This window comes from Bos taurus, chromosome 2 (genome assembly GCF_002263795.3).
Source record: "Bos taurus isolate L1 Dominette 01449 registration number 42190680 breed Hereford chromosome 2, ARS-UCD2.0, whole genome shotgun sequence".
Lineage (NCBI taxonomy): Eukaryota > Metazoa > Chordata > Mammalia > Artiodactyla > Bovidae > Bos > Bos taurus.
The window spans coordinates 79,046,603-79,118,691 of record NC_037329.1 but is presented as its reverse complement, the minus strand read 5'-3'; the positions used below and the strand labels follow the sequence as shown (position 1 = coordinate 79,118,691).

General features: G+C 42.1%; 1 long non-coding RNA gene across 1 annotated transcript; it reads left to right on the top strand.

Moving 5' to 3' along the window:
* Positions 1–29,557: 29,557 nt before the first annotated feature.
* On the top strand, positions 29,558–41,990 carry LOC132343146 (uncharacterized). Its single transcript, XR_009491861.1, has 3 exons — positions 29,558–29,798; positions 37,849–37,896; positions 39,193–41,990. It is a non-coding gene; the product is annotated as an uncharacterized lncRNA (long non-coding RNA).
* Positions 41,991–72,089: the final 30,099 nt, after the last annotated feature.

The following is a 72,089-nucleotide window of genomic DNA, read 5'->3' as shown; positions in this document are numbered from 1 at the left end:
GTGATCTCTAGGGTGTTGGGAATTCACGAGTTCTTGGAAAATACATACTTTCCTTAGCATGGGAGAACTTCTTCCTGCTGCAGTATTGGTTTCTGGTCCCAGCAGAGTTCCTGGCTGACAGCTTCTGTAAATGGAAGGAGGATGGGGCCCCTGTCAGGCTTAGTGTAAGCGAGTTGCAAGCATTTCAGGGTTGAGCAAAGAAAAAGATATGACCACAAGGTGGCAGTAAAACACACAAGTTTGATTTGGGAGACAGTTTGGCTTTTGTTTTTTTTTTTTCATACTGTTCATTGTGTTCTCACGGCAAAAATACTGAAGTGGTTTGCCATTCCCTTCTCCGGTGGACCACATTTTGTCAGAGAATTGATGCTTTTGAACTGTGGTGTTGGAGACGACTCTTGAGAGTCCCTTGGACTGCAAGGAGATCAAACCAGTCCATCCTAAAGGAAATCAGTCCTGAATGTTCATTGGAAGGACTGATGTTGAAGCTGAAACTCCAATACTTTGGCCAACTGATGCGAAGAGCTGACTCATTTGAAAAGACCCTGAGGCTGGGAAAGATTGAAGGCAGGAGGAGAAGGGGATGACAGAGGATGAGATGGTTGGATGGCATCACTGACTCAATGGACAGAAGTTTGAGTAAACTCCAGGAGTTGGTGATGGACAGGGAGGTCTGGCGTGCTGCAGTCCATGGGGTCGCAAAGAGTGAGACACGACTGAGCGACTGAACTGAACTGAACTTGACATGTTTGCCTGTGAGGATGTTTGACACGGGTTTGCCTCTGAAGATGTTTCTGGCACTAGGGGGACCCCCCTGCAAGCCTCCCCACTGCCTGCCACCCTGAAAAAAAAGGCAAGGAAATTCCTGAGAGGGAAAAAGGGAGGGAGTTTATGTTCTAGGTGATGTTGCTCAGCAATCTGGAAATCAGAGAGCTCCAAAGGGCAGTGGAGTCTTGGGGTGGTTATAACTTTGGGGTTTAACTTATTATGGCTAACAGATGGTAAGTGCAATTTTACCCAGTGAAGGAGTACAAAGGAGACAGGCACTAAATGGCTAAAAATTCTGCTCGCTTGGATGATGTTGGAAACAATTGGAGGTACAAAAATGTGAGTTAGACACAGGTGGGTTTTTGAGCTAATGGGTCACAGCATGCTGTGAAGAAGTAGATAATATAGGGGCCAAAATTCAGAAGCCATCTTTGGCTCATTTAGATAACACTTGGAGGGGAAGGGGAAGGGCTCAGTGAAGGTCTGCATTGTCTGTTCTTGTTCTTAATTATTCTGCAGACTACCCTGATGTGGTCCAGGTAATCCCTATGTTTATTTACCTTGTATTTCTCTTTTTACTGAAGTATAGTTGATTTACCACTTTATGTTAGTTTCAGGTGTACTCCGTAGTACATCAATATTTTTGTAGATTATACTCCATTTAAAGTTACTACAAAATACTTTTTGGATTTCAGGACATTTCAACACATATTTCCTGAGCTCCTACTGTGTGCCTGGCATGAAGAAATGCAACAATGAGTAAGATACAATGCAGTCTTTCAAAGAGCTCACAACTAGTGACAGTAACAGACCACAGGTAGCTAATTACAAGTCTTGGGCAGCAGGGGGATCCAAGATCGTTCAGGGCCTGGGCATTGCAGCATTTAGATGTAGAGCTGATGCTGTCTCAGTTCAGAGGGGGCCAGTTGACTCTGCTGGCTTTTAGTGCTGTAGTCTGTATCTTAGGCCCCCAACCCCCCCTGCCCCCCCCCCAACACATACATCTCATAATCCAGGGGGAGGGCCTGGAATGTGGAGCCTGTTGTTTCCTGTTAGTTGCATCACAGCTATGCATTCTTTTGCAAACCACTTTTCCTTAATGACTCTCAGGGTCCATTTCTGTAAACTTGGGATAAAAATCTGCTTTATCTGCATAACCTTTAAATGATGGCACACCCCAGGGCTGATGCTTGCCTTTATAGTCTCTCCCAAGGTGAAGTCTGGTCTCAAAGCTCTAAGTGTCATTTTTGTGCTGACAGTCTTCAAATTTGTATCTTCAGCCCTGAGTCCCCGGCCTTACCCTTGAGTTCTAGACTTATATTTCCAACTATGTTCAGGTTCATAATTCCTTATCCTGCACTTGGTACCGGGTGTGTTTTGGAATCTAGAGCCTTTAAATTGTAGAGAGGAGAAGAAAATGGCAACCCACTCCAGTACTCTTGCCTGGAAAATTCCATGGATGGAGGAGCCTGGTGGGCTACAGTCTATGGGGTCGCAAAGAGTTGGACATGACTGAGCGACTTCACTAATGCCCCCCACAAGATGGGTTATAGCATCCTGTAACCAAACATGTTGATATTTCTGCAGCGAAATATGAATATTCACCCTAAGTGGCATAAAAAAAATCTGTAAATAACCTCATTTCACATCATGTCAGAATTTGCTAGTAAATGAAATTAAAGCACCTTTTGTATTTCAGAGGTTTTTGGAATTTGGAATTGCAGATAAGGCTGTGTGGACCTGTACTTTCTCTCCATTTATTGTTTCATAGGAAATCCAAACTTAACACACTCAAATGTGACTTTTGATTTTACCCACCCTCCTCCACTCTGGGAAGCAGGTGTGGGTGGGGGGGTGGCGAAAAAACCAGGCTGGGGTGGGGGTGGTGCTGTGTGAGTGAGGGAGGGAATCAGGAGGACAAAGACAACTGCAAACAAAGACACTGTGTCTGGGAGTGATGTGTTGCATGAGCATGGCTGGACTGGGCATCTGGGTCTGGGGTGTTTCCTGGGGTGGCCACAAACAGATGCGACCAGAGGGATAAAGGCTGACAAGGAGCTGGATGTCCCTGGGGCAGGGCCAGGTGGTGAACCAAGTACCAGGCTGTGGCCTGGAGTTTAATCCTGGATTTAGAGTGGAGAATAAGACCCTTTGGAAAAAATAAAAGCAAATATGGATGATGTGAACAGGCCCAGGGCATGTCAGGATTGGGGCAGGATGGAGGTAGGCAGAGGGCTTGACTTCCTGGGTGCATGGGGGCTCAGCAAGACTGGATGTGCTGTTGGGGTTAAAGCCCAGGGGAAGCTGGGTTGAGCAGATCAGGGTGAATGGGGAAGTGGATCTCTGGAGGATGTGAGAGGGTCCTACAGTAGAACCATGAGCTGCTAGCTGGAGGGATCCTTTCTCAGAGGGTGGACATGGTAGCCAGGAGGGGCCCAAGAGCCAGTTGGGGAACTGTGGGGGAAAAGACCCCCATAAAAAAATCAAGACTCATGCTATTATGAGAACTGCACTGCAAGAAAGAGAAGAAGATGCCCACCACCCAGCCCCAAAGGCTACCACAGCCCCCATCCTAAACACAGAAAAATTACTGGCTCAGGATTAGCAAACTTCAGGGAAGGAATTAGAAAGAGGTACCATGGCATACTTTGAAATGAGTCCTAGTACTTCTTTAGCAAGACATTGACGACCTATAAACAGGGATAGTGGGGTTTGTGCCTGGAGCAGAGGGCTGAGGTTGCAGTTTGGAGCATGTGTTTGGAGCCCTGTCTCAGAGAGAGGGTGGTGGTCTCATAAGGGTCCATGACAAATGCAGGAGAGCATACGCTTCCTTACAGGTCCGCAGCGGGAGGAACTCTCTCTGAAGGATACAGATGCCCAAGCCCAAGGCTCACTCTAAATAACTCCACCCACTCTCTCCTGTCCATTGAGAAAATGAGAAGACCTAGCACATGGGTCACAGTGGCCCGTGCTCTGGCCTGAGGCTGCCTCTGCCCCCTCTGCACTCAGGGAGACCCCAGCAACCACTGCCAGAGAGTCAGCCGTGATCTCTGCTGCCTCAGCAAAGCGCCAGTCACCACAGAGAACACAGCTCTTCCCTGGAGGCTGCATGTCACTGCTGTATAAACAGGCTGTCATGCTCCATCAGTCCTGGGTACAGCTCTGTGTTGTGTTTATCACCCCCTTCTGGAATTCTCTCTCTCTCTGCAACGCCATCCGTCCTGCCTTCCAAGGCTACTCCAGGTCTGGAGCCCTTAAAATCAAGCTGCACAACCACAACTCCGTTGGTGCTAGGGCAAAATTGATTGCCTCACCCATGTTCTCTGGCTTATAGCTCTTTCCTGCCTGTCAGGGACAATTTAGAATCTGGTCTTTGGCCTACACTTGCTCAGTCCTTCCCTCCCCTGTGCTGAGGGGAGGGCTTTCCCTTCCCCAGATAGATAACTCTGCTCCAGAAGAGCAAAGTCAGGCAAGCTAGGAGAAGATAAGCAAACTGTGGATTCAACCTGGGTGGATTTAATTCATGGCAAATCATGCCTAAGGAGCGGGGGAGGAGGTGGGGAGCAGGGAGGAGAAGAGGGAGGTTTGCTCTGGGGGATGGAGAAGAGGTGGTATGAGTAATAGGGTGACTCGTGTTGAATTTGGAGTCTGATATTCCACAAGGCAAGAAATTAAAACAACTTCCCACTTCACTTAGTTCTGGTTTCTGAGCTCTGGTTCTTGGATGAGGCCATTTGGGCCTCTGAGTTCCTTAGAGTTGCCATCACGTCTGATTCTCTTAGTGCTGGGCTAGCTGGACTTGTCCTTCTAACCAGATGGTGGGTTACTCTGAGGGTAGGAATCATGCCTCACCTTGTCTACCTCAGGGAGAGACCAAGACTTCTGAGAGTCTTGCAAAGACCAGTGATGTCTAGAACAGACTCTGTGACCCTTCTGTTCCCGAGTTGGGCTCAGCATCCCCCAACTGATCCAGGGCACCAGCATTCAGTGGCATAGATCCTTTGAGCTGGAAATCCTCTTTTTGTTTGGCAATTCCTGACAGCTGTAAGTGATTCCATAAATCATGCTCACTTGCTTTGAGAACAGTCTGTCGGAGATGGTGTTATGTACCTAATGTGTGTGTCCTCCCCAAATTCCTATGTAGAAGACCTAACCCTCAGCAGGATGGTTATTAGGAGGAGGGGACTTTGGGAGGTAATCAGGTATAGATGAGGCCATGAGGGTGGGACCCCCACAAGGGGCTTAGTGTCCTTTTAAGAAGAAAAAAAGCCTAGAGCCACATATGGCTCTTCCCACCATGTCAGGACATAGTCAAAAGCCACATATCTATAAACTGTTAAGAAGATCCTCACCAGGCACTGAATCTGCTGGTGCCTTAATTTTGAACTTCCCAGCCTCCAGAACTGTGAGAAATCAATGTTTGTGTAATCAACTTGATTCCTGGTATTTTTATTGTAGTCACCCAGTTTACCAAGACAGATGGCATGAGGCCAAGAATTGGGAAGATGGTTCCATCCTCTTCTGGTCACTGAGAGATTACCACTGCTCTTGCTACTCCTCCTCTGTCTCTCCTCTACCTTGAGACAGACACTTGGGATGGGTTCAGGGGACCCAGAGTTGGATCAATCTCAGGTCTGTCCTTTAGGCTCATTAGGCAAAGATGGGAATCAGCTAGACCTGCCTGGGGGCTCCAGTGGGGGCCCAGGGCTTGAAAACATTTCCCACCACCCTCCTGCCAGAACATGGGCATATCATCTCCTTTATGAGCATTAGCTTCAAGGGACCAGCTGGAGAATGGTAGAGTCTACAGTGTGGGACTGTCTGAGCCTGATATACCTACCTTGGGGCTGCTGCCTCACTTTGCCTCTGTTACTTGAAGTCTGTTTATGCTGATGGGTTTTCTCACTTTGGGAGGATCTTTAAAAGCCTGGAGTACAACAGAGAAATGGTTCCTGATTCCTTATTACCACTAACTCAACCTACCTTAGGAAGGCTGTGGGATAGAGCTGTGACTCTGGAATCTGTGAAGGGCCAGTCTTTGATCCTGCATCCCTGGAACTTCCTTTGCTAAGGTGTTTCTCTGCTTTGCTACATCTTGCCCTGGTAATAAAAACCAAGCACCGCCAAAGGAAATCAGGAAGCAGCAGTCATAAAGTCTATGTGTGAGATTTATGAAGAAGACAGTTGCAGTCTTCTAGGGGCTTCCCTGATGGCTCAGACATTACACCTATAGCTAATTCATGTTGCCATACATACTGATGTATGGCAGAAATGAAACTAATATTTTACAGCAATTATCCTTCAATTTGTTGTTGTTTTTCACTCTCTCAGTTTTGTCTGACACTTTGTGACTCTATGAATGGCAGCATGCCAGGCTTCCCTGTCCTTCATTGTCTCCCAGAGTTTGCTCAACTCTTGTCCTTTGAGTAAGTGATGCCATCAAACCATCTCATCCTCTGTAGTCCCCTTCTCCTCCTGCCTTCAATCTTTTCCAGCATCAGGGTCTTTTCCAATGAGTCAGCTCTTTGCATCAGGTGGCCAAAGTATTGGAGCTTCAGCATCAGTTCTTCCAATGAGTATTCATGTTTGATTTCCTTTAGGATTTATTGGTTTGACTCCTTGCACTCCAAGGGGCTCTCAAGAATTGTCTCCAATACCACATTTTGAAAGCATCAATTCTTCAGCACCCAGCCTTCTTTATGGTCCTAATCTCACATCCATACATGACTACTGGAAAAACCATAGTTTTGACTATATGGACCTTTGTCAGCAAAGTAAAGTCTTGGCTTTTTAATACACTGTCTAGGTTTGTCATAGCATTTCTTCCAAAAAGCAAGCATCTTTTAATTTCATGACTGCAGTCATCATCCACAGTGATTTTGGAGCCCAAGAAAATAAAATCTGTCACTGTTTCCATTATTTCCCCATATATTTGCCATGAAGTGATGGGACTGGATGCCATGATCTTGGCTTTCTGAATGTTGAGTTTTAAGCCAGCTTTTTCACTCTGTTCTTTCACTGTCATCAAGAGGCTCTTTAGTTCCTCTTTGCTTTCTGCTATTAGGGTGGTATCATCTGCGTATCTGAGGTTATTGATATTCCTCTCGGCAATCTTAATTCCAGCTTGTGCTTCATCCAGACCAGCATTTCACGTGATGTGCTCTGAATGTAAGTTAAATAAGCAGGGAGACAATATACAGCCTTTCTGTACTCCTTTCCCAATTTTGAACCTGTCCATGTTCCATGTTCTTCAATTAAAAATAAATTAAAAAGAAAAGAATCTGCCTGCAATGCAGGAGACTAGGTTCGATCACTGATTAGGGGTAATCCCCTGGAGAAGAGAATGGCTACCCATTCTAGTTTTCTTGCCTGGAAAATCCCACAGAGAGAGGAGCCTGGTGGGTTACATTTCATGGGGTCGCAAAGAGTCGAAGATGACTAAGTGACTAACAGGTTCTTTCACTTTAATTTAGCTGCAATCTACATTACATGGAAGTTGTGACCTTTTACATTCTGTCATTCCTCCAGCCCAGGTTCCTTTTATGAGCTTCTGTCTCTTTCTTTTGTCTTTTGTTTTCCCCAGATCCCTGCATGATGGACTGTTTGACTTCTATCTCTCCAGCAGGGTCCAGCCCCACTCACCCTCCAGGAATCAGTCCCTTATGAATGCCTGGAGCACATCCTCCAAGTCTGCCCTGCCACCATTGGGCTCTCACCACATTAGAATGCATCTTGAGCTTGGGTACTCAGGCTTCAGAATCATCTTTGGTTGAACAGAAGAGTCTCTGTCAGCTCTGGAAACCATGGTAGCATCTCCTTCTGTGGGGATCACCTGAGTGCCCAGAGAGTGCTGGAGAGAGGAGATAGGGTGGGAAGACTCTCAGGGAACTCCCACAAAGCCCCAGGGGATTTTCAATCCTATTTCATTTTAATTTGATGATAACACTGTCCATGTTTTAGAGATGAATTGGGATATGGAGAAACTCTAAGAACATTTTGGGCTCCAGAGCTGGACAGGTCTGATGAAACCACAATCTTGTCATTTCCTAGCTAGGAAGCAAGAAATTGATCTTTCCAAGCCTCAGTTTTCCTACCTGTTAGATGGGACCATAGTACAGAGCTCACAGAATATTGAAGGATGCAATAGGGGATTCCTGCTCTGATGGTACCAGGGCATAAAATCTGTGGCATGGGCACATAATTGTTTATTGTCAGTCTTCCTCATGTATTCCCTTAAATGTCAGTCTTCAAGAATCCATTGAGAAAGCAGTAGAAAGGACACCCAAGCCTGAAGACTACCCCTGTGTGGTGCCTTTGTCTTGTCAGATTTTTTCATAAAAGCTTCAAATGTAGCCACTTTACAGATGAGGAAATTGAATTCTAGTTTTGACAGTGAATTAATAGCAGACTTGGGCCTCAGAAAAATGCTCTAGCTCTGATCCCTCTGCCTTCACAAAATTTGTGTTTAACAGGTGCGTAATAGATACTAGCTAAATGACTGTGGCAATTCTGAACAGTGATTCTTAACGTGTTGTCACTGGGCCAACAACATTGGCATCCCCCAGGAATCAGGTTAAAACGCAGGCTCTTGGGTCCCATCCCAAACCTAGTTGATCAGAAACTCTAGGGGTTGGGCCCAGGCATAAGTGTTCTTAAAAGTCATTAACAGAGGAATAATAAAGAAGATGTGGTACATATATACAATGGAATATTTCTCAGCCATAAAATGAATGAAACAAATAGGGCCTAATTAAACTTAAAAGTTTTTACACAACAAAGAAAACCATGAACAAGATGAAAAGGACAACCCCCAAAAGGGAAGAAACATTTGCAAACAAAGCAGCTGACAAAAGATTGATCTCCAAAATATATAAGCAGCGCATGCAGCTCAATATAAAAAAAAAAATCAAAAAATAAGCAGAAGACCTAAACAGATATTTCTTTAAAGAAGATATACAGATGGGCAACAAACACATGGAAAAATGCTCATATTTCTCATTATGAGAGGAATGCAAATCAAAACTAAAATGAAGTGTCAACTCATACCAGTCAGAATGGCCATCACCAAAAAATCTACAAACAAATTCTGGAGAGGATGTGGAGAGAAGAGAACCTTCTTGCACTGTTGGTGGGACTATAAATTGATACAATTGATACAAAGAACAGTATGGAGGTTTCTTGAAAAGCTAAAAATAAAACTACCATGATTTTTCCAGTGGTCATGTATAGATGTGAAAGTTGGACTGTGAAGAAAGCTGAGCACCAAAGAATTGATGCTTTTGAACTGTGGTGTTGGTGAAAACTCTTGAGAGTCCCTTGGACTGCAAGGAGATCCAACCAGTCCATTCTAAAGGAGATCAGTCCTGGGTGTTCTTTGGAAGGACTGATACTAAAGCTGAAGCTCAAATACTTTGGCCACCTCATGCAAAGAGTTGACTCATTGGAAAAGACTCTGATGCTGGGAGGGATTGGAGGCAGGAGGAGAAGGGGACGACAGAGAATGAGATGGCTGGATGGCATCGCCAACTTTATGGACATGCGTTTGAGTGAACTCTGGGAGTTGGTGATGGACAGGGAGGCCTGGCGTGCTGCAATTCATAGGGTCACAAAGAGTCAGACATGACTGAGTGATTGAACTGAACTGATGACCCAGAAATCCCACTACTGGGTATATGCCCTGAGAAAACCATAATTCAAAAGGACACATGTACTCCAATGTTCACTGAAGCACTATTTACAGTAGTCTGGACATGGAAGCAACCTAGATGTCCATCAACAGATGAAGGGATACAGAAGATGTGGTACATGTATAAAATGGAATATTACTCAGCCATATAAAGGAATGAAATTGGGTCATTTGTAGTGATGTGTATGAACCTAGAGTCTGTCATACAAAGTGAAGCAAGTCAGAAAGAGAAAAACAAATACTGCATATTAACGAATATATATGGAATCTAGAAAAATGGTACTGATGAACCTATTTGTAGGGCAAGAATAGAGATGTAGATGTAGAGAACCAACTTGTGGATGTGGGGGGTGGAGGAAGAAGGAGATGGTGGGATGAATTGAAAGAGTGTCATTGACATATATACACTACCTTGTGTACAACAGATAGCAAGTGGAAATCTGCTGTATACACAGGCAGCTCACTGCAGTGCTCTGTGGTGACCTAAGGAAGGGGGATGGGGGAGTGGGAGGGAAGCTCTAGAGGAAGGGAATATATGTATAGATATATACATATACATAAACTGAGTTAGAAACTGGAATCAAGATTGCTGGGAGAAATATCAACGACCTCAGATATGCAGATGACTCCATTCTAATGGCAGAAAGCAAAGAGGAACTAAAGAGCCTCTGATGATGATGAAAGAGGAGAGTGAAAAAGCTGGCTTAAAAATCAACATTCAAAAACTAAGATCATGGCATCCAGTCCCATCACTTCATGGCAAATAGAAGGAGAAAAAGTGGAATTGGTGACAGATTTTCTATTTTGGGGCTCCAAAATCACTGCAGATGGTGACTGCAGCTATGAAATTAGAGACTCTTGCTTCTTGGAAGGTAGGCCACAACAAAAACCTAGATAGCATATTAAAAAACAGAGACATCACTTTGCTGACAAAGTCCATATAGTCAAAGCTATGGTTTTTCCAGTAGTTATGTATGGATGTAAGAGTTGGACCATAAAAGAAGGCTGAGTGCTGAAGAATTGATGCTTTCAGATTGTGATGCTGGAGAAGACTCTTGAGAGTCCCTTGGACAGCAAGGAGATCAAACCAGTTAGTCCTAAGGGAGATCAACCCTGAAAACTCATTGGAAGGACTGATGCTGAAACTGAAGCTCCAATACTTTGGCCATCTGATGTGAAGACTTCATTGAACTCTTTGGAAAAGATCCTGATGTTGGGAAAGATTGAAGGTAGAAAGAGAAGACAGCAGAGGATGAGATGGTTGGACAGCATCACCAGTTCAATGGACATGAACTTGGGTGAAATCCAGGAGATAGTGAGGGACAGAGAGGCCTGGCGTGCTTCAATCCATGGGGTCACAAAGAGTCAGACATGACTTAGTGCCTGAACAACAACATAACTGATTCACGACGTAGTACAGCAGAAACCAATACAACATTGTAAAGATATTATACTCCAACTAAAAAAAAGGATATCACAATTAGGGGTGAGGGTTAGACAAAAATAGTCAAAAAGTACAAACTTCCAGTTATAAAATAAAAGTGTACCACGATGTGATATGCAATATGATAAGTATAATTAATATTGCTATATATTATATATTAAGGGCATTAAAAGAGTAAATTCCGAGAGTTCTCTCAAGGAAAAAAATTCCTATTTCTTCAATTTGGTATTTATACAAGTGATGGTGTTCAATAACCGTGTGGCAATCATTTCATGCTATATGCAAGTCCAATCATTATGCTATACAATTCAAACTAATACAGTTCTATCTGGCAATTATATCTCAATAAAATCAAAAGAAATAAATGAATGAATTTGGGTCATTTGTAGAGATATGGCTGGACCTAAAGTCTGTCACACACAGTGACGTAAGTCAGAAAGAGAAAAACAAATATTGTTTATTAATGCATATATATGGAATCTAGAAAAATGGTATGAAAGTGAAAGTCCCTCAGTCATGTCCGACTCTTTGTGATCCCATGGACTATATAGCCCATGGAATTCTCCAGGCCATAATACTGGAATGAGTAGCCATTCCCTTCTCCAGGGGATCTTCCCAACCCAGGGATCGAACCCAGGTCTCCTGCACTGCAGCCGGATTCTTTATCAGTTGAGCCACAAGGGAAGCCCAAGAATACTGGAGTGGGCAGCCTATCCTTTCTCCACTGGATCTTCCCAACCCAGGAATTGAACTGGGGTCTTCTGCATTGCAGGCAGATTCTTTACCAACTGAGCAGAAAATTGGTATAGATGTTTTTATTTGCAAAGCAGAAATAGATTCACAAACAGAGATCACAAATAGAGTTACAAACAGAAATAGAGATCAAACATTTGGATACCAAGGTGGAAAAGGAGGGGTGGGATGGATTAGGAGATTAGGATTGACATATAAACACTACTATGTATAAAATAGATAACTAATGAGAACCTACTGTGCAGCACAAGGAACTCTACTAAATGCTCTGTGGTGACCTAAATGGGAAGGAAATTTAAAAAGTGGGGATATATGTGTATCTATAGCTGATTCATTTTGCTATTCAGTAGAAACAGATACAAATTTGCTAAGTATATTCTAATAAAAATTAATTAGAAAAATAAAAGCCCTTCAAGTGACTCTGATGCAGACCCAGAGCCTTTTCAAGCTGTCACCCTGCCACACATCCTCACCTGTAGCCGTTTCCTCATTAAGCATAACCAGCCCACAGTCCAGCTGCAGTCCCCAATGCTTCTATAGGGACTAGCCAAAACAAAGATGATTTCTTCCCTGTCCTGTCTCTCCCCTCACTTCCCAACCCCAGTGGGGAGCAAGACCCCCCAAACTGTCTCCTCCTTTCTCCTTTCCTTAGCAATAGTAATGCTATCTGATCAAAGCTCCCCCTAGTTGCTCAAGCTCATTTATTTGCATTTTTCTGCTGGGTCTTCCTTCTGTCCTTTGGGAGCTTGTCTTTTTATTCCCTCTTCTGTGAAGATGCACAGACATGGAAAGATCACCCAGATGTACCACTGCAGAAGACAACAGAGCCAGCATATAGAGAACATCTAATCCTTCATTTTGTATTTGGTAAGACTGAGGCCCAGAGAGGGCAAGGGCATTGCTATTAGTTGCAGAGTGAGAGCTAGCCAAGGGGCGCAAGGTCTCAGGACTTCTGGCTTCCTTCCCAGAGCTGTTTCTATGACTGAAGAATTTAACTCAGATGCCATAGAAAGTGTACTAACAACATAATCAAGGTATGCTTTGCCAAGACCAGGTGCATATAGTTCTGGAATATTCTCTGTACTTAAAACTTATTATTATTTTTCACATTTTTTTACATTATGGTTTATTACTGGATATTGAGTATTGTTCCAATAGAACCTAGTTTATCCATTCTGTGTCTAGTAGTTTTCATTTGCTAATCCCAAACTCCCAATCCATTCCTCTCCACCACCACTCCCCCTTGGGAGCCACGAGTCTTGTCTATGTCTGTGAATCTAATTCTGTTTCATAGATATGTTCATTTGTGTCATATTTTAGATTCCACATATAAATGATTTCATGTGATATTTGTCTTTCTCTTTCTGACTTACTTCACTTAGTATAATAATCTCTAGATGCATCCGTGTTGCAGCAAATGGCATTATTTCATTTTTTGACCAAGCAGTACTCCACTGTATATATGTACCATATCTTCTTTATTCATTCATCTGTCAATGAACGTTTAGATTGTTTACATGTCTTGGTTATTGTGAACAGTGCTGCTATGAACATAGGGATGGCGTTCATGTATTTTTCTCTGGATATTTTTCTCTGGATATATGCTCAGGAGTGAGATTGCTAGATCATATGGAAGCTGCATTTTTGATTTTTTAAGGAACCTCCATACTGTTTTCCATAGTGGCTGTACCAATTTACATTCCCACCAACAGTGTAGGAGGGTTCCTTTTCTCTACATCCTCTTCAGCATTTGTTATTTATTTACTTAAAACTTATTGTAATAAATGATTTATCCAGGAATCTGTGCTTAATCACAGGGCATCAGTGCCCATGGCTCTGCTATAAAATCTCTGTGTAAGCTCTGCTGGTGACGGTGAGGGACAGGCCGGACACACCGAGTGGTGCCTGCCTCTTGCTGGGGAGAGAATAGCCTGAGCTGGGGGTGACACACATGTGACATTCCTGGACATTCTTGGTCCAGGAGGGGACACTGAGCATAGCAGGACAGCCCCAGCAAGACCTCCTACCCTTGGCCCAGGAATGGGTACCTTGGTTGGCCAGTTGGCTGCCTCACCTTGTTCTGTGGAAACTCTTCCTTGTCTGTTTCTGCAGACACCTAAGGCTGCTCTAGTACTTTTGCCTGGAAAATTCCATGGATGGAGGAACCTGGTAGGCTGCAGTCCATGGGGTCAAGAAGAGTTGGTCACGGCTGAGCGACTTCACTTTCACTTTTCACTTTTCATGCATTGGAGAAGGAAATGGCAACCCACTACGGTGTTCTTGCCTGGAGAATCCCAGGGATGGGGGAGCCTGGTGGGCTGCTGTCACACAGAGTCGGACACGACTGAAGTGAGTTAGCAGCAGCAGCAGCAGGGCTGCTGCAACAAAGTTACCATGAAATGGGAGGCTTAAAAGGACAAGAATCTAGTCTTTCACAGTATGGAAGCCCTGAAGTCCAAACTCAAGGTGTGGGAGGGCCTCACTCCCTCTGGAGGTGCCGGAGCAGAAGGCTTCCCTGCCTCCTCTAGCTCCTGGTGCTGTCAATATTTCTCAGCTTCCTTGGCTGGTGGCTGCATCACTCCAGTCTCTGCCTCACTCTTCCTGTTGCTTTCTCCTCTGTGTCTGTCTCCTCTTCTCTCTCTCTCATGTGTCTCATTAGGATGCTTGTCACTGGATTTAGGGTCTTCCAAAATAATCTAGGATCTCAAGATCCTTACCTCAACTTCATGTGCAAAGGCCTTTTCTCCAAATAAGGTAACTCTCGAAGGAAATGGCAACCCACTCCAGTACTCTTGCCTGGAAAATCCCATGGATGGAGGAGCCTGGTAGGCTACAGTCCATGGGGTCACAAAGAGTTGGACACAACTGAACGACTTTTCTTCTGGAACTAGACCGTGGACATATCTTTTGGGGGGCCATCACTTCATGGGAAATAGATGGGGAAACAGTGGAAACAGTGTCAGATTTTATTTGTTGGGGCTCCAAAATCATAGTAGATGGTGATTGCAGCCATAAAATTAAAAGATGCTTACTCCTTGGAAGGAAAGTTATGACCAACCTAGATAGCATATTCAAAAGCAGAGACATTACTTTGCCAACAAAGGTTCGTCTAGTCAAGGCTATGTTTTTCCAGTAGTCATGTATGGATGTGAGAGTTGGACTGTGAAGAAAGCTGAGCACCGAAGAATTGACGCTTTTGAACTGTGGTGTTGGAGAAGACTCTTGAGAGTCCCTTGGACTGCAAGGAGATCCAACCAGTCCATTCTGAAGGAGATCAGCCCTGGGATTTCTTTGGAAGGAATGGTGCTAAAGCTGAAACCCCAGTACTTTGGCCATCTCATGCGAAGAGTTGACTCATTGGAAAAGACTCTGATGCTGGGAGGGATTGGGGGCAGGAGGAGAAGGGGACGACAGAGGATGAGATGGCTGGATGGCATCACTGACTCAATGGATGTGAGTTTGAGTGAACTCTGGGAGTTGGTGATGGACAGGGAGGCCTGGCGTGCTGCTATTCATGGGGTTGCAAAGAGTCGGACACGACTATCGACTGAACCTACCTATTCAGCCCATTGGTGGGGGACTAGGGGAGGACTTCCCTGTTGAGTGCTGCATTGTCCTAGGCCCCTGATTCTGACTGGTGTGTGTTACATATCCTCCAGTTTGCTCTAAGGCTTGAGCAATCAGAGCCTACTATTTGCAAGAACTGGAGTCTCCTTGGCAACATGATTCCCTTATATGACTTTGATTGAAGGCAAATCTATTACAATTATTAAGCACACTGGCCTGGTAATCAACACAGAGAAACTTGTTGCCATGGTCCTTTAACCTGGATTTAGCCTTACTACTTTTATCTTGGTCCCCGAATTATGGCTTCTATCTTGACAGTGCTGTGCTTGATAGACCCACTTCTGGATCCTCTGGCTGGTTCTCTACAAAGGGTTCAATAAAAATGGTTAGTATAGTCTGCTACTGCTAAGTCACTTCAGTCATGTCCGACTCTGTGCAACCCCATAGACGGCAGCCCACCAGGCTCCCCTGTACCTGGGATTCTCCAGGCAAGAACACTGGAGTGGGTTGTCATTTCCTCCTCCAATGCATGAAAGTGAAAAGTGAAAGTGAAGTCGCTCAGTCATGTCCGACTCTTCTCGACCCCATGGACTGCAGCCTACCAGGCTCCCGTCCATGGGATTTCCAGACAAGAGTACTGGAGTGGGGTGCCATTGAGGAATGTTTAAAAAAGATGTGGTACATATATACAGTGGAATGTAACTCAGCTATAAAAGAACAAGATAAAGCCATTTGAAGCAATATAGATGGATCTAGAGATTGTCATCAGAGAAGCCAATGGCACCCCACTCCAGTACTCTTGCCTGGAAAATCCCATGGACAGAGGAGCCTGGTGGGCTGCAGTCCATGGGGTCGATAAGAGTCTGACACGACTGAGCGACTTCACTTTCACTTTTCACTTTCATGAATTGGAGGAGGAAATGGCAACCCACTCCAGTGTTCTTGCCTGGAGAATCCCAGGGACAGCAAAGCCTGGTGGGCTGCCGTCTATGGGGTCGCATAGAGTCAGACACGACTGAAGTGGTTTAGCAGCAGCAGCAGAAATTGTCATACTGAGTGAAGTAAGTCAGACACAGAAAGACAAGTATCATGATATCACTTATATGTAGAATCTAAAAAAATGGTACAAATGAACTTATTTACAAAACAGGAGTAGTCATGGGTGTGGAAAACAAGCATGATTACCAGGTGATAAAAGGGGGATATATTGAGAGACTGGGATTTATGTATACACACTACACTATTATATATAAAATAGGTAACTTATAAGCACTTACTGTATAGCACAAGGAACTCTCTCAATACTCTATAATGGGTTATATTGGAAAAGAATCTTTAAAAAAAAAAGCGAATGTATATATATGCATAACTGATTCACTTTGCTGTAGACCTGAAACTAACACAAAATTTTAAATCAATTATACTCCAATAAAATCTTGTTTTAAATAGTAGGATGGGAGGTGGGAAGAGACTCAAGTGAGTGTGAGAGTCCCAGAAGTCAGCCTTATCCTAGTCCTCTGGCTTCTCCCGGGTCTCAACCAGACTTGTCACTAAATCTTTTCTATCTTCTGTCTTTGGTGTTTCTAACATTAATTTAGAGGTGGGGAATCTGGCTTTTGTAAACTTGCCAGCAACATGATTACCTGATTCTCAGCCATCTGGGATTGTTGGCTGTGAGCACAAAGGACTTCTCACTAAGCTGTCTGATGTTTTCTTTCTGCTTTTGAATGGGCCAGCTGGACCAAAGCTTGTGTGTGAAGGGTTGGGGAGGAGAGGGAATGTAGCACTGAAAGCAGTGAACAATATACCAACATTCTGGTATTTTGGAATCAGGTGCCCTCAAGTTCCATTCCTGGTAGACTAGTGATCTAAGTCCTAAGATACATTCAGCAACATTTTAATCATTTGCTTTGCAACAACATAAGGAAAACCCCCAACTTCCTATGTGACAAGAAAGAATCCTCACTGTCGCTCACCTCATTTAGACTTGTCTCATCCCACATTTTTAGGGTTTGTCTCTTGTAGCACCTCACTTTCAGAAACCCATTTCTATGCTAGAAACCTTGATTGTAGGGACAGAACTTTAATACTAAGTAACTTAAGAAGGCAGTTTATTGGTGATGTCTAGAGGCAGTCCATGGGGTCACTAGGAGTTGGATACGACTGAGCAACTTCACTTTCATTTTTCACTTTCATGCATTGGAGAAGGAAATGGCAACCCACTCCAGTGTTCTTGCCTGGAGAATCCCAGGGACGGGGGAGCCTGGTGGGCTGCCGTCTCTGGGGTCACACAGAGTCGGACACGACTGAAGCGACTTAGCAGCAGCAGCAGCAGAGGCAGTATTAATTTCAGGCATGGTTGGATCCAGGGACTCTTATATTCTAGTCTTAAATATTATGCTCCAGATAAAATGACTGCTTGTTGAGCATAAATATGATAAAGTCCCATTGTACTTTTTAAATTGAGATAAAATTTATATCCTGAAAACTACACAAGTCATAATTGTGTAATCCACTGTGTTGTGACTAATGCCTCTACTTTCATCATTCCAGAAAGTTCCCTCATGTCCCTTTCTAATCAATCTTTACCTGCCGTAGGCAATCCTTCTTCCAACTTCTACTACCATAGATTAGCTTTGCTTTTTCTTGGACTTCATGTAAATGGAAGCTTACAGTATGTATTCTCTTGTGCTTAGCTTCTTTCATTAAATAAAGTGTTTCTGAGATTCTTCCTCACTGTTTCATATATGAATATACCACACTTTAAAAAAATTTTCCCATTGATTGGCAAATCTGAATTGTTTCAAGTTTTTATATATTTTGATGAAAATTTCAAGAAAGATATTTTATAAAACTTTTGGTGAATACTTAGGAGGAGAATTATAGTATCATACAAATGCAGGTGTAGAAAAAAATTCCAGAGTAATCTACAAAGTGGTTTTTACTACTGTGTAGTCCCACCTACAACATGTGAAAATTTCAGTTGTCCACATGCTCACCAACCTATGGTGTTGTCAGTCGTTCAATTTTAGCCATTGTAATGGATATAGAGTAGTGTCTCATGATTTTAATTTCCATTCCCTTGAATAAATGATCTTTAATATTTTTATGTGTTTATTTACATCTGAATATCTTCTTCTGTGAACTATCTGGTCAAGTCTTTTAGCTATTTTTTAGTTATCATTTTTATTATTGATTTGTAGAGCTCTAAAAATGCATTCTGGATACAAATCCTTTCTTATATATCTGTCTTGTGAGTATTTTCCCCAGTCTATGGCTTGCTTTTTCATTTTCTGAATAGGTTCTTTGGATTAACAAATATTTAAAAATTTTAATGAAGTCTCAATTCATTTTTTTCTTTTTGTTTAATAAATTTTGCATCTTTTCTAAGAAATGTTTGTATATCCCAAAGCTGAGAACATATTTTCTTAAAAATGTTAAATTTAAACTGTTTTTTAAGTTTGTAATCCATCTCAAATTAATGTGTATGTATGTGTACATGTTGTGTGAAGTAGAGATTGAGATTATTTTTTTTTCCATATATTGATCCAGTTCCAGCACTAATTTTTGAAGAGAATTTCCATTAAGCTCATCTGGCATCTTTGTCAAAAATCAACTGACTATGATTGTGTGATTCTATACTGTCTATTCTGTTCCATTGAGCTATCTTTGCATAAACATATGCTCTACTGTCTTAATTACTGTGTGTGCATGCATGCTAAGTCTCTTCGGTCATATCCAACTCTGTATGTACTGTTGCCAGTGCCAGGCTCCTTTGTCCATGGGATTCTCCAGGAAAGATACTGGGGTGGGTTGCCATTCCTTCTTCCAGCTTAATTACTGTAGCTTTATAATAAATCTTGAAACCAGATGATGTGAGTCACCCAATCTTTGTCACTTGTTTCAAGTTTTTGGTTACTCCAGGTTCTTTTCATTTCCAAATAAATTTTTTTGAAAAGATGCCAATTTCTACCAAAAATGTTTAAATTTTTATTTAAATTGCATTGAATCTATTGATTGATTTAGTGAATTGACATTTTAACAACACAGACTCTTCCAAATCATGACATAGTATATTTTTGCTGTTTACTTAGTCTTTAGTTTTTCCCAGCTATGTTTTATAGTTTTATTGTAGAGGTATTGGGCATTCATTGTTATATTTATGTTTGTTTTAACTTTTTTGATTTTTTTTTTGTAAATGGCATGTTTCTCAAACTAAATTTTCAATTTTCTTCTGCCAATATATAGAAATGCAACTGATTTTGACTTTATACCTTGTGGTTGATAAGTTTAGGTATTCAAATATTTTGTAGGTTGCTTAGGATTTCCTTCTAATAATCACAAAACTCTGAAAATACAGTTTTGCTTCTTGTTTCCAATTTTTATGGTATTTCTTTTTCTTGTGTAATTATTGCATTAGAAAAATCATCATAAAATTATATGGATTTAGAATTATCTTTTGGGGGTGTTTTTTGATTATGTTAAATTTCTTTAATAAATATAGGTGTGGTTACCAGCAGGAGAAGGAAATGGCAACCCACTCCAGTATTCTTGCCTGGAGAATCCTGTGGGCAGAGGAACCTGGTGGGCTGCTGTCCGTGGGGTTGCACAGAGTTGGTCACAACTGAAAGTGACTTAGCATGCATGCATGCATTGGAGAAGGAAGTGGCAACCCACTCCAGTATTCTTGCCTGGAGAATCCCAGGGACAGAGGAGCTTGGTGGACTTCCGTCCATGGGGTCGCACAGAGTTGGACACGACTGAAGCAGCAGCAGCGGTTATCAGACTCCAAGATGGCCATCAGTGATCTTCACCTCCTGGTGTTCAGTTATGTTTACTCCCCTCCAGTATTTTACTATGGTGGGTCTGTGTGACTAATTGCATATGGCAGATTTAATGATATGTCCACTTAGGAAGAGATGATAAAGCACAATAGTTTCTATCTATTATTTGCCCTGGGGAAAGCCAGGAGCGATGTTGTAAGGACACTCAAGCAGTTGTAGAGATGCCCATGTGACAAAGAATAGAGACTTCCTACCAACAGCCAGTGAGAAGCTGAGGCCAGTCAACAACCATTTGAATAGTCAAGTCTTGAAATGACTGCTACCTTGACTGACAACTTGACTGAAACCTTGTGAGAGCTCCTGAATGAGAACCACCTGGACCTGAGTGAGGCTACACCTGAGTTCTTTAAGCTCAGAAATTTCTGAGATACATTCTTTTTTTTTTGTTTTTTTTTTGCCTTAATCTTCTAACTTTTGGGATAACTTTTATTATGCAGAAATAAATAACAAAATAGAGCTATTCAGATTTTCATTTTTTTCTTGTGTCAGTTTTGATTTTTTTTCAAGGAATTTGCTTATCTCATCAAAGCTGTCAAATTTGGCAAAAAATTGTTCATAGTATTTTGTTGGTTTCTTTTAATGTCTGTAGCATCTGTACTGGTATTCCTTCTTTCATTTTTGACATTTAAAAAGTTACATTTTCTTTTTTTCTAATAGAGTTATAGACTTTTAATCTTTTTAAAGACTGTCTATTGGTTTCATTATAATTTTTCTGTTTTGTCTATTTTCAATTTTATTGATTTCTGTTTATAATCTCCTTTTCCTATTCACTCTTTTTTACTTTGCTTCTCTTTTTTTGAGTTTAAGGTGGAAACTTAGAACACTGAAATAATACTTTTCTTCTTTTCTAATATAAGCAATTACAACTATAAATTTCTCTCTAAGCATCACTTTAGCTATCTCTGTTCCACAAATGTTATTTGATATGCTGCGTTTTTATGATTATTTAATTAAATTTCACTCATGGTTTTTTTTTTTACACATGGACTACTTAGTAATGTATTGTTCATTTTCCAAATCTTTGGAATTTGTAGATTTTTTTTGCTATTAATTTCTGAATTAATCATGTTATGGATACAAGACACATTCTGTAAGATTTTAATAATTTGACATTTATCAAGATATGTATACATTTTTACTCTCTGAGATGTGGTCCATTTTGAAAAACATTCCTTGTGTCCCGAAAAGTAATGTGGATTCTTTAGTCTTCAAATGTCAGTTAGGTCAAGTTGGTTGACAGTGTTGTTTAAAATTTTTGTATCCTTATTATTTTATTTTATTTTTAAGTCAATTGTGCTGTGCTTGGTTGTTCAGTTGTGTCTGACTCTTTGTGACCCCATAGACTGTAGCCCATCAGGCTCCTCTGTCCATGGGGATTCTCCAGGCAAGAATACTGGAGTGGGTTGCCATGCCCTCATCCAGGAGATCTTCCCAAGCCAAGGATGGAACCCAGGTCTCCAAGCCCTAAAGTCAATTACTGAAAAGCGATATTACAACCTCAACTATGATTGTAAATTTATTTATTTCTATACTAATTCTGTCAGATTTTAGCTTATACATATTGAAGCTCCATTATTAGGAAATTATAACATTAACAATTTTCTTGTCTCCCTAATGAACTGCCTAATTAACTTCTTAATGAACTCACGAAAAGTCACTATTTATCTTTGGCAATGATTCTTGTCTTGAGGTCTATTTTGTATGATGTTAATATAGCCTTACCAGTTTTCTTACACTTATTGTTTGCACAGTCTATTTTTCCATCATATTACTTTAACTTGCTTCCTTGTGGTATGCTAGAGTGCTTGTGTTTCAGTCTTTTCTTTTTCTATTTGCTTTTCGTTTCTTTCTTCCTTACCTATTATTCCCCTTTTAACTTTTTGAAGATTAATTGTATGTAACATGGATTTTATTTTCCCTGGTAGCTTTTTAAGATTCTCTCCTAGCTCTTAATTTTTATTGGTTTGCCTCTCATGTATCTAGGTAAAATTTCCTTTGTCTTCATCCTTCTCAGGATTCACTAAACTTCTTGGACATCCAGATTGATGTTCAAATTCTTCTTTCCTGTCCCATCTCTCTCTCTCCTTTTGAGACCAATTATATATATGTTAAATTGCTTGCTATTTTCCCATAGGTCATCAAAGATGTGTTTGTTACTACTTTTCAATGTTTTTCTCCATTATTAAAGTTGGACTTTTATTGATCTGTTTTCAAGTTCACTTCTCCCTTCATTGACAGTTTCCAATAGGCTGTTAAAGCCATCCAATAATTTTTGCATTTTTAGAGATTATACTTTTTCTTTTAAAGTTTCCATTTGTTTCCTTTTTACAGTCTTCATTTCTCTGCTGAGGTTCCCAATTTGTTCACTCATATGTCAATATTTTCCTTTGTGTTCTTAAGTATACTACTGTTAGTTGTTTTAAACTTTGCTAAGTCCATCATCTTAGTCATTTGAGGATCTGTTTCTATTGGCTTATTTTTCCTTGATTATGGCTTATTTTTCCCTAGTTCCTCACATGTTTAGTAATTTCGATTGAAAACTAGACACTGGGATGCTATAGGTATCTGAATTATATTTTATTCTATAGTCAAAGAGTATAAAGTAATTTTGATTATTGGTGTCCAAGATATTTTTCTAGAGGGACCTAGGAATAGGAAATAAGGAATAGAAATATTATGATCAGGTAAAGTTTTTGTGAATTGATACTTAACCTAAGACCTGGAAGATGAGAAGTAAATATGCAAGAATAAAAAATATAATCTTTATGAAGGGATTATATAAGAGATTGATAGCCAGAATTTTTTTCATTTTTAGTAGCTGTTCTCTGCAATGTTATTCAGTTGTATCAAACTACTTTACAGAGTGAAAAACTTATTTACTTATTTATGGTACATTCTTCAACTAATTTGTTCCTTGAAATTCATTAAGAAGCAATGTCACTCAACTTTACAAATTTTATAACTTTATTTGAAATGTTATCAAAGCTTGAATGTGTGATTGTAAACTTTACTTCAAAGAACTTTGAGGTGAACATCCTTATGACCTTACTCTTCAGCAGTGATTTTCAAACTGTGGTTCATAAATAGTGGGCGGTAAAGTCAATGTGGTGGACTGTGACTAAAAAGGTGATATAGGATAGAACCAAATGGAAAATAAGGGAAGCCGGTGGCTCAGGGGTAAAGAATCCACCTGCAGTGCAGGAGATGCAAGAGATGCTGGCTTGATCCCTAGGTGGAAGATCCCCTGGAGAAGGATATGGCAACCCACTCCAGTATTCTTGCTTGGAAAATCCCACAGATGGAGGAGCCTGGCAGGCTACAGTCCGTAGGGTCACAAAGAGTCAGTCAGACACAACTGAATGACTAAACACAGAAACACACAGGATAGAAAATAGTAGATACATTTCATGTGATAAGATGATTATTGTTTTGTGATACTTTTGTTTTGTTGTGTGTGTATGCCTGTGTGTTTTGGACTATGATCTAAAACGTATTTCTTAGATTGATTAATAAAGTTCTGAAAAATAATGCACCATGTTATAGAACTATACAGCTTTCTATGTCATGGGATAATCAGGAACAAACCAAGATAACAGGGTACTATAATCTATTTGTTCATATTGTAATCTAGAGGTGATCTCTGGAAGGGTGGGAGGGGTGTGGAGAGGATGGGCATTTAGTAAGCTATTTATTCATTCTCTTATCCCTCCATCTACTGATTCATTTGATAAGCTCTTATTGAGTTCTATCAATGATCAATCATAGTGCTAACATTTAAGGATATAAGAAAGAAAGAAAAAAGAAAAGATCAAAGAAAGAAATGATAGTTTCTCTAAGGATCATTTAGATGGCAGAGAGCAAAGTAGACAGATATTATGATTATAGTGTGATTAATCCTATGGTACAGACATTGTAGAAATGCCTACGCGTTCCTGGATGAGAGTCTTAAAGGACTTCCAGGCAGAGTTGATGCCTATGGTAATTACTAAAGGTTAAATAGGTATGTTTTAGTCAATTCAGGCTACTATAACAAGATATGGTAGACTGGTGGCTTAAGCAACAGAAATTTATTTCTCACAGTTCTGGAGGCTTGGAAGTCTGAGATCAGGGTGCCAGCAGACCCTATGTTTGGTCATGACCCTCTTCTTGGTTTGTTGTGTCTTCATATAAGCATGGTAAGCTCTAATCTCTTTCTATTCCTTTTTTTTTTTTTTTTTTTCTTCTGCACTATGCAGCATGTGGGATCTAAGTTTCTGGAGCAGAGATAGAATCCGGGCCCCCTGCAGGGGAAGCAGGGAGTCTTAACCACTGGACTGCCAGGGAACATTCCATCATGGGGGCTCCACCCTCATGACCTCATCTAAACCTAATTGCTTCTCAAATGTCCCACTTCCTAGGGGATTAGTTTTTGACATATGAATTTTGAGAGGACACAAACATGCAGTTCGTACCAAGAAATTTTCAGGCAAAAAAGATGGGGAAAGTATGTTCTACAAAGATGGAGTGATACCTGCATAGCACAGAAGCAAGAGGGAGAAAAGAGTTTAGGGGGCCAGGCACAAATGTGAATGGAGAATGTGGGGACATCTAAGACTAAAAAAAGCAATGGAGACACTTGACCTTTATAATCAGATTGTGATTTTAAAAAATCAGTGTAGACATAATAGAAACAATTGGTGGGGGCCAGCCTAGAAGCATGGAGGTTGGTGCAGAGGATGCTGGAGGGGGCTCTGGTCCTAGACTGGAAAGAAGGGTGTATTTGAGGGAATCTGAGCAAGTGTAATTTAAGAATCACATGACTGATAGGATGGGGTGCATGAGAACAAGATGCCTTAAAGGACTTCTGGACCACTATGTGGGGTCTCAGGGGATGTTAGTGCCATTCTCTAAGAACACATATAGGAGAAGTAAGAAGTTTAGGAGGAAATGTCATCTGTTGAACTGGATGCTGGCACCCAACCAGTTGAAGAAGCCCAGAGGACAGATGGACTCCCAGGCATGAATGCATTTCAGAGGCATGAATTTTGGGATTCACATCAAACAGTTAGAGTTTGGACTATCAACATGGCTAGCCCTGTCCACACTCCAGGAGTCAGTCAGCTGGAGAAAATGGAGAAGCCCATAAATCATCACACAGATAAAAGAACAATTTTTCAGGCCCTTATTTACAGTGGCTTTAGTGTGCTACATTTCTAGGGAAATATATGTTCTTGTCACCCAACTGCAAGAGAAGTAAATGAGCTTGAATCACATGAGTAAGTTTAAATGCCAGTCTGAAATTTAGTAAGCTACTTTGCACCTTCCTCATCCTCGTCTTCTTCTTTATTAAAAGGATGCCATTTTCCCTGTGTTTTGGGGTATAGATTAAAATAAGGCTGGTTGTGAATTTAAAAAAAATAATGACACAGTCAAGGAAAAGAGACATTCTTGTTATGAGGTAGAGTGGATATTTGGTGATCCTTGCTAAACATCACATCCTGTTGGAAACCTGGAAAAAAGCCAGGTGATGGAGAATTTGGGTCTCCACTTATCCTCAGCCCCTGACCTGGAGAAGGCAATGGCAGCCCACTCTAGTACTCTTGCCTGGAAAATTCCATGGATGAGGGAACCTGGTAGGCTGCAGTCCATGGGGTTGCTAAGGGTCGGACACGACTGAGAGACTTCACTTTCATGCATTGGAGAAGGAAATGGCAACCCACTCCAGTGTTCTTGCCTGGAAAATCCCAGGGATGGGGGAGCCTGGTGGGCTGCCGGCTATGGGGTCGCACAGAGTCGGACATGACTGAAGCGACTTAGCAGCAGCAGCAGCCCCTTACCTAGGAATTGCTAGTATTTTAGGGGCTACAGCTATTGCATGAGACTCTGGTATGTTAGCTACTTTGGGGCAGGGTTTTGTTTTTCTTATTTACCACTGTATTCCCAAGGCTGAGTGCCATGCCTGTGGTATAATAAGTGAATGAGCTAGACACCATTCTATAGTGATTAGCAATCTGTTTTGAGTCTTGACCTTAGATTTCTTCCCTAAAAACAGAGCTGCTGTGAGGGTTAAATGCAATGTGAGATAGAATGCAATGTGCTTGGTGCTGGGCTTGGCATAGGGTAACCTTACAATAATTCAAGATGTTGCTATTATTATTGTTGTTGTTTTTATTGTTTTTGTCTGTTCCTTGTAGATCTCCACAATAAGCTAGTTGATCAATCAGGTGAAATGCTCTACATTTCAGCTTCTTCCTTTGAGAAATGGCAATTGTTATTGCTGCCTTGCCTATCTCTGGGCTGGTTACTGATTATAAAATGATAGATGAATGGACACTAAGATTGGATCTTACTGTCTTACTCTTGAGAGAATGGTGACTCAGAGAGAGCAAGGAACTTAGAGTGAGTGGCACAGCCAAATGAGATATGAGTGAGAGAATATTCTGGAAGATAAAATTCATAAGAAAAATATACTAGTAACTAGTAAAATATTAATACAGCATCGTGGAGTCAAAAGGGCATGGGCTTTAGAGTCATCTGGCTTCATTGACAATTCTAACTTCTCCTGTGCTGGGTACATGAGCATAGGCTTCTCATGGATGCTTCCTGGACCCCACACGAAAACAAGAGTGTGAGGCTGAGTCTCTGGTGGCTGTGAAGATAAAAGAGAGGAGGGTGTGTGGAAAGACCAAGTGAAACCTCACACAGCAGGTGTTCGTCTGTACTGTTGCTGGTTTATGATACAACTAACAAGGGAGCAGACTGGGCTAAGAATATGAGTCTACTGGCAGCAATTTTAAGTCTCTCTTTCATTTATAAAAATTTGTGTCACATGGAGAAACCTGGGGTGCCTTTAACACAGGGGGATCAATGTCAGAATTGTGGGCTGAGGATGCAGGGATGCTGTGGTCCCCTAAAACCACTTCACCTCCAGCAGAGGGGCTGTGGCCAAAGCCACTGTGCAGCCAGGACCCTTAAGAACATCTGTCTTAGGTATCCACACCCTCCCGCCACATCTGACCCATCTTAAAGCTGCTGTGCAGTCAGTTTTATAATGCCTAAGGGCACTCAGATGTCAGCCAAATACTAGACCGGATTCTGAGCCATTCCAGTTGGATTCATATCCCAGCTCTGTGGCTTCATAGCTGCATGTCAGTTTCCTCATCTGTAATGTGGGCTCAGCAATAGAACATATCTCATTGGTTAATGTTTCATAACATGTGACCTGGGAATCAATATGCAAGTGTTTGGTATTTATGGGGGCTTCCCAGGTGACTCAGTGGTAAAGAATGTGCCTACCAGTGCAGGAGACACAGGAGACGTGGGTTCGATCCCTGGGTTGCAAAGACCCCCTGGAGGAGGAAATGACAACCCACTCCAGTATCCTTGCCTGAAAAATCCCATGGACAGAGGAGCCTGGTGGGTTACAGTCTGTGGGGTCGCAAAGAGTTGGACACGACTGAGCGACTGAACTGAACTGAACTGAGCTGCTAAGCATGCACAGTATTTATGACTGTTGCTGTCAAAAGGTTGTTAGAAGAACAGCATTCCTGGTAAAAGGAGACTTTCAGCCCCATAATTCTGTGATAGGGCCTGCTACTTCTCCATCCACCTGGATGTCTGTTAATAGTGGGCATCAGAAGGGCACAAAGGTTCTCAGTGCCCAAGGCAACTGGCTGATGAGTGATAAACCAGGACTCTTCCTCCAGGTCTGCTTTTTTGGAAATTCAGTCTACTTGTGACATCTTAGTTTTTTGTGTAGCCCACAGTCAGGAGGACAACTGTCACCCCCAAAGGTTGTCTTTGCAGACAGAGCCCAGAGGGAGGGGTGCCCTGTCTGATTCTCACCCTGAAGGTTTTGAGCCTCCATTTAGTGAGAACCTCAGGTGACTGCATTCATGGAGGCCAGCCCCCAGTTGCCAATCTTTTTGGTTTGTATATTTCAGTGAGTTGCCAACTCTCCAGTGAGGAACACCATCATCTCCAATGCCCTCACACTGGCAACGTCAGCAAGAGGTGGGCTGGAGGGTTGGGATGGATGGTTGTGAATACCCCCCTGGGCTGGGGTGGGTCTGAATCCAGCTGGGGCCCAGAGCATCAGAGTTCAATAAACCTTTGCTGCATGGGGACAGGCTGGTGGTATGGCCCTCCCAGCAGCACACCTGGCCATGACCCAGCTCACCTTGAGATGGGCCTGGCAGGCTGAGGAAAACATGTGCTGTGTGCTGGGCATCTCATGCTTCCCTCCTGGAGGGAAACTCAGAAATCTCTTTCTTGTCCTTCCTATGTCACAGGCTCTGTAGGGATCCTAGTGTCTCTGCTGACATCTGAGTGACAGCTCATGTACCATGCCTTACCCTCACCTCTAGGGTGGGCAGTTTAGGGGGATGAAGTTTGCTCTTTGAGTTTCTCTCTATATTCCAGGCGAGGTCCTGCAAGGTCTGCGGGGCTCCTGTTCCCACTGTGGTGAGGAGCTTATTGAGAGCTCACCATCCATACCTTCACGATGAACCAGAGGCCCCAGATCAAAGAAGTGCCTATGAGAACACCCCAGAACCAGCATCAATCTGCAAACAGGGCCCCTCCACAGGATGGGAGCTGCTGAGCTCCAGGCAGCAACTCAGAGACCTCAGAGTCAGGAGGCAGTTAATTTGCAATGTGATAAGGAATAAAAGAACTATTAATAATGTGCTTTGCCGACTTGATTCTGGCCCCATTAAACTTTTCCTTACCTTATTTCACACTCCATTTCCAAAGCACCCTCTCTCTCTCTCTCCCCACCTTTAATGGTTCTAGCAAACCTGGGCCCTAATGAAGTCTGGCAGCATAAATTTAAGGCAGTGTCTGGCTGAAGTGAACAAAAGCTCTCATGTTCAGGAGAATTCTTGGGGTGGTTAGAGACATAAATCTGGCTTCTAGACTGTCCAGTGGATTCTGCAGGCAGGCAGGGGGAGCTGAGAGTGTCTCAGGGCTGTGACAATCATGAGCAATGGCACCTCAGCAGTTCCCAGGCTACTCAAGTGCGGGACAGCTCATCCCAAGGGCAGGTCATGCATTTCTTCCTTCATTTATTCATTCACATCATCCACTGGCCCTGGACCTACTGTGTGTTTCATATCCCTTCTAGGTGGGTGTCCCCTCCCTTCATCCTTCATTATAGATGAAGACACTGAATGAAGCTTGTTGGGCATCAGTGACTCAGTTGAGCTCACCTGACCTGAGGGAGCAGTGAAGGAATAAGAAGAAACCCGTTCTGTTTCTCCCCAAGACCATCTTTAATTGTTTTTGTGAAATTTCCCTCCTCTGCAACATCATGAGCTCAATGAATTGTCTTCAGTTGGTAAGACACATGCTCGCTCTACCCTGGAATTCACTTCCTGGTCTGTCCCCAGGCACTTCCTGGCTGTGTGTTTAGAGCTGTTCTTCACCTGTCCCACCTGTGATTATTGTCCAGCATGGTGTTGAATCAAATCTTGGTCCCCCTGGGTTCATTGTGAAGTCAGAAGTCAGGTCGAGGCTCTAGAGTCCCTGTGTGGGGCTCAGAGTGACATGAAGCAGCTTTGGGGCCCAATCAATTTGGTTTCAAACCTGCCAAGCTAAGCTGGGCCTGGGGTGGGTAGATTCAGGCCTGGGGCAAAGATGGGGAAAAGAATAGGAGAGCAATAAGAGGCCTGTGTTGGAAGGAGTGAGTGGAGTGGAAAGAAAGCTCAGATTTTCTATGTACAACTCCAGGGATTCCTGCGGCCCTTCCTGGTCAAAGGTAACTGCTTGGTCATTCCTTGGTCTGACCTCTACTTGGGCTAACTTTGGATGCTCTAAACTCTGAGGCCTCAGTGTGATGCTGGGATTTCTTTTTTTATCAATGCTCTTCCTTTTGTCTTATTTGCCCATTCTCCTCTTACCTCTAAATATCCTCTTAGGCTTCCTTTCCCTTGCCATTACCCTTCAAAGTGGTGTGGCTGTTTGAGGCAACTCTTGGTGCTTCTAATGCTAGTGATGATATTACTATTGATGTTTGTGTCACTGTTGGTAGTGGTGATGGAGGGGATAGCAGTGTTGTTTTCGGTGCAGGTGTTGGTGGTATTCATGTGGGTGGGGTGTGTGTTGGTTTGGTGTTGGTGGTGGAGGTAACAGTGGTAATGGTGTTGCTAGTGGTGATTGTGGTAGTGTGGATGGTGTTGGTGGTAATGGTGATGGTGATATTGCTGTTGGTGACTATAGTGGCGGTATGGTTATAATGCTGCTGGTGGTGGTATTGTTGGTAATAGTGACAAGGTAGGTAGTGGTGATGGTTATGATGGTGGTGGTCGTTGTAGTGATGAGTGCTGAGCCTCTGTAAGCAGAGAAAGCAGAGGGGCTGTGGAATCAGATAGACATGTGGGCCAATACTGACTGCTGTGAATTATTTAGTAACTGAACCTCTGTTTCTGCATCTGTAAAGTGAGGATAATAATGAAAGGGGCTGAGACTTGGGACCCTTTGCTTCAGTGCTTGTACCAGGACACACCTCTCCACCAGCAACAAAATACAACAATACTATATGGGACTAAAAATAACTGTGCTGTTGAGGCAAATTCTCAACAAAAGATACAAAGACAGCAAAAAACCACAACTGCCACTTTCAAAGAGCATGGAGCAAAAACAGGGTGTTAGGAACAAAAATAAGAGTGTTAGGAGCAAAAACAGGGTACTGTGCATGCCCCTTGCACACAACACCACGTAAGGGGTGGACCTAAGCCACCCCTCCAGCCTGACACTTGGACACATCCCAAACTCACCCAACATTGGGAACAAGCGAGGGAACCCATTTATTCTTGCTCCAATCTGCTGCAGCAGGGGCCCCAGTAAAGCCTTGCCTGAATGTTTTGTCTGGCCTCTCAGTTCAGTTCAGTCACTCAGTCATGTCCAACTCTTTGCGATCCCATGGACTGCAGCACACCAGGCCTCCCTGTCCATTGCCAACTCCTGGAGTTTACTTAAACTCATCTCCATTGAGTCGGTGATGCTATTCAACCATCTCATTCTCTGTCATCCCCTTCTCCTCCTGCCTTCAATCTTTCCCAACATCAGGGTCTTTTCCAATAAGTCAGTTCTTTGCATCAGGTGGCCAAAGTATTGCAGTTTCAGCTTCAGCATCCGTCCTTCCAATGAATGTTCAGGACTGATTTCCTTTAGGATGGACTGGTTGAATCTCCTTGCAGTCCAAGGGACTCAAGAGTCTTCTCCAACACCACAGTTCAAAAGCATCAATTCTTTGGAGCTCAGCTTTGTTTATAGTCCAACTCTTATATCCATACTTGACTACTGGAAAAACCATAGCTTTGACTAGATGGACCTTTGTCAGCAAAGTAATTTCTCTGCTTTTTAATATGCTGTCTAGGTTGGTTATAACTTTTCTTCTCAGGAGCAACGGTCTTTTAATTTCATGGTTGCAGTCTGCAGTTGCCATCTGCAGTGATTTTGGAGCCCCCCAAAATAAAGTCTCTCACTGTTTCCACTGTTTCCCCATCTATTTCCCATGAAGTGAAGGGACCAGATGCCATAATCTTAGTTTTCTGAATGTTGAGTTTTAAGCCAATGTTTTCACTCTCTTCTTTCACTTTCATTAGGAGGCTCTTTAGTTCTTCTTTGCTTTCTGCCATAAGGGTGGTGTCATCTGCATATTTGAGGTTCTTGATATTTCTCCTGGCAATCATGATTCCAGCTTGTGCTTCATCCAGCCCAGCATTTCTCATGATGTACTCTGCATATAAGTTAAATAAGCAGAGTGACAATATACAGCTTTGACATACTACTTTCCCTGTTTGGAACCAGTTTGTTGTTCCATGTCCAGTTCCAACTGTTGCTTCCTGACCTGTATACAGATTACTCAAGAGGCAGATCAGGTGGTCTGGTATTCCCATCTCTTTCAGAATTTTCCAGTTTGTTATGGTCCACACAGTCAAAGGCTTTGGCATAGTCAATAAAGCAGATAGTAGATATTTTTCTGAAACTCTCTTGCTTTTTCAATGATCCAATGGATGTTGGCAATTTGATCTCTGGTTCCTCTGCCTTTTCTAAATGCAGCTTGAACATCTGGAAGTTCATGGTTCATGTACTGTTGAAGCCTGGCTTGGAGAATTTTGAGCATTACTTTACTAGCGTGTGAAATGAGTTCAATTGTGCAGTAGTTTGAGCATTCTTTGGCATTGCCTTTCTTTGGGATTGGAATGAAAACTGACCTTTTCCAGTCGTGTGGCCAGTGCTGAGTTTTCCAAATTTGCTGGCATATTGAGTGCAGCACTCTCACAGCATCATCTTTTAGGATTTGAAATAGCTCAACTGGAATTCTATACCTCCACTAGCTTTGTTCGTAGTGATGCTTCCTAAGGCCTACTTGACTTCACATTCCAAAATGTCTGGCTCTAGGTATGGCCTCTAGTCATTTTCTAATGTTTGGGAAAGGTCAAGAACCCTGGTCAGTATCAGTAATATGTGATGTCATGAGAATGAAGGATACTGTGTATGTTCCACCCACTCCCCCCAAAGTCTGAGGACTCCTTGTCCTTCTCCCTGGGTGTGGGGGCCTGGGCAGTGTCAGCATTCTTCAGGTAAGAGATGACCTCATGATTAATAGAAAACCATTGAGCCTCTTTGGCCAGGGGTTTGGCAATCATGTTCTAGTGTGACCTTGAATACTTTCATTCTCACAAAAGACCATCTTAAGATGTGAATCAGTTCAGTTCAGTTCAGTTCAGTTGCTCAGTTGTGTCTGACTCTTTACAAGTCTGTTTGCGAGCAAGGTCCAGTTTTTCTACCACTCATATTACCCTACAGTGAATGGTGCAATGGCATGTCTAGCCCAGATGTCAACCATGTTGCTCCATCACCTTGAGATCAAATAGACTTGTCTCAGTGTCTCAACCCCATGACCTGGGGTGACTCTCCAGGACTTTTGTGATTCCCCTGCATCTTACTCTCGCTTGGGCCCCTGGTCTTTATCGTCCATCTCTGCATGACACTGTCAGGAAGCAATTTGCCCCTCCAAGTGCCACAGAGGATCCACTGCCACAGTATGTTTGGGAACAAAGTAGACCTCATGGCTGGTAGCCCTCAGTGAATTACCTAAACATCCTTACTGGTCATTTCTCTTCCTCAATACATCACCCTCTTGGCTGTCTCCATCCATCTCTCACCATAGGGGCTTCTCCCACTGACACATTGTCCTGCAGAATCTGGCATCTCCTGCTTGTCCCCTTTCCTCCATCATGCAGACTACCAGTTCCCTTCCTCCATCTTCAACTCATCAAGGCCCATCTGTATGGAACACAGCTAGTTTTATTAGTGACAGAAGACCCTTCCCCTATCGATTATACCTAGATGGCTGGGAGTTAAACTGAAGCCTCTCTCTTAGAGGACAAGGATTCTGTCCAGCCCTGTCCTTTCCTCTCAGGTTCTGCCAACACCCCAGGCCTCACTGAGCTGGCTACTTCCTAGGACTACCTCCAACCAGGCCTCTTTCCATTCTGAAGAGTTTTGTCTTTAAGGAGAGTAAGAAATTGGTTCAGGTGTGACCTGGAGTCAAGGCTTTTAGTCCCCGAATCCCCTCCATCAGACCTTTCTTGGCTGCTCAGTCCCACTGCTGTGGTTCTCTCCCAGCCCATTCAGTAAACACACATGACAGGGCCCTGCAGTACTCCTCTGGAAGGCTTGTGTGCCAGAGGAAGGCACCTCCAGCCAACACAGAAGTATTGACATCTAGCCCCTTGTTGACTCTCTGTTGAATCAGGCCTTTAGGGTGGCCGTTTCTGAAGTCAATAGAGCTGCGTCTCTCAATGACTTTACTTTCCCTAGAAACCTCAGACACCTCTCTGTACATTTCCCAACCCTAGCTGGCCCTCTCTTTAGAAGAGGTGGTGATGGTGATAGTGATTATGAAAGTGAAAGTGAAGGTCGCTCAGTCGAGTTCAACTCTTTGTGACCCCATGGACTGTACAGTCCATGGACTTCTCCAGGCCAGAATACTGGAGTGGGTAGCTGTTCCCTTCTCCAGGGCATCTTCCTAACCCAGGGATCAAACCCAGGTCTCCCAAATTGCAGGCGGATTCTTTACCAGCTGAGCTACCTGGGAAGCCCCAAAGATGATGACCACTATTTAATCATCACCTGCTCATCCTAGCATTTTATTTAATCCTCACAGCAACTTTGCTTGCCCAGACAGGTGCAGGGTATTGCCTTAGTCTTGGAGTTGAAAACTGGTAGAGTCAGGCATCCAAACCAGGTCTTTTGAGTATGGAACCCTGCTGGCTCTTCACTTTCACAGACCACAGCAGACTGAGCTCTGCATTGGGCTTTGCCAAGTTCATGGGTCAGGGGATCAGGATTGCTTAAAGCAATCTGCAGTTCACTAACCCTAATCCCTTTAGGATTTCCTGGATTCAAAACAAAATTAAAATGATATATGGAATATTTTGCTTCTTTCTAAAGTATATAAACACAGAGTGGAAGTGTTGGGGGATTTTGTCTGTGGGTTTGAGGGAAGGGACCAACATTTACTCAGAGTCCACGTTATGACAGATGCTTTTTGGGTATTGCAACATGTCATCCTCGCATTGGGCCTAAAGTCTAGTTTTTTGTACCTGTCTTACAAATGAGCCAACTGAGCTTCTGGAAGCAGTATCTTTTGTGTCAGTGTCGTGACTCTAGTGTCTGTGTGTTCATCATCACCTTGCTGTGCTGCGCCTTCTAAAGTGGATGTAAGAACTCTGGCACTGAGGACTGAGAGAATGGGTGCACCCTCAGGTGCCTGTGCCGGGTTTCCCGGAAGTGGGGGCTCAGCGATGGCACCCACTGCTGCTGTTTGGAAGGAGGACACCTGCTCAGAGATTCAAGGCATTGGCTGTGGTCCACTCTGGGGGACTCAGTCTTTGAACCCTGTGTCCTTTCCTCTGTCTGTTTTCCTTTCTTTGGGGCTTTTCTTTTTCTCTCAGTCTCATGGCAAACAGACAAATGACAAAGATGCTGTCTCTCATCTGTGGCTTCTCATATCAGGGCTCAGGACCATGGTTCAGTAGCCATGTGGGCTCTCACCCTTTCCCTATACCCTGCTCCTGATTCCTCCTCCTCTTGTCCAGCCACCTGGTCACACAGTAGAGCCAAGTGGGAAACAAGATAGGCGATGTGCACATAGTCCCACTTCCCAAGAACGGGAAGGAGAATCACCATCTCTACATCAGCTGCTTAGGGAACACTCCATGTTCCAATGATCTACTGTTACAACAGAAACTACCCCAAAGTAAGGGCTTAAAACAGCACTCGTTTTACTCTGCTCATGATCTGAGGGTCGGGAGTTTGGTTCTGCTCCATGCGGCCATGACTGGTAGGATTCAGCTGGCAGCTGAAGGTCCCAGGAAGGTTTTACTTACATGGCTGGTGCCTGGCAGGGTGTGGGGTGTGGGGTGTAGTGTAGGGGACTGTCTGGGCTTAGCTAGGCCCCTTTTCTGTGGAGTTACAAGGCCGATCCAAGTGGTGCCCCTATCCAGGTAACAGGACTTCTTACATGCAAACTCAGGGCTCCAGTGAGTATCCTAAGAGATGAGATATTGAGGTTTCCAGTCTCAAATCCTAGGCCTGGAAACTGACACAGCATCACTTTGACACATTCAACTGATGAAGGCAGACACAGAACTCATCAATTCCAGGGGGACAAAGTCACATCTCATGAAAGAAGACACATAGAATTTGTGGGCATTTTAATCCACCACAACACTGAAAAATATATCAGGTGCTCACATGCCTCTCAGGGTCTTGCTTCTCCTATGTTCTCACCCCACCTTCTGACACCAGCCAAGCATCTCCTTGTACTTTTGAGGTGGGAGTGTCCTTATTGATAGTATGAGGAATAAGATAGTCAAAACTGCTTTTTCATGCAGATTCACAACTCAGAAATCTGTTTGCCCTTAATGGGGTGTGCAGAGGGAGCATGGACGAATAATTTAAATTTCTCACTATGGTTGTTTACGAAGTTGTACTTGATATTTTGGATTCAACTCCAAAAAAAAGTGACTGGAAATATTGAGGACTAAAAATCCACTGATTTTTTTCTTTTGAGAATGACTTCCTTCATTCCTTTCTGTCTTCCTTTACTGTTTTCTACTGAAGTATAGTTGATATGATATTATGTTAGATTCAGGAGTACATTCTCTTATTTTATAAAAAATTATTTTATTGCAGTATAGTTGATTTGCAATATTTTGTTAATTTCTTCTGTATTCAGTCACTTCTTAATAATCTCCTTTGATTCCATCATTTCTGTAAGTATTCAAGTCTTTAAAGATTTCTATTACTTTATTGCCACTCTATCTGTTTGCCACTTTCATAAGCAAAACCTAAATCATCATTTCATTTCATTCCACACTATTCCATCCAAATTAGCCCATTCCACCTCTGTTTTTCCAGCCAGCCCAGTTCAACACACACCATTCCAGCTATTCCACACCATCCACCTCTAGAGGTTCCATCGGATCTAGATTTCTCTGTCTGTGGGGTGCTGATGTGTCTTGGAGACTTATTGTACCACATCGCTGGCATATGCTGTCTTGTTGTTTTCTTTCCTGCTGGTGGATTTGTGTTATCAGCCTGAATCATCTTTACAATGTTCCTTATCACACTTTATCTTGTGATTTCAGCATCTATTCATAGTCGTTACCTAGATTCATTATTTCATTAGAAGTTGCAAAATGGTGCTTTTAAAATTCCCTCAAACCGGTTGCATTTACTAGCTGGCATTCTTTAATAAAAAGGATTTATGAATATTTGTTGCTTTATGAAATATTTGTTACTCTAAACTGCAGTTTACACAGGAAGGATAGAAAAATGCTTGGTTCTTACCTTTTATCATTTTTCAGAAAAATGACTTGATTTCCTTGCAACCTCCTACAGGGATCAATGAGGTTTTTTGTTTGTTTTTGTAAAATGATGAACTCAGATTAAAAAAAAAAATCTTAATCGACAACCAAAATTCACTAATTATTGGGAAGAGGATACAAGAAAACACTAGGCACAGGCCAGTACTACAACATTGTCTCTTGCATTGATTTGAATCATCAAATGCAGTTTCAAAAAAACAAGTCCCTTTTTCTAAACTGGGTCATGTTTCAGAGTGACAGATAAGATATAATGATGTGTGAAGTACAAGTCAGTGCAAAGAAAGCCACTTATATTTTTTACTTGGTATTTATAGTTCATGATCCACTTAGGTTGAGAGCTTACATGACTATATCTTATTCTTTGGCCTGCTGTATCCCATGAATCCATAATCCCAGATTTATTTATAATAAGCAACATAGATAGCTCAAATATATACTGCTAAAAAATTCTTTTATTGTGACTTTCTTCTGGTTCTACTGAGAAATCCTATCAAAGCGCATATGGGGATGGCTAGACAAAGTCAAAGGAGAGTAGCAAGTTTGGGAGTTGCTGTTAGCACCATTCTTTTTATATCACAAGGAAGTTAGGTCAAATTTTCTGGATTCAAATTCAAGCTCCACTGCCTGTGAGCTGTGTGACTTTGCATAAGTTGTAGAACTCCCTAAAGCCTTCATGACTCATCTGAGGAGTGGGATAAAATCTAGTTCATGGAGTTCATGATAATCAAATAAGACAGTCTTGTAAGATCACTTATCACAGTGACTTCTATAGATGCATAAAACACACAGGTACCAGCCTTGAGGATAAACACATGGTAATACACAGCCATACTGGTTCAGCAACATACTAAATAAATTTATAGGTACAACAGAAGGTTAGTTCTGTCTGTTTTCTTTTCACAGATGTATTCCATCCCCTGGGATAGTGACCAAGTACAGAGCAGAGATTCGGTAAGCATTTCTTGCATGTATGAATGAATAAATGAATGAATACATATAACTTTGTAACAGAAAGTAGGGTATGGCTGTTGCCACTCAAAAGTCAATAAAGTGGGAAGGCTGGTAGAAGGAAAGTTTGCTTTATTTTGGATGAGAGCAACCAGTAGGGAAGGTGGACTCCTGTCCAAAGGCCAATTCTCCTCAGGTGACAATCAGTGGGCATGAGCTTTTATAGGCTGAAGAAAGGGGCTACATGTAGAAACAGCACAGTCATCTCTGACAGTCATCTTGAAATTAGACATAGGTGATCTCATCAGTGTCATCTTGTTTATTTTAAGTACAGTTAGTCTTCAGTTCCATGATCATTATTTTTTCTTTTCCTTGAGGCCATTTCTCAGAATTGTGGCAGCTTATGTCCTGGTTACAGTCTGGTCATCGTGTAGTTAACTTCTTCTACTTGATAGGGGTTTCAGCATCTATAAGACTGTTCATAGGACATAGCTGAGAATATTATCTATGGGCCTTGAGCAGGAGCTAAGTGTCCTTGACTATGCTTAACGACTACATTATTATTCTGTGGTCTCCTTTCACTGTTTTCCTTTGTTTCTGCATTTTTTCCTTCTTTGGTTAAACTTATTTTTTGGCTAAAGTTTTTCCAGAGATGAAAGGCAGGCATAAGACATGAGGAGCAAGGACCACAGGCTCCTGCTCCATTTCAACTTGGGTACAATGTGAAGTGAAGTGAAAGTCGCTCAGTTGTGTCCAACTCTTCGCGACCCCCGTGGACTATACAGTCCATGGAATTCTCCAGGCCAGAATACTGGGGTGGGTGGCTTTTCCCTTCTTCAGAGGATCTTCCCAATGCAGGGATTGAACCCAGGTCTCCCACATTGCAGGTGGATTCTTTACCAGCTGAACCACAAGGGAAGCTCTTGGGTACAATGGCTTCATCCAACTGTCTGTATTCCTTTCCAGAAATACCTACCACCTTGAAATTAAATGATTATTTTCATTCTTACACAGATTTTTACATTTTGCTATGTATGAATGCATTCAGACTCTTTTTTTTCTTTCTTCACTATAGCAAATACACATAACATAAAGTTCCCCATTTTAAAGTGTACACTTCGGTGATATTTAGCACATTCATAATGTTGTGAGACCATCATCACTATTCAGATTCAGAGCCTCCTTACTGTTGTCAGTGGAAACCCCCTGTTTATTAAACCATGACTCCTTACTTCCCCTGCCTCCTGTCAGCCCCAAGCAACCACAACTACTTTCTGCTCTGGGCCTTTTCCATTACAGAATCAGACCAGTCAGTCCTAAAGGAAATCAACCCTGAATACTCATTGGAAGAACTGTTGTTGAAGCTGAAGCTCCAGTACTTTGGCCACCTGATGCGAAGAGCCAACTCACTGGAAAAGACCCTGATGCTGGGCAAAATTGAAGGCAGGAGGAAAAGGGGCCAGCAGAGGATGAGATGGTTGGATGGCATCACCGATTCAATGGACATGAACTTGGACAAACTCCTGGAGATAATAAGGACAGGAAGGCCTGGTTTGTTCCAGGCCGTGGGGTCAGAGTCAGACACACCTTGGCAACTGAACAACAGTATGTGAACTTTCATGTTTGACTTCTTATTAGTAAATTATTTGAGAATAGTTTTAGATTTACAGAAAAGTTGAAAAGACATACAGAGAATTCTCATATACCCTACATTCTGTGATGGATGTTTTGAAACTTTATGTATTTCATGTATTTCAATTCATTCCAGAGTTTATTCCTCTTTGAGGCTTGGATTGCCCCATCTTTGGCTAGTAGGAACCCTCATAAGTTGCCTTCTTGTCTTTTTCTGATGACATGTTTATGAACTTAAATGCAATGTCTTTTTATGATAACATCTAGAAGCCAGCTGTGAATTGAAAAGTATGGTTTGGGTGGGGAAGGAGAGTTGACTGGAGGGATAAACTTTAGATTAGTTTAAAAAAAAAAGGATGCTAATTCAATTTCTAGGGAAAATAGCATTTTATGCTCCAGAGTTTTGAACTCAAACAGGTTGGCTCCCACTGGGCCTGAGATTTCATCCTTATTAACAAACCTAGGCTGGCCTCCCTCCTCCCCTGTTCTGTGCCATGGGGAGCCAGACACTGCTGGATTTGCTCTGCCCATGATAGGTAAGCAGGCTCAGTGTTGCCTTTTCTCAGAGTTCATCAGCCTCAGGCCTTTGGGCTGATTAGAAAGGGCTGCAGGGCGCCAGAATTTCTCTGCTTCATTGGGAAGAGCTGCTGCACTTTCCCACGCGCAGCATTGGGGAAAGCAGACCCAAACTAATCTGCCTGGTGAGCATGGCCCAGCCCTGTGTGTGGAGTGCAGATGAGCCAGAGGAGGAGGATGCCAACAGAGGAGGATGATGCCAACAGAGGACGATGATGCCAACAGAGGAGGTGCCTATGCAGGAATGTGCTTTGTGTTGCAATTTTGCAGTTACTTCCTCCTTTGAGCCCCACAATAAGAACTTTTAAGTGTCTTTGAATAGCCAAAGATAGGCAGTATAGGGTAAGAGGTGAGGATGGCCCAGTCCTTGTCTGCAAGGAGTTTGCAAAGAAAGGGTTAAGCAGCACTGCCAGGCCATCTAATAGTGGTTGATGGAGGACAAGACCCACATCCTGGGCCGGGATATGTGGGAGGAGGTCAGAGAGGGAGGCTGCATCACTACTGTAATCAGCATCTCCAGGAGCAAGACTCTGCTAGGCTGTGGTGTGCATCCATGCCTAGGGAAGCATTTCTAGGTCCCTGGTGTGCACATACAACCCTTGATCTCTGTCCAGAACAATCAGCAGTGATGTTAGCAGAGACATCATGGGTTAAAGAGAGCACCTGTATATTCATGGGGACAGTGAGTGAGAAGGAAGGTGCAATGGTCAGCATGGGCTCTGGGGCCCAGTCATGACCCTAGACAGCCCTTCAAGTCCTCACAGTCAAAGGGAAACACATCTTCTTTCTCCGATTGTTTTGAGAATGCAGTGAGAACATGAATGAGCCTGGCTCCAGGTAGGTGCTCAGTAATGGTGGTGGCCATTAGTAGAAGTTTGTTGAATACACCTCAGCGATGATGTGTCACAGCTGGTTCCCTTCAAGTGAAGCATCTTCGGTGAGACATCCATGGCCACTGTGACAGTAGAGATGCACAGTGCATCTAACATGCAGCTCAAGGCCGTGAGAGACACAGGGGAAGAGGAGAAGCTCTGCACACAGTGTGAGTCCCTAGACTCTGCTGGAGGCTCTGCTCTCCAGCTTTGGGGTTTTGGTGGTATGGGGGCTATGTGCCCATGGATTTCTGGGAACTGTAGAACTTGTGCCCCCACCTGGTGATGGTGAAGCCAAAACAAAGGGAAATCTTTGGTTGGCCTTCCCTGAACAGGTGAGAGGGTAACAGGCAGGAAGGCCAGGGGTCTCAAAACAGAGGAAATAGCCTGCAAGTGTCAGACATTTTTATCTCTCTTAAGCGGCAGGAGGAAACAAACTAGTGATATTTTTTCCTTCTCTATACAAATTTAAAAGGAGGTTTCTCTTCAAATACTGTGTTGCCATAATGACCCCTGGTTTCACCTGAAGTTAACTATTCTCAAACCCAGAGATCACCAATGCCTTTTTCTTATGGAAATGCTTGTCTTAAGCTATGCTGATGTGCTATGCATTTACCCCAGACTCTGTCTTCAAGTCGGTTTGCCTCTTGGCTCAGAACCTACTTGACAAACCAGTATGTTATTCTCAGATATTGTTCCCCTAATCTATGTAAATGAAACTATTTGTATGGTGGTCTGCCCTTCTTCAAGATTCAAGTTAATCATTTTATGGCCCAAGATAAACCATTTGGTGCCAAGATTATCCCAAAATGCATCTTATGGGTGAGGGGCCTGGTGCCATTCTGAATTTTAAGACATTCCTTTCTTTCATTAACAGACTGCTAGTGACTATATAACATCTAGCTGAGACTAGCAGGGGGGTACTCTTTCTGTCCCCTTCTGATACCTATGTCAGAAGCTTTCTCTATCTCATTTATACTTTAATAAAACTTTATTATACAAAAGCTCTGAGTGATCAAGCCTCGTCTCTGGCCCCAGATTGAATTCTTCTCCTCCAGAGGCCAAGAATACCGGTGTCTTTGCGTGATTCAAAACAACCTTTCACAGGCAGAAGCTCACCCAGCACCTAATGCTGATCCACCAATGACCTGATAGACCCACATATGGAGGCCTGGGCAAGAGGCTCTCCCATCATTCCAGTGAAGCAGGAAACAGCCATGTGAAGGTGATTTATATAAGATGAGATATAACTAGGGTTTCTTAGAAAAGGGAGTCCTGAGCTGTGTAGGATTTGTATGGAGTCAGCAGAGAGAAAAGACATTCTAGGTATATGACATGAAAATGCATCAGGAGACCTGGCTTGTGTCTTGGCTGCACAACTTACTAGCTGTGTGACCTTGCTTGAGTCACTTAACCTCACTGAGCCTTGGTTTCTTCATCTGTACTATGGACATGATAATTCATTCTGATAATGGTTGTCTTCAGGATTAAATGAGATTGCCTTTAAAGAGCATCCTGGTCAGTGCCTGGGACCTAGAAAGCACTCAGGAAATGGTAACTCTGTGGGAAAGAAAGCACAGGGAGAAAGCAGGGCGCCACTCAGGGACCTTGGGCAGGACCCACTAGTGGGCTTCTGAAACTACATTTAAAAGTTTGTATATCAGTTGTCTTTTTCTGGAGTGAAGATATCATAGATTTTTTTTAAAGTAATAATTAAAATATATATATATATATTTATTTATTTATTTTTGGCTGTGCTAAGTCTTTGTTGCTGTGTGAGGGCGTTCTCTAGTTGTCGTGAGTGGGGATTACTCTCTAGTTGCAGTGCTCAGACTTCTTACTGCTGTAACTTCTCTTGCTGCAGAACATGGGATCCAGGGCATGCAGGCTTCAGTAGTTGTGGTACGCAGGCTCTAGAGCAGTGGTCCCCAACCTTTTTGGCACCAGGGACTGTGCCAAAAGACTGAGGGTGGCATGGGGAGGATGGTTCAGGCAGTGTGACTGATGGGGAGCAGTAGATGACACTTCCGCTCACCTCCTGCTGTGTGGCCCAGTTCATAAGAGGCACAGACAGGCACCATGGGTGGCACACAGGCTCAGTAGTTGCAACTCATGGGATCTAGAGAGTGGGTTCAATAGTTGTGGCACATGGACTTAGTTGCCTCACAGCATGTGGAGTCTCCCGGACCAGGGATCAAACCCATGTCCCCTGCATTGGCAGGCAGATTCTTAACCAGTGGACTGTCGGAGAAGTGCTGATTTCATTGATTTATCAGATTCTCAAGAGTCTGTAACCAGAAAAGATATAGAACCATCAATGTAGAGCTTTAGACTTTCCAAGGTATAACTTCCCATTAACTCATTTGAACACATAAGAGTCCCATGTGGTAAGTTGAGGAGTTATTACTATTATTTATGTCTGATGGTTGAAATAATGGTCTTAGGGTCCCAGGACCATGGCAGACACTGGACTCTTGTGGGTAGTTTCTTCATCATCTTTTCCTTTTCCCCTTCTCAGGAGTTTCAAATTCCCATTGGAGTTCCATGTGCTTCCATAAAAAAGGCCCAAGACTGAGTGAGTTCAGGGCCCAGGAGTGTTGAACAGCACATTCAACCTCAGCGGCTGCTGATTGGTCCAAGCATGAACATGAGACCCAGTGGTCCTACTAGAGTGAATCCTCCAATTGTAACCATAAATTCTTGGACATGTATTTTATCTTTCTTTGGACTATATGTAGGTAAGACAGTCAGTTCAGTCACTCAGTCATGTCTGACTCTTTGCAACCCCATGGACTGCAGAACGCCAGGCTTCCTTGTCCATCACCAATTCCTGGAGTTTACTCAGACTCATACCCATTGAGTTGGTGATGCCATCCAACCATCTCATCCTCCATCATTGCCTTCTCCTTCTGCCCTCAGTCTTCCCCAGCATCAGGGTCTTTTACAATGAGTCAGCTCTTCACATCAGGTGGCCAAAGTATTGGAGTTTCAGCTTCACATCTGTCCTTCCAATGAATATTCAGGATTGATTTCCTTTAGGATGGACTGGTTGGATCTCCTTGCTGTCCAAGGGACTCTCAAGAGTCTTCTCCAACACCACAGTTCAAAAGCATTACTTCTTCGGTGCTTAGCTTTCTTTATAGCCCAACTCTCACATCCATACATGATTACTGGAAAAACCGTATCTTTGACTAGACAGACCTTTGTTGGCAAAGTAATGTCTCTGCTTTTTAATATGCTGTCTAGGTTGGTCATAACTTTTCTTCCAAGGAGTAAGCATCTTTTAATTTCCTGGCTGCAGTCATCATCTGCAGTGATTTTGAAGCCCCCCAAAATAAAAAGTCTCTCACTGTTTTCATTGTTTCCCCATCTATTTGCCATGAAGTCATGGGACCAGATGCCATGATCTTAGTTTTCTGAATGTTGAGTTTTAAGCCAACTTTTTCACTCTCCTCTTTCACTTTCATCAAGAGGCTCTTTAGTTCTTCTTTGCTTTCTGCCATAACGTGGTGTTATCTGTATATCTGAGGTTATTGATATTTCTCCTGGCAATCTTGATTCCAGCTTGTGCTTCATCCACCCCAGCTTGTGCTTTCTCATGATGTACTCTGCATATAAGTTAAATAAGCAGGTTGAGAATACACACCCTTGATGTACTCCTTTCCCGATTTGGAACCATCTGTTGTTCCATGTCCAGTTCTAACTGTTGCTTCCTGACCCGAATACAGATTTCTCAGGAGGCAGGTAAGGTGGTCTGGTATTCCCATATTTTGAAGAATTTTTCACAGTTAGTTGTGACCTACACAGTTAAAGGCTTTGGCATATTCAATAACGCAGAAGTAGATATTTTTCTGGAAGTCTCTTGCTTCTTCGATGGACATTGGCATTTTGATCTCTGATTCCTCTGCCTTTTCTAAATCCAGTTTAAACATCTGGAATTTCTTGGTTCACGTACTTGAAGCCTGGCTTGGAAAATTCTGAGCATTATGTTGCTAGCATGTCAGATGAGGGCAACTGTGCGGTAGTTTGAGCATTCTTTGGCATTGCCTTTCTTTGGGATTGGAATGAAAACTGACCTTTTCCAGTCCTGTGGCCACTGCTGAGTTTTCCAAATTTGCTGGCATATTGAATATAGCACTCTCACAGCATCATCTTTTAGGATTTGAAACAGCTCAACTGGAATTCCATCACTTCCACTAGCTTTGTTTGTAGTGATGCTTTCTAAGGCCCACTTGACTTTGCACTCCAGGATGTCTGGCTCTAGGTAAGTGATGACACCATCATGCTTGTCTGGGTCATGAAGATCTTTTTTGTATAGTTCTTCTGGGTATTCTATATGTAGGTAAAGGGGTTGCTATAGTCACTTTATTCCCATGAGCAAAGGGGTCTTGGGAGGCAAGTTGACCCAGAGGAATTAGAGAATCATAGAGAACAGCTTGTCTGAATTAACTCTGGCTTCTTCATACACATAAATAATACATTTTCTATTTGCAACCCAAACCTTCCAGTCAATATAGGTGCCTCAGCTAAGATCATTCAAGACATTGTGGACAGAACTAGGTCATGAACCCCACATTTTCTGGTTCTCATTAACAACCATATAGCTCAACCCTTCACCAGTTGGTCATGACCTTCCCCAGATTTGTTGACATCTTCACCTGCCTCACCTCTTGCAAGAGAAGTTCCTATGAATTTTCTTCTTGATGGGAAAACAACTTCTTTAAAATTTAGGTTCTAAAATCCTAGGTTGCTTCCTCTACAAATTCCAAGAAAGAACTTACATAACTAAGAATTGGCAAACTGGTCTACCCCTTCCAGCAACTCTTGACCTCTCCAAGTGTAGACAGAAGGGATTAGCAGAGTTGCTATTCTGCCCACACTCTGCTCTCTCCTCCATCAAATGCACACTGAGTGCCTTCTGTGGGCAAGCCCCGTGCTGGTTGTGGACTGCAGAAAGCATATACAGTGCTTCCACCAATGGAAGACTTCCTACAGTTGGTAAGCACATAGGACGCTTAGTGAATGCAGGTGTGAGAGGGTAGAAACTGCTCATTCAGACTGATGAGGTGTGTCCTCGGGGACCTGCCAGCACCTGGTTAGCACCTGGCCCTGCTGGCGAGCCGAAGTCCACATACAGCTGTGGAAAAGCCCTTGCATATCTGCACCATGTGCTGTAATGGACTGGTGTAACTTCAACTTGGGCAGGACTTTGGCTGGAGTGATTGAACCTTGGGCAACTTCATGAAATGCTCAGAATCTTAGTTTTCCATATAATAAATATATACACTCCCTCCACACTGTTCTTGCATTTACTAAGATAATGTCAGTGAATGCGTGTTCTACTAGCAGCCAGGAAATGCTTTATAGATTTAAGTATCATTTTCTGTGTTACCTTTATAGCACTGTGCCCCCATCCAAATTAATAAAAAAAGAATATCTTCCCCTTAAAACTGTAGATGGAACATTATTAGAAAAGAAAATCATCATTTCTTACATCACCCTTCCCCTAAATCACAAAGTTTAATCCCGGGGATTTATTTGCATGCTGTGTGTCTTTAGGATCATGCTGTCTGCCATTGCTGCAGTTGATATGGGGCCAGCTGAGGGGAGGGATGAGCTGACTTGCTCTAAACCTGGCTCTGTGTTTATCAGTTGCTGTGTGACCCTGGGCAAGACACTTTACCACTCTGAGCCTCAGTTTCCTCTTCCATAAAATGGAGATAATTTTTACTTATTGCTATGAATCTTTCGGCAAAGGTTTTGCTAGAGGTGGGTAGAGGTCAGCTTTTTCCAAAGCGGCAACCTCACTGGGTCAGATGTATATTTCTTTGTTTGTGTTATCTGTTCTCTTAGATGTGAATGCATATTTTACCTATTAGGGCACTTTGGGATTGATTAGGAGCAAAGGAACATGAGAAAAAAGAGCCAAAAGGAATAGTAGCACCAGGCCCCAGGAGAAGTTCAGCCACATTAGTGACTCTCGGGTGGCCAGCATGGCTTCAAAAGTTATGAGCACTTCACCTGCCAGGTATTAATAAAAGCATGGCTTCCCCCAGGACTGGCTGCTTTTCCAGGGCCTGTGGGCAGCTGCAGGCTCGAGTAGGACACAGGGCCTGAAAAGAAGAGATGTCCTCCCAGGCACTGCCAATATTGTGGTGTTAGCTTGGGTCCTGGGGGAGTGATGGACAGGGAAACAAACTGAGATGGAGATCTGTGTGTAGGTAGTGCTCTTGAGCAGAGGAGAGTGTGGCCAGACATAGGGGAGAGTTCAGCTGAGTTCAGCCCCAACAGAGGCCTGAACAGATCCCTGGAGATACTCTGAAGCTGGGCTGGCCCTTCAGAAATGCCCCTAATTGAGGAAAAGGGGCCTTTGTACCCCAAGTTGTTGGATGTGATATGGACTTTCTCCAGGGAGGGAATCATCCTGGGGGAGACAGAACCTTCTGGCAATACTCCAAGAGCATCTTGGCTGTGAACCCTGTTAAGTGAAGACACTAGTCAGCATTCAGGCTCTGGGGGTGTTCAGAGTGCCCACTACTATGACATGGAGCCTGAACTGAATGTGGCAGAGCTGTCGTTCAGGGTCCCTGAGTGCCTGTGTCTTCTTAACTCTCACGGGAGATGATGGGGCAGAGGACGGAAGGCACATGCCACTCTGGTCCCCAGTGAGGTTATCCCTTTAACTTTGTAAATATCCAGTGAAAGGATGAGCCTGTCATAAAGAAAAGAAACTGCAGTGAATGTTCTGGGAAACTAGCCAAGGAGGAAACTGTTGGAAGAAAACTTGCTGGTGTCCAGCATTGCCATATTGTGGCTTACCCCAGATGGCCAGGCAAGGGGACCCACACATGAACCCTTCCCTTTACCTCTTGTTATTCATAAGATAGATGGTAACCTGTGCTTGGCAGACCCAGCCATTGAGTTTCTTCTGATGTTAGTTTCCATAGCTTAACCCCACTCTTCTTTATTTAATTTATCCAGTATTTATTTATTTCTCACTGTGGAAGGTAAGCTTTTCGTACACAAACATTAGGCTCTGTGTCTATCTCCCCTTTCCTACCATCTCAATAAAGTTAAGTTATAATTTTGAGTTAAATCAATATTCCCTTGTTTGATACTATGATTATGTAAATATTGTTCATAACTGATGTTACTTAGGTTGCATAATTACATTTCATTTCTTGTGCAGTGTTTAACTTTTCTGAGAGCTAATTACTGACTTAAAAATGGATTAGTTTCATATGTATTTGCGACTCACTCTTCCCATAGCTGTGGGCTATCTGCAAGCCTCTCTCAATATGGTCTGGCAATTAGGTACTCCGTTAGTTTTTGGCAACTTCCCTCTTGGAGCCCTCCATCCTCAAACATCCATCTGGACAGGTTGTTACAGGCCACCTACACAGCTGTTTCTCAGAGACTCCTGTTCACTATCCTTATCTGAGCTTTACAAAGGTCTGATAAAGTGTTTGAGATGTGAGAAAAAAAAATTATTGGCTCCTAAAATAAAATTGCAAATTAGAAATAAACAAACATTTAATTAAATTGCATACTATCGTGTCAACTAGTCAGTTGCAACTCAACTCAACTCATTCCTCTAAGCAGCACTCTGATCCAACCTGCACACATGGCTGGATCCTGAGAGGTCCCTGAAGATACCCATAATGCAGTTCTCCATTTCCTTCTTGGGGATGGAGCTTCTGTAGCAAACAGAAAGGTTTGCATGGCACTGATTCAAACCCATGCTTGCAGAAAAGTTTAAACCAAAGAGAAGCCCAGACTTTTGGGAGTTATCTTCTTGCTATTCTCATATCTCCTTGGTTCATTTTCTCACCTGCCACTGTAACCACTCTCAGTTCTCTGGTGTGATCCAACATGCAGTTTCTAAGATGACTGACTATTTTCTAGCTCCATCCTTTATCTTTCCTCTTTGGACAAGGGATTCTATAGATGATCTCATAGGTGTCATCTTTGTTGACCGAAGTGGCCTCCAGCTCCTCTTTCCTACTAGGTTTAGCTCCTCCTTCAGCCCCAAGGTAGATCAAGAAAGCAATCTTTCCAGTTTTTCATTCCAATAAGGGTGTATTGTCACATATGATTCTGGTCGTCTTCCCTTCACTCTCCAGATTGATTCTCTACCCTTCTTTACAATGCTTTCAGTCATAGGAAGCTGACGTGTACGACTGCTCCATCCCGTCTCTCCTGCCCTCTGCTTCCAGGTGGATTTGGCCAATGGGGGCTCTGCAGGAGATCTGCAGGCAGGATCAGAGTGAGGGAAGGGCTGCTGCTGTCAAGTTGACCTCTCAAATAGATCTTTGGCTCTGTAAGTTTCTCCCTCCTCATGCCAGCTAACCATGTAGCTATTTCTAATGTGAAAAAAAGTCACAGGCATGAATCTTTCTGATTATGTAGAGGCTAAACCTCAGGAAAGAGAAATGCCACATTCTTTCTGTAACTTAATTTTTATTTTGTCTCCATTTTGCTGAGAATATACATATATGATTTAAGTCAAATTGGTCTTCCTTTATTTTCCTTGGGTTTGGACCTAATTTGGGGAGTTATAAGTTTGGCAGTTAAAGATCTCAGTGTTATCTGCCCATAGCAGACTTTATTGTGATGCCTGTAGTCCTAGCCTCGGTGGTCAGTCTGCTGTGACTAATCACTGGCTAGTGACTCAGTGCTGAGTCACTCCATGTGGTCCAGGTTATTTCAGGCCTCCTTTGCTACCCTAAACATAACACATGACGTTGAATTTACCTTGAGGCTGTGCCTAGGAAAGGGGACAGATTGTCTGCTCAGTTCTTGACTATCTCAACCTTAGTTGAGGGTTTTGTTATTTTTCACCCAGAAAGGAGCTTTCTTTCCAAGGGACTTCAGAAATGTCAACTCTCAACCTTTCCCCCTAGACTGTGAAACTCTTCACTAGTTTGGGAAGTAGAGAATGGAAAACCCTGATTCACGTCTTCCTGCATGTTCCTACTGTATATGCCCGGAGCTCTTTCTCTTCTGGGTGGGACTGTAGATTTTGGAAAGTCAAAATCCAGAAATGAGCTGAATTCTTCAGGAGAAAAGTTGGAGGGATTAGGAAGACCAAGAAACATACTCAAGGGAAAAATAAATTATACTTTAAAAATTTCCTCCTGCTTCCACCCCACCTGTGACTGTGCCTCTTGGGTAATATGAGGGAGAACAGCTAAGAGGTGGTAAGAAATCATTGGTTGAACACTCTCCTAGAAGAGGAGAAATGGAGAGTGGAGATGTTGGAAGGGCCCCTGGGGAGATGAAGGACTGGTTTGTTGGAGAACTCAGATGTATTGTGGGGCTGCCAGAAACATCCACCAGGAATGAGGTCCTAGGTTGGAACTGGGTAGGATTGAGGTATACTTGGAGAGGCTAGGAATAGGTAGAGCAGAGGACAGTGACATATGTAGTGAAAGAGTGAGAAGACAGCTTGTTATCAAGTTTGAAGACTGAGCCCGAGGCCCTGAAAAAGGGGCAACACCATCACACCAACTTTTATGGAGGGCTTGTGACATGCTGGGCCTAAGTGTTGTTCATTTAGTTTTCACAATTGCCCAGTGTATACTGTGCAAGACTATTCCCACTTCTTTGGTGAGAAAACTAAGAATGAAGAGCTTGGTTCCCTAACCAGGATCACCGAGCTGTAACATATGACTGCAGTTCTATCTGGTTCTAAACTTGGGTCTCAACTATTCTCAACTACCTGCTCTGGTTAGTGCAGCAGAGGAATGGAGTGACTGAGTCAGTGACAGCTTCAAGAATGAGGTGACAGTGATAAGAATAGTGCCAATAAATGTTAATGTTAATAAACGTTAATGATGAAACATGTTAAAAAGTAAATGTCATTAGTCTTTATGCCTCTGCAAATCCTCACTTCCCTGTACATTTTTGGAAGCAAAGACTGAGTCACTCAGTTAGGAGGGTGTCTTGCACAAGGCAAACTAAACAATTACCACCGCTGCAACTGCCCTCCATTTGAGTTCAATTAAGGCATGAATTCTTCAGTACATGCTTACTCTTAGCTATACCAAGACTTTATTAAAAAGTCACTCTAAGGTTGATCTTCAAAAGAATTCTATTTTATGAGAAGAGCTCATATAACTCAAATTAAAAAAAAAATAATAAAAGACAAATAATCTTCAAAAAAATGGGCAGAAGATCTAAATTCACATTTCTCCAAAGAAGACATACAAATGGCCAACAGGCACATGAAAACATGGTCAACCTCACTAATTATTCAGTTCAGTTCAGTTCAATTCAGTCGCTCAGTCATGTCCGACTCTTTGAGACCCCATGAATCGCAGCACGCCAGGCCTCCCTGTCTATCACCAACTCCCGGAGTTCACTCAGACTCACGTCCATCGAGTCAGTGATGCCATCCAGCCATCTCATCCTCTGTCATTCCCTTCTCCTCCTGCCCCCAATCCCTCCCAGCATCAGAGTCTTTCCCAATGAGTCAACTCTTCGCATGAGATGGCCAAAATACTGGAGTTTCAGCTTTAGCATCATTCCTTCAAAAGAAATCCCAGGGCTGATCTCCTTCAGAATGGACTGGTTGGATCTCCTTGCAGTCCAAGGGACTCTCAAGAGTCTTCTCCAACACCACAGTTCAAAAGCATCAATTCTTTGGTGCTCAGCTTTCTTCACAGTCCAACTCTCACATCCATACGTAACCACAGGAAAAACCATAGCCTTGACTAGATGGACCTTTGTTGGCAAAGTAATGTCTCTGCTTTTCAATATACTATCTAGGTTGGTCATAACTTTTCTTCCAAGGAGTAAGCATCTTTGAGAAATGCAAATAAAAACTACAATGAAGTATCACTTCACACCAGTCAAAATAACCACCATCAAAAAAGTCTACAAATAATAAATGCTGAAGAAAAGGGAACTCTCCTACACTGTTGGTAGGAATGTAAAGTGGTGCAGCCACTATGGAAAATAATATGGAGTTTCCTTAAAGAACTAAAAATAAAACTAACATATGATCCAGCAATCCCACTCTTCAGCATGTATCTGGAAAAGACAGAAACTAATTTGAAAAGATACACGCACCCCAATGTTCATAGCAGCACTATTTACAATAGCTAAGACGTGGAAGCAATCTAAATATCCATTGAAAAATGAATGGATAAAGAAGATGTGGTATATATGTACAACAGAATATTAACCAGCCATAAAAAAGAATGAAATAATGATATTTTCAGAAACATAATTGAACCCAGAGATTATCATACTAAGTAAAGTAAGTCAAATAAAGAAAGACATATAATATGATATCACTTATATTTGGAATCTAGAAAATATCTAAATGAACTTATTTACAAAATAGAAACAGACTTACTGACATAGAAAACAAGCTCATTTTTACCAAAAGGGAAAGAAGGTGAAGGACAAATTAGGAGTTTGGGATGAACAGATACACAGTATAATATATTAAGTAGACAAACAAGGACCTACTGTATCCTATAGGGAACTATATTCAATATCTTGTAATAGCCTGTGTGGAAAAGAATCTTGTAATAGCCTAATAAAAAAGAATCAGGAATATATATATAAAATCTCTGAATTACTTGACTGTATTACTGAAACTAACACAGCATTGTAAATCAAGAATACTTCAATAAAAAAAAGAATTATATTGAATTAGACATTGGAAAAATGATGAAAGAGGCAGCTCCAAGCTGTTGTTTCCTTACATAAGCTTTAAAAAACAAATGAAAACTTAAGGAACCAACTGTACTGGAATTCTAGAAAAAAATGATTAAATGCAGTAACTAAGTGAATACCAAATTAAGAAAAAGGCAAATTAAAAATGTTCTTGTATTAAAAAAAAAACAAAAACCTGTCAAAACACTAGCTAACCACAAGCTAAAGAAGAGAGACTTCATCAACCACACAAGACAGATAATGCAGCCTGCAAAAAAACTGTTTAAAAGTAACTACAGAGACTACAACAATCAGGAAAAGTTAGCAAACGCTAAGGTAAAGGGAGAATTTCATTTCCAAAGTTACCATATTATAATACGCAATTGTCTGGTGTTCAACAACAATAATCAACAAAAAAATCAGAAAGCATACAAAGAAACAGGAACAAATGCTCCATCAAAGGAATAAAATAAGTAGTAAGAAACCATCCCAGAGGAAGATTAGACATTGAACTTACTAGACAAAGACTTTTGTGTGTGTGTGTGTGTGTGTGTGTGTGTCCATATCGATTTTATTTATTTATTTTTCTTCTTTTTAATATTATTACTTTTTTTTCTACTTTATAATATTGTATTGGTTTTGCCATATAGTGACATGAATCCACCATGGGTGTACATGTGTTTCCCACCCTGAATCCCCCTCCCATCTTCTTCCCCATCTCATCCCTCTGGTCATCCCAGTGCACCAGACTCGAGCACCCTGTATCATGCATCGAACCTGGACTGGCGATTCATTTCACATATGATAATTTACATGTTTCAATGCCATCCTCCCACATCATCCCACCCTTGCCCTCTCCCACAGAGTCCAAAAGACTGTTCTATACATCTGTGTCTCTTTTGTTGTCTCACATACAGGGTTATTGTTACCATCTTTCTAAATTCCATATATATGCATTAGTATATTGTATTGGTGTTTTTCTTTCTGGCTTACTTCACTCTGTATAATAGGCTCCAGGTTCATCCACTTCATTAGAACTGATTCAAATGTATTCTTTTTAATGGCTGAGTAATATTCCATTGTGTATATATACCACAGCTTTCTTATCCATTTGTCTGCTGATGGACATCCATGTTGCTTCCATGTCCTGGTTATTATAAACTATGCTGCAATGAACATTGGGTGTACACGTGTCTCTTTCAATTCTGGTTTCCTCAATGTGTATGCTCAGCAGTGGGTTTGCTAGGTCATATGGTAGTTCTATTTCCAGTTTTGTAAGGAATCTCCACACTGTTCTCCATAGTGGGTGTACTAGTTTGCATTCCCACCAAGAGTGGAAGAGGGTTCCCTTTTCTCCACACCCTCTCCAGCATTTATTGCTTGTAGACTTTTGGACAGCAGCCATTCTGACCAGCGTGAAATGGTACCTCATTGCGGTTTTGATTTGCATTTCTCTGATAATGAGTGATGTTGAGCATATTTTCATGTGTTTGTTAGCCATCTGTATGTCTTTGTTGGAGAAATGTCTATTTAGTTCCTTGACCCACTTTTTGATTGGGTCGTTAATTTTCCTGGAATTGAGCTGCAGGAGTTGCTTGTATATTTTTGAGATGAATTCTTTGTCCATTGCTTTGTTTGCTATTATTTTCTCCCATTCTGAAGGCTACCTTTTCACCTTGCTTATAGTTTCCTTTGTTGTGCAGAAGCTTTTAATTTTAATTAGGTCCTGTTTATTTATTTTTGCTGTTATTTCCAATATTCTTGGAGGTGGGTCATAGAGAATCCTGCTGTGGTTTATGTCGGAGAGTGTTTTGCCTGTTTTCCTCCAGGAGTTTTATAGTTTCTGGTCTTACATTTATATCTTTAATCCATTTTCAGTTTATTTTTGTGTGTGGTGTTAGAAAGTGTTCTAGTTTCATTCTTTTACAAGTGGTTGACCAGTTTTCCCAATACCACTTGTTAAAGAGATTGTCTTTTCTCCATTGTATATTCTTGCTTCCTTTGTCAAAGATAAGGTGTCCATAGGTGCATGGATTTATCTCTGGGCTTTCTATTTTGTGCCACTGATCTATATTTCTGTCTTTGTGCCAGTACCATACTGTCTTGATGACTGTGGCTTTGTAGTAGAGACTGAAGTCAGGCAGGTTGATTTCTTCAATTCCATTCTTCTTTCTCAAGATTGCTTCGGCTATTCGAGGATTTTTGTATTTCCATACAAATTGTGAAATTATTTGTTCTAGTTCTCTGAAAAATACCATTGGTAGCTTGATAGGGATTGCATTGAATCTATAGATTGCTTTGGGTAGTATACTCATTTTCACTATATTGATTCTTCCAATCCATGAACACAGTATATTTCTCCATCTATTAGTGTCATCTTTGATTTCTTTCACCAGTGTTTTATAGTTTTCTATATATAGTTTTCTTTTGTTTCTTTGGGTAGATATATTCTTAAGAGGAACCAGAGACCAAATTGCCAACATCGGCTGGATCATCGAAAAAGCAAGAGAGTTCCAGAAACACATCTATTTCTGCTTTATTGACTATGCCAAAGCCTTTGACTGTGTGGATTACAATAAACTGTGGACAATTCTGAAAGAGATGGGAATACCAGACCACCTGACCTGCCTCTTGAGAAACCTATACGCGGGTCAGGAAGCAACAGTTAGAAATGGACATGGAACAACAGACTGGTTCCAAATAGGAAAAGAAGTACGTCAAAGCTGTACATTGTCACCCTACTTATTTAACTTCTATGCAGAGTACATCATGAGAAACACTGGGCTGGAAGAAGCACAAGCTGGAATCAAGATTGCCAGAAGAAATATCAATAACCTCAAATATGCAGATGACACCACCCTTATGGCAGAAAGTGAAGAAGAACTAAAAAGCCTCTTGATGAAAGTGAAAGTGGAGAGTGAAAAAGTTGGCTTAAAGCTTAACATTCAGAAAATGAAGATCATGACATCTGGTCCCATCACTTCATGGGAAATAGATGGGGAAACAGTGTCAGACTTTATTTTTCTGGGCTCCAAAATCACTGCAGATGGTGATTGCAGCCATGAAATTAAAAGACACTTGCTCCTTGGAAGGAAAGTTATGAGCAACCTAGACAGCGTATTCAAAACCAGAGATGTTACTTTGCCAACAAAGATCCGTCTAGTCAAGGCTATGGTTTTTCCAGTGGTCATGTATGGATGTGAGAGTTGGACTGTGAAGAAGGCTGAGCACCGAAGAATTGATGCTTTTGAACTGTGGTGTTGGAGAAGACTCTTGAGAGTCCCTTGGACTGCAAGGAGATCCAACCAGTCCATTTCTAAAGGAGATCAGTCCTGGGTGTTCTTTGGAAAGATTGATGCTAAAGCAGAACCTCCAATACTTTGGCCACCTCATGAGAAGAGTTGACTCATTGGAAAAGACTTTGATGCTGGGAGGGATTGGGGGCAGGAGGAGAAGGGGACGACACTGGATGAAATGGCTGGATGGCATCACTGACTCGATGGACATGAGTTAAACTCCGGGAGTTGGTGATGGACAGGGAGACCTAGTGTGCTGCGATTCATGGGGTCGCAAAGAGTCGGACACAACTGAGCAACTGAATTCAACTGATTCCTAAGTATTTTATTCTTTTCGTTGCAATGGTGAATGGAATTGTTTCCTTAATCTCTCTTTCTGTTTTCTCATTGTTAGTGTATAGGAATGCAAGGGATTTCTGTGTATTGATTTTATATTCTGCAACTTTACTATATTCATTGATTAGCTCTAATAATTTTCTGGTGGAGACTTTAGGGTTTTCTATGTAGAGGATCATGTCATCTGCAAACAGTGAGAGTTTTACTTCTTTTCCAATCTGGATTCCTTTTATTTCTTTTTCTGCTCTGATTGCTGTGGCCAAAACTTCCAAAACTATGTTGAATAGTAGTGGTGAGAGTGGGCACCCTTGTCTTGTTCCTGACTTTAGGGGAAATGCTTTCAATTTTTCACCATTGTAGATAATGTTTCCTGTGGGTCTGTCATATATAGCTTTTATTATGATGAAGTTTGTTCCTTCTAGTCCTAATTTCTGGAGAGTTTTTTTTTTTTATCATAAATGGATGTTGAATTTTGTCAAAGGCTTTCTCTGCATGTATTGAGATAATCATATGGTTTTCATTTTTCAATTTATTAGTGTGGTGTATTACATTGATTGATTTGTAGATATTGAAGAATCCTTGCATCCCTGGGGTAAAGCCCACTTGGTCATAATATGTGATATTTTTAATATGTTGTTGGATTCTGTTTGCTAGAATTTTGTTAAGGATTTTTGCATCTATGTTCATCAGTGATATTGGCCTGTAGTTTTCTTTTTTTCTGGCATCTTTTAGACAAAGACTTTTAAACGACTGTCTTAAAATATGCTCAAGAGAAAATAGAAAAACATGGACAAAGACTTTCAAAAAATCAAGAAATGAAGTAAGAAAAATGAGAATATCAATAAAGAGATATAAACTATTCAATAAAAAAAATCAACTTCTGGAGGTGACAAGTACAATGACTAAAAAGAAAACAAACTAGTAGAGTTCAACAGCAGATTTCACCAGGCAAAAGAAAGTATCAGTGAATTTTAAGATAGGAAAATTGAAATCATCAGCTATGTGGAACAAAAAGAAAAATAACAAAGAAATGTGAACAGAGCTTAAGAGATATATGAGACACTATCAGGGACACCAATATATGTATCACGGAAGTCCCAGAAGGAAAAGACAAAGAGAAAGGAGCACAAAGAATATTTCAAGAAATGATGTTTTCTTTGTCAAACATTATCAGGAAAGTGAAATGATAAATTACAGAATGGAAGAAGGTATTTAAGAATCAGACAAGTGAGTGTTTACTGTCTAGAATTTATAAAGAACTCCTAAAACTCAACAACAAGACAAATAACACTAGTTGTTGGTAAAAAACAATTGGGAAAAATGAGTACATGATTTGGATAGACATTTCTCAAAAAATATATATATAAATGGTTAATATATATATCATGAAAAACTGCTCAACATCATTAGTCATTGCATGCATGCATGATAAATCCCTTCAGTTGTGTCCAACTCCCATCAGGCTCCCCTGTCCATGGGATTCTCCAGGCAAGAATACTGGAGTGGGTTGCCATGACCTCCTCAATGGGATCTTCTTGACCCAGGAATCAAACTGGCATCTCTCAAGTCTCCTACATTGGCAGGCAGGTTCTTTACCACTAGTGCCACCTGGAAAGTCCCATTAGTCATTAGGGAAATACAAATCAGAAACACTTTAAGTTGCCACTTCATTCCCATTAAAATGTCTATAATTAAAAAAACAAACAAACAAACAAGTATTGGTGAAGATATGGAGAAACTGAAACACTTATACACTACAGGATGGGAATGCATGTTGATGTAGCCACTGTGAAAAACAGGTTAGCAGTTCTACAGAAAGCTAAATATAGAATTGCCCTATGGCTCAACAATTCTACTTTTAGGTATATACCCCAAGTAATTGAAAACAGGAACTCATTCAGATACTTGTATGCCATTGTTTGTTGCAGCATTATTTCCAATGGCCAACAAGTGGAAACAATCCAAGCGTCCAACAACAGAGGAATGGGTAAGCTAAATGGGGTGTATACAAATAATGGAATATTTTTCAGTTACAAAAGGAATAGAGTTCTAATGCATGTCAAGACATAGATGAATCTTGAAAACATACTAAGTGAAATAAGCAAGACAAAAAAGGATGAGTATTATATAATTCCACTTATATAAAATAGCAACATGAAACAGATTAGAGTTCATGAGGGGCTGGGAGTAGGGAAGAATGGGGAGTTATTGCTTGATGATTACAGTTTCTCTTTGGGATGATGAAATATTTTTGGAAGTATATAGTAGTGATGATTGTAGAACACTGTGAATTTAATGAATGCTACTGAACTCTACACTGAAAAAATGGTCAAAATGGCAAATTTTATGTTTTATATTTATTTTACCATGATTTAAACAATTAAAAAGTAAAAGAAAAATACATCATGAACATTGTTGCTTCCTTTTTCCCACTACATGTTCAGTTTGTTTCAGGAGCCTAATCCTCCTTAGTCTATCCACATAATTAGCAGCCAGGACCAGACAAAGGAAAGCGCCGTCCAATCACATGGTCCCATCCCCCTCTCCCTTTGCCTATGATTGGCTTTGGAAGACAGGTTTAAGCTAATAAGTGCAGGGGCTTATTTAAGGACTGTTATGGGTGCAGCAGGATTGGTCAGGTAGCCTAAATGGCCCAATCAGACTGAAAGGAAGAATATTCATTCTATTGTTAAGAGATTCATTTTCTTTCTCCTTTCTTCCTGACAAATATTGAGTGGCGTGTATTGCCTTTTCTACCTAAATGCTTCCTGATGGAGATATAGTGTGGGGTAGGACTAGCTCTTTGAAGAGTGAATAATCTTTTCTCTTCTATTCCTCCACACCTCACTATGAATATTCTAAAGACAATCAAGGTCATCCATGTTTGGGATTTGTAGCACGTAGTTTTCACTGTATGTTCTACTCTGCCCAAGTCAAAGGAAAAGCGTAACTGAGACTCTTGTCAGGGACATGTTTTCCAGCCCCCTCCACCCCCCATCCCCTGCTCCTGCTGAGATGCGGCCTGTTATTTCCCTGCTGCTGCGGAAGGCGAGATCACTTCTTTCTGGAGCCTTGGGGAGCCTCTCCAACACAGCTGAAAGCCAGAGCTCCTGCAAAGTAAGTCACAGGCACTTTGGGGAAATGGCCTGCTCATTTGTTTTGACATTGAAGAATAAAATGCAGAGGGAGAAAACAGAGGGAATACTGGTTTTGTTGTTGTAACAACCTCATATGCCAAGTACCACAGTACATGCCTCAGTTGAGCTTCCTGCTGTGTGATTGATTCTACCTGCCTAGTTCTCCCCTGGGTCCCCTCCATTGGAGACAGGCCAGCAGGGTCTGTCTGGGCATGCTTATCTAGATGGGTATTAGTTTGTTTTTTCATTTTCTCCATCTTCACTGTGGGGGAAATGGCAAGAAGGCTCACATCCTCACCGTTCTGTCCCAGTGTTTCTCATTCCATTGATGTTACTAGTGAACAATGGAGCTGCCACTCATGGCTGTCTCTCTGACATCAATCACCTTCCCTGAGGGAAAAAAAAAATGTATTATTGAATAAATAATGTGGGGATAACTGGGTAGCCATGTAGGGAAAAAGTAAAGCTAGAACAACAATCCAACTTTACCACAAAATAAATTTCACATGGGCAAGAGTTTTAAACAGAATGGAATAAAACCATGAAGCTACACAAAGAAAGTATGCTAACAGACTTGAACACTGTGACAAAATGGACACATTTTAAAACAGTTATAAAATGCTATGATTGAAAGAATTATGAAACTCTAACATTCCAATAGACACTAAATAAAGAGAAAGGATAGTTAAATACTCCCTTTCCCCCAAAAGACCCAAGATCAGATAATTTGTGAGTTCTACTAAGCTATCAATGACAAGACATTTCTTATCTTATACCAGTTATTCCAGAAAGTAGAAAAGGATATCAAGACATTCATAGTTTAACCACAATTCCAAAATTGCACAAGTACAAAGTGAGAAAATTGTAGGTTCATTTCACTTTTAGAATAAACAGAAATCTTAATTTCATTTTGGAATCAAATTCTACATACACTAACAAGTTCATTCAACATGCTCAATGAAGGTTTTTCTCAAGAGTGTAAACAAAATGAAACAAACCTCTCAATGGAATTATATCAATATAGGCAGGAAAATAATTGATAAAGTCCAGAATATCATAATTTTCTTTGTTTTTTTTTTATCATTTAGTGTTTTTTTTTTTAATTTTATTTTTAAACTTTACATAATTGTATTAGTTTTACCAAATATCAAAATGAATCCATCACAGGTATACATAATTTTCTAATTAAAAAATGCATGAATGGATAATATACTTACAAAAATGTATATAAATCATAAATGTGTTGATTAGATAATTTTCATAAACTGAAAAGCATCCATGCAACCAGCACCCACAGCCCTAAATGTCACCACTACATCTCTTTCTTTCAACTCTGACAAGGGCAATACTTAATGTCCTTGTTTTTTTCAGTTTAGCCATTCTAATAAGTTGAAAACCATTCAACAATGAAAGACATTTTAGCCAGGTATTGTATCAGGAAAGAAACTTCTTCAGTTTTGTGGAGTTTATAAACAAAAGCCTACAGCAAACACCATACTTAATGCAGAAATTTTAGATCCATTTCCTTTAGAGTCAAGAAGAAATTAAGAATGACCTCTTTTCCTGCCAGATTTTACATGGTATTGATGGTTCTGGAAAAATACCATCAGATAGAAAAAGAATAAAATTTATAAGAATTGGAAAGATTGTATACAATTCTTACAGATGATTTTCTACATAGAAAACACATCAGAATAAATAGAAAATAATTAAATCTAAAGAGCACTCCTTGAGGTTGCTAGATATTAATACAAGGACAATTTATAAAATATCAGTAGCATTTACCTTCAATGTCAAGAAAATTCAAGTTAAACAAAGGACTGAAAGGTATGTGGATTCTACTTGGGCTGTTACTTATGGAAAGAGCATATTTCTCCTCTGGACACTCTCTGAGCCTTGTGCCTCCTCCTGGGTACTAATATTGTCTGCCCAGGGACTGAATAATCCAGTTTCTCACTGGACAGAAGTCACAACTTCCATCTCAGTACATACGTCAGCAGGGTCCCACCAGAACCTGTGAGTTCCCAGCAGGCATCTGTCAAGGTGAGTGCATATTTTTCCAACAGTACTTTTGTGATTTTTCCAAATGGCCACCCTTTAGCCAGGGACATTTTAGTTGGGAAGCTTAGTCTGGGCAATAGGACCTAGTGTCTTTTCTGATCCTCAGTGTCCCATGAAGTAGCCCTCTGTTAGCATACAGATAACCAAAGTGGCAGCCTCATTTTTCTTTTCAATTTTATGATGCTTGTAGGTCACCTTTGATCAGCCAGGGCCTAGAACTGAATTTGAGTTGTTCCTAGGGATCTGATGCTGTTCTTTGAACATGCTGATAAATGCCAAGATTTAAAATGGGCCTTGGAAAAAGATGCACAATAAATACTTAATTCAAGCTGGGACACAGGCATCAAATGTATTTATCCGGGCAGTAAAATATTTAAATGTCATGCTGCTAAGCTGCTGGTGCACATGGATGACATACTTTTTTATGTCCACAAAGGGAAAAAAAAAGACCCCAAGGACTTCAACTGATTGTTTACCTGAGCCTAGAAGAGTGAAAAGAGATGAGCAAAACTTCTGTGGGCACGTAGAATTGTTTCTACTGATGCATTAAAGCGACGCAGCTCATAACACCTTTTTGCAGAGCTCACCTGCTTAGGGGTGATGGGAGGACTGATGAGGAGGAAATTTCTGCATGATAGGGAAGCCTCAGCAGCAGTCAAGGGTTTCAAATCATTAGTGCTGCAGCTTTGAACTGGTTCAAAATTAGCCTTAATTATTAACCTTCTTTAATATTTCAGAGTATCTATAATAAAAGAACCATGGTGCATTTAATTTATAGTTATGCAGTCAGAGTCTGTTAGACCTGAAAAGGGCTCTGATCATCTTGGGCAGCTGCTGGCTCACGAGCTTTTATCTTCCTCAGGATAACTGAGAAAGGCTGCTGTTTCTCTTCGTAGCCGTGCTCTTGACGGCAATGGTTCTCCTGGTTGAATTGTGGGAGTGAGCTATGGGGAAAGGGTGGCCTTACTGTCCTTCAGTCACAAAGTCATGTCTAACTCTTTGTGACCCCATGAACTGCAGCATGCCAGGCTTCTCTGTCCTCCACTATCTCCCGGAGTTTGCTCAAACTCATGTCTGTTAAGTCGGTGATGCCATCCAGCTATCTCATCCTGGTTGGGTTGCCTGTGAGTAACAAAGTCTCTGTTGTTGTGTTGAATTTGAAAAGTGCCCCATTTAGGAGATCTCAAATGAAAAAAGAATTCATTCAGAATAAATTCATCATTTATTTTATTTATTGATGTTTCTCAGTACACAAGCAAGGGACAATGGACCAATGTTTGGTAACTTCATCATTAACTCCTTCCCTGAATTCCAAATGCATGGTGTATGTCCAACAGACATCTCAAAATTGCTTTGGCTGAAACAGGACTCTTGATTTATTCTCTCCACTCATTCAGTCTACTCCTCCACAAGTATTTATCACTGCAAGAAAGGATATTTACCACTGTAAGAAAGAATATCACAGTTTTTAGTGGTGACTGGATGGATGGTGGTCTATGCCATGAGCTGCTGAAATATTTGGTAATAGTACCACCTGTGATATCTCAAAAATGGACAATTACCGAAGTAATTAAACACTCCTAGTTCAAAGGAAACAATTCATAAAGCAGAATGTTAATAGTGTGTGTTGGCTGCTGTTGGCTGAAAATAAAAGATACTGGAGTCAAGAAATCTGGGGACTGCTACAGTTGGATGAGGCAATGGATTTTCAGTTCTAAACAGTAAAAATTGAGAAATACTCGAGCAAAAGAGGCAGTTAGAACTAGAACTAGGACTAAAGCAAAGGCTTGCTCATCACATCCACTATTTAAGACATCTGAATGGAATTAAGATGATGATCCATAACACTTTTTAATTGGCCAAAAGAATCCATGGAAAAGCACCAAGTGTTAGATACCTGAGGTTAAGGGTGGGTGGAAGGCATTTCTCAAGAAAGCTCATGTGACAATGGTGCTTGGAGTTGATTAGAATTAAATTGGTAAGAAGATGATTATGTTTTTAGATTTTAGGGAGAGAGGTACTACCAAAGAAACCAAAGTCTCTGGGTCAAAATGGTTTTAACTGAGACTTAAAATGACCTTTGGGCCCTCGACTTTTTACAGAAAAGAGGTAGAATGAGATACTCAGCCCTGAAACTAAGGGCACATTCTCTAGAACCTTCTTTGGATGTAGCCAGTGAGAACAGCAGACAAGGAAGGTCCTCCCCAAAGGGCAGAGCCAAGGGTCCCTGGAAGCCCTTCCTCTGGAACAGAATTAGGACCTAATTAAGGAACTGTCTCCTTTCTGGGTAAGGGCTTCCATTTAAGACTATCCAGCAGGATTTCAGAATCCCATTGGGTCAGTGTGGCCATGTGTCTTCCACTCTCCCTGTTTCCCAGTGGAAGCATGTTGCTTCAATTCCTGTTCCTCTACTGTGTGTCTGTGCATTGGAGGAGGAAGGACAGATTTTATTTTGGGTTAATGAATCCTGGATCTAGAGGAGCCATGTCTGGACTCCATGTGCTAATGGTCTCATATTATCACCTGGTGTAGAGACTCCTGCAGGAGCCTGGAGTTTGTGTCTGGAAGGGGCTCCTAGGTTGTCATTTGCCTCATGTGGTCTAAACATGATCCTTAAATAAATGAATGAAGGTCTATTAATGAAGTGAATTAATGACTGGGTTTCTTAAAGCCTGCTCCATGGACATAGGAAAATGAAAATGAATGAGTGGGCCCAGGAGGGACTGACATCAAAGGAAGTAGAGTGTGGGGGACAAAGTATCAGAACACAGAGACAGAAAAGTTGGGTGTAAGCAGGATTGTGGCTAATGGGAGCTGGTTTGTATCATCCAGATGTGGCAGCCGAGGGATTCTCATGGACAGGGTCCACTGGCTCACAGGTCCAACATCCTTCTTTCCTTGCAGTACCAGATTCTTCTGAAGACTCTGTCAACCATCCACCAAGGGGCAGAGGATGGCTTTCCAGCCATGATGTGTAGCAGAAGGCAGGGTAAGATTAAGTGGTTGCAGGAGACAGTATGACCTTTGAGGACTCTCCTAGAGCCAAGTTGTGACTTGGCCTGTGGCTTATGGACCCACTTTGCTGACTTGTTTGTGAAACCTATCAATCCTGAGATGACTCACTCTAGGGTTGTACATACCTGATGACTCCCACGCTGGTGATTCACACCAAGATGACACACACCAGTGAGTTCCACTTAGGGACAACTCACCCAGGATATCTCAGCCCAGAAGTTGTCTGAGCCTTATTTTGTTATTTGTTTATTTTTTTCTTTTCCATTATAGTACCTCATTGCCTTGTAGCTCAGTTGGTAAAGAATCTGCCTACAATGCAAGAGACCCAGGTTTGAGTCCCAGGTTGGGAAGGGCTCCTGGAGAAGGAAATGGCAACCATCTCCAGTATTCTTGCCTGCAGAATCCCATGGACAGATGAGCCTGACTAGCTATAGTCCATAGGGTCACAAGAGTCAGACACAACTTAGTGACTAAACCACCACCACCACCTCGTTGCCTATCTATATTCTATATATAATAGTTTGCATCAGCTAATCCCAGGCTGCCACTTCATCCCTCCCCCACCCCCGCCTTGGCAGCCAGTCTGTTTTCTATATCTGTGAGTCTGTTTCTGTTTTGAAGGTAAGTTCGTTTGTGTCATAGTCTAGATTCGACATATAAGTGATGTCACATGGTATTTGTTTTTCTCTTTCTGAGTTCCTTTACTGAGTAGGATAATCTCAAGTTACATCCACATTGTTGCAAATGGCATTATTTTGTTATTTTTTATGACTGAGTAGTATTCCACTATATATATATGTGTATATATATGCTGCTGCTGCTGCTACTGCTAAGTCGCTTCAGTCGTGTCCGACTCTGTGCGACCCCATAGACGGCAGCCCACCAGGCTCCCCCATCCCTGGGATTCTCCAGGCAAGAACACTGCAGTGGGTTGCCATTTCTTTACACACCACATCTTCTTCATCCATTCATTTGTCAGTTAAACACTTAGGTTGTTTCCATGTCTTAGCTATTGTGAACAGTGTCTGAACCTTATTTTGATGTGGTGTGAAGCATTGCCTTTTCTGGGTTTTCTTGGTGATGGACACTGCGGCCACCACTCACAGTGATGAGCAGCGTAGACAGTTCTGAATTGCCCACTTCATTTTCATTCCTGGCATTACTGGTCCTCCAGTAAGGACCTCTGTGAAAAATATTGTCTGGGCCTGAAATATCTGCTTGAATTGTAACCCAGGCAAGGAAGAAAGTGGGGGCTAATGATCCTAAGCCACAGGAACCCCCTCCAGTCAGGCATGGGGTGTTCTGGAAAGCCCTAGGAGATCTTCAGTGAGAGACTCTAGGATGATTTATCATGTGAGTACTCCAGTGGCCAGGACCCATGGGAAGTTCATGAGATGGCAAGCTCATAGAAGGGTATCAGAGAAGCCCGCTTCACACAGTCCTATGGATTGTCTCCTATAAGTTCAAATTCTCAAGAAACCACCGCATCAGGCAGGGCCAAGCTGAGCTTTGGAGTCAGACAGGCCTGGGCTCATGGTTCTATCCTTATCCAGTTGATTGGAGGCTTTGCAAGGTCATGTGGAGGCTCTGCAAGGTCATGTGGGCCCTCTAACCTCATTTTTACCACCTCCAATTATATTTCATCATATGGTTATGGAAAGATTGTATGAAAAGTGCTGTATACAGAGTATATACTCAGCAACTGCCCTAGGGTAAAGGAGGAGGCATTAAAGGCCCCATTTCAGGAATCATGGGATGTGGGCCTTGAATAGATCTTAAAAGTTCTCATCACACACACACAAATTATGGTGGTCATTTCACAACATGTACAAATATTGAATCATGTTGTATACTTGAAACTAATATAATATTACATGTGGGATGTATTGAATCCTAAAACTAGAAGTTTAGGGCAAAAGGGCTCAGACATTCAGACAAGGCCAAGTCCAGTGGCTCAGAGGATGTCACCAGGAGGCTCTTCATACTTGGCAGCTTGGCCTTCCTCTGGGTATACTTTTCCCAGGCATGTGACATACATGGTCCTCACAGCCCCAGCCCCAGCCCCAGCCCTGGTAGATTCTGAGCACCTGTGACTCCTCTACCCAGTCACCATGGAGTCCTGCCCAGGAGATGCTCCATTATCAGCTCTGCCCCAGTGGAGATCACTCTGATTGGCCAGCTCAGATCACATGTCTGCTGCATAGGCAGGAAAGGCAGCTGGGGATCCATTTGTGCTCAGAGGCTGGGGGAGGAAGTGCTGTCCCACAAGCTGGGCCCCACGCTTCGGGACAGGAACCTTACAACACAGTCACATCTTCAGAAAAGGGAACAAGTGACTTGGGAACATTTCCATGTGCTCAGGACCCGGGAAGATATTTAAAGGAAAACAGAGACACTTGATGGAATAGAGGTGTCTTTCCTCATACCTAGACACTTGAAGAGAAGAGGAACACAGAATTTAGGGGCAGGAGAGAAAAAGACCAGGTTGAGAAACAGAAAATTAAGATTTTTCTAAAAACATCCAGGTGAATTCTGTAAAAACACTCCCATGCAACCCTGAGAAATGTCCTCAGAGCCCAGCAATCCCAAGACCACAATTTAAAACTTTCCGCTCTAGTTCTGTGGTTTCTAGTACTTAATGTTAAAGACTGAGTTTGAGTTTGCATTTCGCAAATTACTTCCTCCCTCATTTTGCTTTTCCACGGTGACTCAGGGAATTGCCCTCCTTATGTAGTATCTTATGGTGGCTGGTTTCCTTCCATCTTTTTAAAATAATGCATTTCCACTTAGTTTCAGCTGTCTTCTGGGATTAATTAGTGACTGCACAAGTTACGTGAGGCTTAGGTGGCCAGTACCTCTTGACAGATGGCTCCTGGAAAAAAAAAAGGGAAATTATTGCAGAGATGGTAATTATGATTTTCTGAGTGTGAGAAGTTTATGAAATGCCTTCAGGGTTGAAGCTCCTACCTAAGTTCTGGGGGCCTCTGAGCCCCATGGATGGGCAGAGATCATTCACCCTCCTTCTGAACTCTGGTTGGAAATGGCATTTCCTATTATATGGAAGACAAGAAAAAAAAGGAAAGAAATAAAGACATTTGATTTATACACAAGACTTCTGCTCCATAATTATGGTCTAGAATTAATTGAATACCCCGTAGCTTTTTGTACTGTATATGCTAATGATGACCAAAAATGGATTCTCTTCTGTATTTCTTTATTAACTTATCTTAAAGTGACATATTGTGAATAACAACCCCCTATACTGCTGGACTAGGCAACTTTATAATTTGCAATTCAAGCTGTTTATTCTATTCAATTTGTTTAGGTAATTTATTTTTCTAGGAAGAGAAAAAAGACCAAAATTAAAGGAACTAACAGTCCCTGTTGCCAGAAAGTGCTAGGGCTCTGGAGTGAATAAATACTCCTGAAATGAGCGGATGGTGACCTTGTGTAGGGAACTCAGTGAGCGGTCATGCTAGTTTTATTTTATGGACCATATTGAATTAATTTAATTATGGAATATCAGTGCTCTGCCTGGTAATTAGCACTGCAGAGATTTCTCCAAGCATGAGCTCCAGTGACGAGCAGGGTTGTGCGGTTGCCAGGGTGCCATCTTGCAGACGTGGACACTGACCCGAGGTGACCCGTCTGAGACAGGAGGCCAGGTGGTTAGCTCCCTGGGATGACAGTTTGGGAGTTCTCACTTTGTCCTCTCACTATTCCAGCCTCTCTCTTCCCTGAGAAATGGATGCAGGAGTCAGGCAGAAGGAGGTCAATATAGCAACTTATTTCTTGCCATATTATAATTCATTGCAATTTTATTGTGTAATCTAATTGTTAGTTTTCAGCTATGGGAAAACTTAACCATTTGTGTCCAGCTGAGAAGGCATGTCAGCACCTCACCCCCAAGTCAGATGGTACCTGCCGAACCACAGTCATGCTACCCGCCCCAACCCCCATCCCCTGCCCATAGAACTCAGCCTTCCCAGACTTGCTAAAAGCAGACACAGAAGACCTTCTCTGCAGGCTCTGGTCAAGTCCATCTGTTGCCACAGTGACCATTTAAAACCTTCTCATCTTACTCCCCTCATCTCAGCTGATGGTCGACCTCTTCTTTTGCCAAGTAATTGGAAGACTTCATCAGACAGGAATTCCCTGCACCCCAGTGAGTTAACAAGCTGAACTGTGTCCGGCTTGGCCCCTCTCTCTCCCTTCCCCTGCCTCCTTTCTCATCCCCTCCCTCCTCCCAACCTCTTCTCTCAGCGAGGATAGCCCACTGTTCACAGCAAATCCCCCTATATGTTCTGGGTTCCAAAGCTTCCTGCCTCCTTGGGGAATTTGACTCCTTCGACTTCATCCCTTCTCTATAGTATATCCTCATACCTCTTTGTGTTGGTTCCTTCCCAACAGCATTTATTTATTTATTTTATTATTGAAACATAATTGCTTTACATAGTTGTGTTAGTTTCTGCTGTACAACAAAAGTGTATATAGACACACATATCTCCTCCCTCTTGAACCTCCCTCCCACGTCTTATCCCAACGCACCCCACTCCTCTAGGTCATCACAGAGCACTGAGCTGAGCTCCTGTGCTTTACTCCAACAGCATTTAAATCCACTCAAGTCCACTAATATTAAGAAAATGCACCCTGACTCATCTTTTTCCAGCTCCTGCCCTCCTCCTGGCTTCCCTTTCACAACTGAGGGCTTTCTCTCCTCTCACTGGTTTCTGCATCCATGAAGTTGGCATCTGGCCGCATCCCTCCACTGAAACTCCGGCCAAGGGCCATTCTCAGTGACCCTCTTACTGATGCTGTAGCCTTGGTCCCTCATAGTGGAGAGTGCAGTTTGGGGTCATAACCTCTCTGTGCTCTGGTTTTCTCATCTGTTCAAAAGGAGTAATGATAGTGTAAATGGAGCTGCTCAGAATATCTCACAAGCACTCAGTAAGGGTTATTGATTACGATCACTGACCATTCCCTTAAGGGCTTCCCCAATGGCTCAGTGGTAAAAGAATCTGCCTGCAATACAGGAGGTGCTGGAGACTGGGGATCAATCCCTGGATCAGAAAGATCCCCTGGAGAAGGAGCTGGAGAGAGCATCCTGGCAGGATCCATAGGGTCATAAATGGTCAGACACGACTGAGGCACACATGCACACAACAGTCATAAGGGCTTCGCAGGTGGCTATGGTCCATGGGGTCACAAAGAGTCTAACATGAAGGCATATGTATACGGATACAACTACTCCCACCTAAACTTCATGCTTATGCTTCCGACTGACCATGGGGTGTGTTTCTTTCCTGATCTTAACTCTTCAGCACCAAGGCATCTTCCTCAGCCTGCTCTTTCCCTGTCAAGGCATCCACCAGATCCTGGCTCTTGGTCCTGCGTTCTCCTGTAGCACCCAGAGCTGATTAATAACCAAATGCCTTCTAGAACTTTCTTTATATTTGTGAACTCTGTCTACTGTTCTTTGCCCTCACCAGAACCTGGGAGCACACTGCCCTGTATTCTGACTGCCTCTCTCCTCTTGATTTTGGATCCATTTTTGGAGTGACTATTTCTGTGTCCCCACACTGCATGGTCCCTTCAGCGGCTCCCCTGCTCCAGAGAGGACATGACTGTCTCCAGAGTCCCTGAAAGGTCCACTGTGACCTGTTTCCACTGCTCCTCTAGCCCAGGCCTCTAGGTCTGCCCCTCAGCCCCACTCTAGGCGCAGCCACGTTGAGCTGTCAGCAGTCACATGTATATATTTGTTGTTGGAAATAGTCTCCCAGGGGTTCCAGGGGGAGCATGTGATTGCCCTCCTCAGCCAGCAGCCTGTGGGTTGCACGGGAGCCAGAGGGACTGAGTTAGATCCTGGACTATCTGAAGATGTCCTTGTTGGCAGCACACAGCTATGGGCTCAATCCAGGTCATGCCCCGCTGCCAACTTCAAGGAATTCAACGTGTCCAGTGGAAATAGAGTGTGAACCACAAATGTAATTTAAAATCTTCTCTTAGCCACGTTAACGACAACAACAACAAAAGTAAGAAGACCTGGGTGAAATCAATTAATCAATTATAATAATATATTTTAGTTAACCCAATATATCAAAAAATATTAATCCAGGGTATAGTAAATAGAAAAGATATTTATGAGCTTTTTATATACATAATTTTTGCATGAAGTGTTCTACATCTAGTGTGCCTTTTAAACTCACAGTACACCTCAGTTCAGGATGTCATACTTCAAGGCTCACTGGCCATTTGGGCCCAGTGGTTGTGGCATGGACCGCATGGTCTGGTCAACTTTAGGTGCCTTACAGGAGAGGGCAGCATAACCTTCTGCACCTCTGTTTCCTGGGCCCTGAGGAGGGAAGGTGGCAGTGTTGTCCACAGGCTTGCTGGGAGCAGTCAAGTAGGTAAGTGTCCATGATGTCTATTAAGATAATCCATAAAGTTTTTCTTTGCCATATTTTTTTTGATGATAAAAATGTTCTATATTTTTATTTATTAAAAATATTAATTTATTTATTTTAATTGGAGGCTAATTACTTTACAATATTGTACTTTACAATTACGTACATTGACATGAATCAGCCATGGGGGTACATGTGTTCCCCGTCCTGAAACCCCCTCCCACCTCCCTCCCCATCCCATCCCTCAGGGTCATCCCAGTGCACCAGCCCTGAACACCCTGTCTCATGCATCAAATCTGGACTGGCGATCTAGTTCACATATGATAATATACATGTTTCAATGCTATTCTTTCAAATCATCCCACCTTTGCCTTCTCCCACAGAGTCCAAAAGTCTGTTCTTTGCATCTGTGTCTCTTGCTGTCTCACATATAGGGTCATCGTTACCATCTTTCTAAACTCCATATATATGCGTTAATATACTGTATTGGTGTTTTTCTTTCTGACTTACTTCACTCTATATAATAGGCTCCAGTTTCAACCACTTCATTAGAACTGATTCAAATGCATTTTTAATACTCCATTGTGTATATGTACCACAGCTTTCTTATCCATTCGTCTGCCGATGGACATCTAGGTTACTTCCATGTCCTGGCTATTATAAACAGTGCTGTGATGAACATTGGGGCACACGTGTCTCTTTCAATTCTGGTTTCCTCGGTGTGTATGCCCAGCAGTGGGATTGCTGGGTCGTATGGCAGTTCTATCTCCAGTTTAAGGAATCTACACACTGTTCTCCATAGTGGCTGTTGTTGTAGCCCTGTTTCCCCTTCCGTGGGCCCCTTGTTACCCTTCAGAGCATCCATTTATTCAGAGAATAGAGGCCTCAAATCACTCAGAGAGAACAGAGAAGTGATTGCATATCTAAATATTAATTACTGCATTTTTTGAGTGATTCCTCTGTGCCTGATACTTTTGAGAACTTTACTGTATTACTTCACTGTTATCCTCATTTTACTGATGTGTTCATTGAGACCCAGAGATGTTCACCAACTTGCCAAATTCACAAAGAAGTTAGAGGGAGGAGTTGAGATGGGGAATTTGGCCATTTGGCTTCTTCTCTATGCTTCCTATCATTAAAAAAAATGTTCATATAAAGTCAGTCCTCATTCTGGCCAAAGCACATGGGTTGTACCAGGGC